Source organism: Pelodiscus sinensis, chromosome 2 (genome assembly GCF_052426305.1).
Source record: "Pelodiscus sinensis isolate ZL-2025 chromosome 2, ASM5242630v1, whole genome shotgun sequence".
In the NCBI taxonomy this organism is placed as follows: domain Eukaryota; kingdom Metazoa; phylum Chordata; order Testudines; family Trionychidae; genus Pelodiscus; species Pelodiscus sinensis.
The window spans coordinates 168,580,228-168,652,316 of NC_143053.1; the positions used below are offsets into that span (position 1 = coordinate 168,580,228).

The window sequence follows — 72,089 nt, forward strand, 5'->3', positions numbered from 1 at the left end:
CAGTGGAGAATCCAGCTTGCTCTCCCATAACTATATTGGCTGTCTAGAGCTAAAAGGAGAAAAAATGAAACTTTCACTGAAAGAAACAAATATGAAATTGATCATACACACAGAGAACAGCACTGTTGACTAAGAACATGCCATTTTCACAGTCTCTTTTCTGACCATAACCACACTTTAATCTCTGGGAATGGTTTTATTTTTCTCTCTTGTGGCACACCAGATGTGATACATTTTAATTTTTTTAACAGGACACAACTTAAGGCCACATGACAAAAACCTGACACCATAATCCTTGAATTTATATTCCTGACATTTTGAAAGTCCCGTGTCAGCGTCAAAATCCTAGTAAATCAAACTCTTCACATTAAAAAATCTCAGTTCATCTGATGTTAAGTGGGACAAAATGTCTCTGTGACGTATTCTTTTTGAACAACAGAAGGTTCTAAGATGGAATTTTAAAGCCCACCACAACATACTAAGAGAGGCTGATTCAGTGGTTTACTTCTAGGAACTCTCAGCTGTGTCACCCATTTTACTACTGTTTTTGGTGCTGTCTGGTGGCTACCTCCCTTTGAAGATTTTGTGCAATATGGAATGTCATAGAAGAAGGTAATGAATTATGGGACAATTCCAAAGGGAAGATACCACCTGCCATTAGGAAAAATTCCAATAAAGTTGAAGGAAGAAACCAGGAAGAGGGAGAAATTGCAGAAGAATTTTGTGTTTGGTACATTAAAAGTCAAAGACTCCTTTAAAGACAGAAAAGACCTGTTTCCCTCCTCCAGGGTATGACTGGCATCACAAGCATCTTTGGTCAGTATACCGCTGTTTTGCACAGGTAATGACTCAGGAATTCAATTTTATAATACACCCTTGAGGCATGAAACAGAAGTCAAACCATTTGGATTTTTCAGTTACTTGGCACGTTGCATGTGTGTAATTAAAAAACCTTTTAATGGAAATCACTGCCCTAATTTGCTAGCTTTCTTTAATGCAGCTATGGCATCTGCAGTACCTGCAGGTACCTGATTTGGTCTCGTATTACAACATTAATAACAACATGACTGGCAGAGCTTGAGGGCATGTCTGAAAATGATGGGAACTTAGAAAGGAATGCAAGCTAGAAAACTTGGCTAGTGCCTGGTTCTTCTTGTTTACTTATCTACCATCCTCTTACCAAGAAATATCCTATGGACAAATGAGTTTTCTTTTGCAAAGAAGTACTGGCCAAGTGGCACTGAAGTATTTCACAAAAATAAATTTAAAAACAAAATCTAATTATATACGTGGCCTTTAGCTATGGATATACTGAGATGCAACAACAGCAATTCAAAGAATCAGCATGCAATTTATTAATGAATTTTTTAAAATGCTTTTTTGCCAAAGCTAGAGCAAAACTTTCTTAAATATTTTGAAATTGCAGACTTGAAATGATTGATTAACAACAGAGAACTGCATGTTTTCTTGTGAAATTCTGCCCCAAGCTGTTGTGTTTGGACTGAACGAATTGCTGTTTGCCAGGTTTCAACTGTGAGGACCCAAAATGTTACTTGCTAGTATTCATGTTCCCAATGACGTTCCCTTGGCCCAGTTTGTTTTCTCCCTATTACTCAGGCAAATTCCCTAGAAGAGGAAAGCAGACACTGTCCCTCAAAAGTAATTTTGTTCTTCAGCTTTCCAAAATGGAAGAAATCCACAGAGCTGTCTCTCGCCAAACAGGAGACAGTATGTTCCCTGTGCATTGAAAAAAGAAACTCTTTAACCCATGACAGAGGAGAAAGTATGTTGCATGGTTCCTAGATTTATTGTAACTAACCATAAAGCATTTTAATACCTTGTCATTTCATTGGGGGGAAAAATTACCAGTTGCCTGTAAAAAGGAGCACATACATTCAACACTCGCTGAAGTCAAGGGGAGTCCTTCCATTGAATTTAATGGCCACTGAATCAGATGCCTAATAACCTTAGGTTATTTTTTCTAAACTTCTTTTGATAAAGGTAATAACATACATAATTTGTACTTTGTATAGCATATTTCACTGTAGAGTTTCAGATAACTCAGCTCTATCAGTTGTAAAGTAACAATTGGTTTTTGGGTTTGGCAGCCAAACCAAAAAATTCCGCCTCATTCCATTTGTTTTGAAGTAAAACTGCATGGTTTTTTTCCCTCTTTTAGTTTTTCTTGTTGAAATGAAACCACCCCAAAAATCCAATGACAACTGACAATTTCCAAATGGAATGCTGATTCAAAACAACATTTAAAAACAAAACAAAACGTGAACTTTCAAAAAAAAAGGTTCCTCGTTTTCCATTGGGCCAAAATTACTTGCTACATTCTACCCAAATTCACTAGGGGTACACCTACACAGCAGCTTTATTTTGCAATAACTGACGCTATTCCAAAATAACAAAGAGCGCATCTACACAGCAAGCCGTTATTTCAAAATAATGGCGAGGTGGAGGACTTCTTGCTCTGACTGCTGAAACCCTCATTTCACAAGGATAAGGGAAATCAAAGGAAGAGTGTTTTTAAGACATCACCAAAAGCCAAATTAAGCTATTTCGATTTCAGCTATGCAATTGATTAGCTGAAGTTGCGTTAGCATAATTCAACTTTTGCCCTGCTGCTGTTTAGACGTGCCCTAAGAGTTTTTCAAACTGCATTTTTCAGTGAATTTAGTATTTCATCCCCAGGGAAATGACAGATGTTGTTCTGACTATCATTTTTCAGGTTGGAAAAGTGAGACATATAGAGGTAAAGTGATTTGACAAAGTTTAAACAATGAAAGGCAGGAAGAGAACCAGAACTTGAATAGGCCCCTATTCAAGGGGGAGAGGGGAAATAATTTATCCTCTTTGTTTCTTCAGTGAGGTCAGCTTCACTAGCTTATTTGATTCCATCTCCAACTTTTTGCTTTTTGGGGTTTTTTTTTTTTTTTTTTTGTAGCGGAACAATTTCTCAACCTTAGTGTGTTAGGGATAATTTGAATGAAAATAGGACCTAGAATTCACTTTGGTAAGACTTCAAAACGGCTACCAAAGTCATTCAATGAGAGCCAGCCTTGTCCACTTCAACATTTTATTCAATGGAAAACTAAGCATACTGTAAACTTTACACCTTCTTTTGAATCTCCTGTCTTCTAGGGGATAGTTATCTTTTGTACAGCACCATACACATCACTAGCACTTGAACAATGCTGGTATAGAACATGATATTAATAGTGTCAGAGGTTAAATAAAATCTTTCACTTCCCCTTTTAGGAACAGTAATTTTGAAAGTGATATTGGTTCAGCTTTATTTTATACAGATTTAATTCCTATCATTTTGATTTAAATGTGGGTGAAGCAGGAAAACAATTCTGATTTCTGTGTTGTCAGCCCCCTCCTAGTAATGGTTATGGGTAAAACCATGGAATCATAGAATTACAGGGTTAGAAGAGACCACAAAGGCCATCTAATCTAATCCCCTGCAAGGATGAAGGATTTGTTGTGTCTAAACCATCCATCTCATTTTAAGTGAAGGGAATGATGGGTCGCAAAATGGCTGGCAATTGATATTCCCCATGCAGAACATATTGTCTTATTCTTTACATTATGTCAATACTCCAAGCAGACGCGGCAATGGGAGCCAAATAGAAATGGGAGCCAAATAGAAATGGGATAAATGAAATTAAAAATATGTATGTATACCAGGAAGTAAACTATGATGAATGTTAAAGAGTTTTCCAAACTGAGAAATGGTTGAGGGAGCATTCTTTAACCACCAGCGTGTCTATGGTTCAGGGAATTCATGGAAATTGTGTATTAAGCTATCATTTCATGCTTTGATGGTAATTGGTATACCCTGAAGCAAGATTTGCAATCCTGGCATTCTTCAGTTATTATGCTTTACATCTCTTTGTTTGAACTTGGAACGTGTGAATTCACCATGCTTGTTTTTGAAAAGGCTCAGCATTGCTGACTGGAATCAAATATTACTTTCTTGTCCTGGTCAGGAGAGTGTATAAAAAGAAAAAAAAGAGGAGAGACACTGGGCATAAAAGAAAAAGGCAAACACAACGGCAAGCAGCGTAGAGGGGTAGCATGTAAAAGAAATACTGAGAGACTGTAAGATTAGAAAGGAGAAGGAAAGAGAGAACAATTACTTTAAGTATTAAAAGTGAGGCATTTCTGCTCATCTCCTATAAATGAAACAGTAATGGAATTTATACTTTCAAGAGATTACACTGACAGTGTTGTATGCTGTCTATGTTCTTTCTACAGCCACTATTACAGGCCCTCCTAGCCTTAATGGTGTGAAACCTCATGCTAACACAAATTTAAAACAAATTGCTGTAGTTGACTGATGCTCATTTCTATACATCTATATTTTCCACCATATTACATAAGATTGGCCATACTAGGTCAGATCAAAGGTCCCTCCAGGCCAGTATCCTGTCTGCCAACTGCTACCAGATGCCCCACAGGGAGGGAACACAACAGGTAATACTCACCTGATCCCTCTCCTGTCACCCATTTCCAGACAAAAGCACAGGACCTGTGACCATGTAACTTTATCCTAAGGGCCATCCCACCTCCCTCTGACATAGGAGGAGCTGAGAGAGTTGTCAGTGGTTTTTCATGTTTCTTCATCCTCCTTCATATTTAGCCTACTCTGACCTAAGAGCCATAGAGGGGGGTCTATTTGCTTGAGACATTTCATCAGGTTGGGTAGACATCTGTCAGGAATAATCTAAATGGTGCTTGGCCCTGCCATGAGGGCAGGGGACTGGACTCGATGACCTCTCAAGGTCCCTTCCTGTTCTAGGATTCTATGATTTGCTTGAGACATTTGCACACAATGAAAGCTACAGCGGCAGAAGCACTAATCCACTTTAGTGAAAGGGAGAGGCATAGCTTAAAAATAGGAGCAAATATCAAGACGACATAGATGTGAAAGTCTTAACATCAGTCCCACACTCAGAGCATTAATAATAAAATAATCATAGAATAACTAGAACTAGAAGGAACCTTGAGAAGTAATCAAGTCCAGTCCCCTGCCATCCAAGAACCATCTAGATCATCCCTAATAGATGTCTATCTAGTCTGCTCTTAAATATCACCCATGATGGAGATTCCACAACCTCCCCAGGCAATTTATTCCAGTGTTTAAGCACCCTGACAGTTAGGATGTTATCCTGCTTGCAGGATAGCACGTAGCATTTCTGTAAACAATTAATGGCTAATATCCGAATAGTAATTTGACCGCAGCAGAAAAGTGGTATGGTAGGATCCACCATAGACAAACCAGTGTATAGACAAGTCATTTCATATAAATTAGTGCTCAGGGTGTCATTTTTTTGTTGCAGAAGCAACAGTAATAGTATCAGTCAGTGTGCCATGTAGGGCATATACTGATTTAAAGGCATATATTGGCAGTTGAGTTTCATGGCAGAAGTAGATTTCACTATTTGTAGTATGAAAATAAACTTTTGTCTCTAGAACTCCACATTTCACAAAACCAAGGATGTGACCCAGTGAAAATTTTTTGGCCAATTTTGCCATATTCCCTACATAAACAGAAGACACTATGGGTCAAGTTGTAAAACGCAATAGTAAGGGGAAAGAAAAGACTAGCAAGAAGAACCTGCACTGTCAGTTCATGCAAAGCTGAAGCACTGTGGGGGAACAGATTGATAGATTACAAGATTTCAGCTTTAAAGTGAGTGTGAAGCAATAGTACAAGGTAAGATGATGTAACAAAGACGTCTCTTGTTATCACCTTCTCTATGAAACTGGAAAAGGGCAACTGAATTCAGTAATTAAATAGACTATAAACAAGTCTGGCAGTGACACATCTATGCTGACATTTTGATGTGCTCCAACCATAAGGGAAACTAGCCACAAATATACATACGTTTGGAAGAAACTATGAAAAACACAGATCTATTTTATAGATTGATTACTGATTTATAAAGGCATATTTTGTTAAACCTATTGTAGCGGGCGGGTTCAACTCACTTTCACACATGGCTTCTTCCTTCAGGGTGGCTTTGGGGGAAGTAGCTGACCACTCCGACGCCGACACACCCCCTTTGGGAGAGGTGTTCTCTTCAGGACACTGCCCTCCAGCAGTGACCACTCCGGTCTTGGTCCATGCCCCCTTCCAGGGAGGAGTCATTGTTCTTCCTCCACTCTTTCTCCAGGGTCCTCCCTATTCCCTAGGACCTCCCAGTTCTTCTCCCACTGTGCCTGCCCAGTTGCCTCCTGCAACCTTGCCTTGCGGACTTATGGCCTGGGGCTTGCCTGGCTCAAACTCCCCCAGCCTACCGCAACCGCCTCCTTGTGAATCGTGGCTGCCTCCTTGCAGCCCAGCCTCTTAGGGCTGCCTCCTTGCAAGCCCCACCCTCCATGACTGCCTCCTTGCAGCCCCTGGGCCTCAGGCCAGATAGCTTGAGTTTGCTAGGCCAAAGCCTCTCTCACTGCAGGCAGGTCTCCCTCCTCCTCACAGGAGCTGTTCTATAGTCTCCAGCTGGGCTCTCCTTATTTGCCTCAGCTGGGCTTCCCCCTGACTCTAGGTCTCAGCCCCTTAAAGGGCTAGTACAGGACAACGCCCTGCCACACTATCGACTTAAAAATCCAAGATTTCATCTATTTCGTTTTTCTTTATGTGTGTCTCATATATTGTATACTGTATTTTGTTTGTTGTTTCTGCATTTACTCCCTTATGTGCATAAGCTGTCTTTCCTCTCCCTATCTCCCTCATCATTTCATCCAACAATTAGTTTTAACTCACTAAGAGTCATTATATAGTTAAGTTTTTATATAAATCAATACCTATAAATGCAATAGAGTACATTGATATGTAACAAATATTATATGGACCAACATTTCAAATTAACAATCAACATGTTCTTGTCCTGGATGACTAAAATTTACAAGTGACATAAAAGTTGGTCTCTTTAAAAAGACTTTTCTTTGCCCTGTTCCCAGTTATTACTGCTATATTTGAGACTCCACAGGCACTGTATTTCTTCTACTGGCTGAACGTTTCTGAAATAGTACCACTATCAGGTAGATCAGATTGTTGGCAAAAGCTTTGGCACCAGAGAGACTCAACAAATAAATTTCATCACATTGACCCTGTACTAAACAGCAACTTTATGTGGATAACCTCATGGGAATGGAAGTTGAGAAAGAGCTATTTCAAGGCCTCCAATAACTTAATCTCTGGCCAGTTCATAATGCAAAGCCATTTCTGCTTCATTTGCTCTCAGTGCTTAAGTGTTTCTGGGATACTGTAATCCTAAAAAGGTGGGGAGGGCGACATGGGGGGTACGGCGGGGGGGGAGGTTGTGAGAGGGGGAGATCCCACTCTAATTATGCGCCGCTTTTTAAAAAAGAGCAAGAGCCAACTTTTTTTTTTCCATCTTGGAAATTCTCACAGCCTCAGTTACGTGAGTGCAAAAAGTAACTTTTATTTGAAGAACCAACACTCACTTCTTTGTTAAGAAAATGTAAGGCACCCCCCCTGCAGACTTGAAGGCTCCTATATTATCAGCTAACTATTTCCTGGGTATATATTCACCCTTTCCATGCAGCTCACCTACTTTTTCAAACAAAGAGGAAAATAAAATATGGGGCAAACAAACTGTAAAGTCGTTGAAGTATCTGTGTTTGCTACAACTACTGCTTTTTTGATGTAATGGAAATTTTAGAAGTGTCTAGCTTTGCAGAAACAAACCTGAAAAGATTCCAAGGGGAGCCCTGTTTCAACACTATGTGGTTTTTCCAAGGTAAAGGGGTTTTGCTTGGCCCTGCTTGTCATCATTTTAGAAGGAGCCATAAAAGACAGGGACAGTGTGTGGCTGAAAGTAATCATCAGGATGGGAAAGGATTAGTGTTAGTGAGAGTGTTAATTAATCGTTAATGAACTGGTCATGCATGGAATATTTAAACAATTTCTCAGGATTTTATTATAACTTTAAATCTATTTTTCCATTCTTGCATTTTTTTTCAGCCACAAATGTTGCAACATACAACTGCACTATCCTCCCACACTGAGGCTTACAACAATGTTTTTAACTGTGCTGAGACATGAATGTAGAAAACTGTAGGCATTTGTTAAAGGCTGTCTCTGAATTTACTGTACATAGCTCTCAGTATGGATATGTCATGGAATTAATTCAGACAGTCCAGTTTCCAGTCAGTCAGCCTGAGAGGAGAGGTGAACATTGCTATCTTTGATGCTAAAGGGCTTGTTTTCTCAGTCACAAAAACACAGGCACCAGTTTCCTCAAAGACTACAATGCTGGAGAGATGGGATCAGATAAACTGCCGGAACTGAGCCACCCCTGAACTTCGGTGAAATTCAAATCTGGATCAGATTATGGGGTGAAGGCAGGGGCCTCTCTGCCATGAGACCTCGGTCTTAATGCTCCGGACTTCTCAACATTTTAGATCCAAATCTGACTCTGGGGGTTAGGTTCCTCTCTGTCCCTGTAACACACAGGGACTGATTGTGCCTGGTTCTAGCATGTGCAAGGTGTTTTGCACAGGTAGGTACCCCCTTCCCTCACTTGTACACCCTGTTCATTGGCTAGGCCTGACAGCAGATGGGAACTGCCCCGTACTGGAGTCCTGGGAGGTGCTAGCTATTCCAAATGATGCTAGGAGTTTAGGGCAAAGGGAGATAAGACAGAGCCAAGATTTCTGAACAAAGAGCTAGTTGGCCATACAAGATGAAGTAGGTTGCATGGTCCAAATGGCTTGTGTGACATGCTTGTTGCTCCTGTGCATCAGGGAGTTTCAATGCTTCCTAGATCATTACCTCCCAAATGGGCCAATGCCTAAAGAGCACAATCTGGCCCATACTGCATAACACATCAACTTCAGACAAGCTCTCCCCTGCAGCTGATATGTATGTGCATTATTGCTCCTAGAAAGGCTAGGAACAAAGAGACCATAAATTATCAATTCAAGACTGAAATTTTCTTCTCTGTTGTCTTCAATTTCTCTTCTGTATGCAGCAAAGTTAGGCCTCATCCAGCAGCAAGATTCTTTGGAAAGCCATTGTGATCTCACAGTTACAGAGCAGTATTAATGCTAATATAATACACAGGAGGTGCTTTTTTTTTTCCATTTATGCTTGTTAAAGGGGTTTTCAATAAAGGAAAAAGAAAAATGAAGACATCCCCCTTCCCGCCTGCTTCTTTGACCATAAATCTTCAGCACAAACATTTTAGTCCTTCTTAAATACAATGCATCTTTTCATGAGGCAGTTCTTGGAAGCTAGCCTTACTGCATGTTACTGTATATAGCAAGGTAGAGTACAGTTTACAGGGTAGGCTGGTTTCAATGGGATTGGGAGGGGAGATGAAGTAGTCTTATGAGAGGAAGCTTTATTAACTAGGGGTTTAGTCTATGGATTTCACAGCTTTCACTGGCCGCAGCTAGCCACAGCAATTGTATTTCATCATGCCTGAGTTTTAAACACGACTTTGCATTTCATTTCACCTTGTCCTTGAGAAAGACAGGTGTCCATGGATAGTGTATCCAGACACTAAACCAGATACCCAGGCCAAATTCAGGAGCGACAAAAGGCTACTGTGATAGAATAAATGCTTCCTTCTTAGACAAACATTTACAGTTTCACCTTCTTTGTCTCCCAGTTCATTGCCCTGGTAAGGTGTCTAGCAGCCGACAAACAGAGCCTAAAATTTAAGACGTCTGCAAAGGTCAAGTTAGTTTTACTTGCACGTTTAGTGAAAGGAAAGCCGAGGCATCTTGCCTAGGTTGAATAAAGTAACAAAGCAAAACAAAAGAGAAAGTTTAAGAATTTATCTTCTGGAAGTCTTTTGCGTCCTTAACAATGCCTTTGTATTTAAGGGCTTTTCAGATGGCCTTGTCACACTGGAAAGATCTTTGCACAGTCAAGAAAATCCTCCACACAGTTTGATCTCATAAGACCCTGAGATATGATAAGGTTGCAAATCCAAAGCTTTAAAGAAATAGTGACAATGAAAAGGCAAAAAACCAAAACAAGTAAAGGGCAGAGCATGGGGTTACAAAAGGAACAACGGGATAAGTTTACAGTGTATTGCTTTTTTAATATGGGGATAAACATTCATCTGCCAGCTTGATTTTCAGATGTACGTCTTTAGCATGAATGCTTTCTCCCACTTCATCAAAGAAACAAAATTCAATTTTCTCTCTGTCTTTGGCTTCCCATGGTCATGACCTCCCGTCATCCAGTCCCCACACACATTGTTTATTCTTTTAGTCTATTTTCAGTAAAATGTCAGCAAGCAATTGTCATTTGCTATCTGTCAAAGATAAGTGTAGGTGGAAAGGGTAACAGAGAAATCTAACACCTCCATGCAAATACTACTGTACTATCTGCAACAGATACATTTACCTGTGGGTAACTTGACCTTCTAAATACACCCAAAAGTATTCTGAAGAATGAATGCCTGACCCATCATACTTGGGTAGGGTAGCAATGAGGCCTTCTTTTTAAAAAAACACAGGTATTCTAGAGAGTGAATACCTGACCTAACTTGCTAATGTCATCTGAAGGTAGTTTTTCCATCGATTTTAATGGGAGCTAGATAAGGGTATGTCTACACTACCCCCCTAGTTCGAACTAGGGGGGTAATGTATGCATACCGAACTTACTAATGAAGCCCGGGATTTGAATTTTCCGGGCTTCATTAGCATAAAGCCGGCGCCGCCATTTTTAAACTATCTAGTCTAGTGTAGCCGCGCGGCACGGGGCTCGCACTAGCCGGCTTTTAAAAATGGCGGCGCCGGCTTTATGCTAATGAAGCCCGGGAAATTCAAATCCCGGGCTTCATTAGCAAGTTCGGTATGCATACATTACCCCCCTAGTTCGAACTAGGGGGGTAGTGTAGACATACCCTGACATAGTAGGAAAATTACATTGGTTCCTACTTTTAAAGCTAACAGTCTAGTCCTTTCTAACCATGTACTTTTGCATTTTTCAGCTGGAATATTACATAGTAAAATAATCAGTTTGGAGGCACTGAATCGTGTTGGGTCATCCCAAATTTTTTTAAAAAATTATAAGCAAAACTGTAGCTAAAGGCCTGTAGTTTTAAGATTAATATATTTAAAATCAGAAACACAAACAAATAGGAAATTAAATATAGCACTACTCATTCAAACTCTGGGGGAAGAATAAAAACTACTAGAAGGTTCTGAGTGTGTTCTGATTGCTGTAATTTTATAATGTATGTTCATATTGTATGAGATTGTTCTGGCAGATCACCTGTTATTGCCTTTTTTCATTTAATGATCATACATTTTTATGAAAAATAGGGAGAAGTAATCTTTAGAACAGGAGCTTCAGAGGGTTGCTGAGTTAGTCTGTAACTGGAAAAACTTATAAAACAACAAATAATCTAGCAGCACCTTAAAGACTAACAAAACATGTAGCTTTCATGGATAAATCCATTTTTTCACTGAAAAATGCATATTCAGTTTGATCAAAACAATTAACAAATTCATATCTACATGTTCAAATGGTATTGACTGAAAAAACTGAAAACTTTAATTTCATGTCAATGTTTTCAAAATGAACTGTCTCATTTTTTATTCAAAATAACCTTTCATTTCGAATTTTGCTTCAATTTCATTTTTCAGAAAAGTAAAAATCCTCAGAAATGAAACATTTTGTTTCAGGTAGAACCAAGCATGTCTGGATATGAAATGTTGGCCTCTTATGTGTCATCAAAAAATGTGAAAGTGTGCATGTATATTTGTTTTGGGTTGATCCAAAACTATTTTTGCAATGTTTTGGTTCAGCCACCAAACTGAAAAACCAGTCATTCATACAACTCTGTTTACAACCCAAGTTCCCATGCCTCCCACATATGAATAAAGTCCCAGTGGCACATTAATTAACTCTTATAGATTCATAGAAATATAAGGTTGGCAGGGACCTTCACAGGTACTGATCCAGGACCATATAGACCTAGCCTAGACCATCTCTGACGGGTGTTTGCCTAACCTGTGTTTTAAGAACTCCAGTGATGGGGTTTGCACAAACTCCCACTTACCCCATGAGGAAAGGTTGCAGGTGGACCATAAAAAATTGCATTATCCAAAAATAAGCGATGCTTATTTATAAAATACTTCTTTAAAACTTCTTCTGGAATGGATATCTACCTGGGGCCACATCTTGCTCATCCTATTCATATGAATAGTCTCTCTGGAGTTATTTACTTGAGTAGAGCAACCAGGATTTGTCCCAAGAAAGTTTATTTTTCATGATCACAAACCATTTTAATTTTTAATTAATGTTACAAACAACACGCTCATACACAAAATACCTCAAAACAGAATTTCACTACATTTCTCTGTGCTTGTAAGCAGCATGTTCAGAAGGACACTCACTCTTTTCCACACTACCTGCAGTGTCATTCTGTCACATCTCATAACTTAACCTGTACTTAGATAAGATAACCATCAAGGAAACCTATGACACTACTGTGGGTGTTCTTCCTTTGATTCTGTACTAACATATATCAGCTGTTAGGGGTACCATCTTTTGCATGAGATGTACACTCAAGTTCCTAACTGAAACAGTTTGTAGATCTTTTTGCAAGAGCAATGGTGGTATCCTAATGCTTTGATTAAATTCCAATGTTGACATTTACATGATGCCTACCTAAATTCTACAACCTCAGCTGAAGGCAGAACTTTTACATTTCTGTCCTAAATTGTTGGGTGGCATTGTTATGTATTGTTTAAATGGATGCTGGGTTCCACCTCAGATGCGACAGAATATCAGCCATTTTGAGTGATTATTATCAAAGCTGCTGTATGAATTTAAGTTATTACTCCTGGGGTTACATAAAGAGACGGGAAGGCACACAGATTTGAAAAGATTTCCAGATAAGGTTAGGCAATATATAATTCTTAATTTAAGACATGAATTACCATCGTATTAAAGGGGCTTTTTTGAAATATTGCCAACCCAAATGTTCCAAAAATCATGAATCGCAACTTTAATTTCTAAAGTAAATGTTTTGCAACATTGACTCACTCTGTCAATTACTCAAGGAACCTTACATTAACTTTTTATATACATAAGGTGTACTTTTTCATCACTACATAGCCATACTGAGCCTATTTTAAAGATAGTTGCAGACAAATCCATGCAGTATATATAACAATAACCCATGCATGCGATAAGGAACTCTGAAAGATCCTATCTTGGAACTTCCTCTGCAGGGTTTCTGCCTCCTCAGGGCATGACAACACCACAGCATTATTTCAAAATAACAATGTGAGCATCTACACAGCAAGCCCTTTATTTCAAAATAATTTGAAATAACAAGCATCTTATTCTGAAAGAATAAGCCCTCATTTTACAAGAAATAACACCTATTCCAAAATAGTTGCCTTGAAACAGGGCAGTTGTAGACCACACAACTGTGGTTACTTCAAAATTAGTGGCCTCCAAAGCTTCTCAGAGCTGCCCTGCTGGCCACTCTGCCCACACTCAACAAAATTCTATAGTTCCCCTTCTCCCGCAGCCTTTAAAGGTGCAGCCACAGGGAGAAAAGTATGTGGCACAACGCAAGCCCTGCTAGCACTGTGCCACAGAGCAACACCCTGCTCTGCCTTCACTGTTGCCATGGCATACCCCAGCACTCCCACCAAGCCCCCCAAGGATGCAAGTGAGCCAGCAGCCAGCTCCCAAGCCCCTGCCCGGGGTGAGAGTAGCGGGTGGAAGAGGAGAGCCCCATTCTGGTCTGGTGTGGAAATCCTGGATTTTATTGAGGTCTGGGGAAAGGAGGCAAACCTCCAGGATCTCCACGCCAGACACAGGAATGCTGATATCCAGGGCTCGACAATTAATGTAATCTACACGCTCATGGCGAGTAGATTACAAGCCGGCACAGCCGCGCAGCATGGTCAGCGCATGTGCAGCGCGTGACTGGCAAGCAGGGCTTGCCATGGTTTGGCGAGCCCTGCTGATATCTATGGCTGGATAGCTGACCACCTGGGACTCATATGCACCTAGAAGCAAGTGTGCATGAAAGTGAAAGAACCGAAGCAGGCCTATACCAAGGCCAGGGAGTGGAGCTCCCACTCCATAGTGGCACTCCATAGTGGCTCCTGTAGGAGCACCTGCATTATGAACAGCTCCACCTCAACCTGTGATGGGAGTCATCCCCCCTCTTCCATTGTGGACTCTGGGCTGGAGAAGTGCATCATCAGCCTCCTGGAGGTTGGGCCTGTGTGTGAGGAGGAGGAGGCCAGAACTGATATCATGCCCACTGGCCAGCAGGTCAGCCTGTTCCAGGAACTGGTATCGCTCTCCCAGGATGTGACCCAGGGCTCAGACAAGGTCAGGGAAAGCCCATCAGGTGAGTTCCATGACTTTCACTAAACACACACGGGGGGGAGGTGGCAGGCAGCAAGGGACTGCACAATCCTCACTCAGCCTTCTCGGCCTGGGGATCGCACAGTACATGACCCAGAGCATGTGCGTGGCATGCACCAACGACCACCACCACCTGGTGACCGCCATTGAGCGGTCCAGCAGCTGCCCCCCTGCTCCTGCTCCTGCTCCCAGTTCCACTCCTGCTCCAGCTTCTCCTCCTTAGCTCCCCCCTGTGGCTGCACATAGGGTGGTGGGACCATCTAAGGCAAGCACCAGTCCCATCCCCATCCCTGAGCCTCTCCTCCCACTCTCATCTCCCTCCTTCATGCTCCTAGGGTGATGGGTGCCATCAATGGTTCCCCCACTGCTGCGGAAGCACATGGTGGCAAAGCCGGTGACAATGGGGGTCCACATTGCCCTGGATGATGACCCAGTGCAGCAGGATGGTATTGATGGTCCTCAACACCTGTAGAAGGATACAAACAGAATCATAGGATTGCCAGAGCTCTCAGGAGTTCCCTGAGCCCAAATTCCTTCCAACAGCAGAGTACCCCAACTTACCCCATCCCTGTCAGGGTGGGAGTGAAAAACCTCCAGGGAGGGAGAGTCCACCTCCCTCCTTCCCTAAGGAACTCCATTCCAGCGGTTCATCACCCTCCTGAAACAACAGTATGAGAGCACCAAACCTGCATGAGTATGGCCCCAACAGTCTATCTCCACATGCCGAACTGGATCCCGACAGAGTGGAAGCTGTCTGATGTGGCAAGCTACCAAAGTGGAATGGCAACCACTTCTGGAGGCAAGTGACAGGTCACATGTGTGTGTCCTGTCACCAGAGGACAGAGGTGGGCCACTCACACAACTCCAGGAAAGCGACCTTCCACATGAAGACGTTCTGGAGCCACATGGAGAGAGGTGGTGAGGAGCTGCCCTGCAGTAAGCTGCGGGTTCTGTCCCTGCACTGCTAGGTGGGCAGCGTGCCTGGTGCAGCAGGAGGTCTTTGCAGCAGGTTTGTGCTCCATGGCTGGAGTGCTGTGGTGTTCACAAGGGCCACCAGAGCAAGCAGTGAGAGGAGTTTGCTGTCCCTCGAGGAGATAGGCAAAGGTGAAGAGACAGACATTTTGGGAGATTTTATTCCAAAATAGCTTATTTCTAAATAAGTGCAATAGTGTAGATAAGTGGTCCCCAATCTTTTGGGGCTGTCGGGCACCGGGGGGGCAGGGCCGCTCATGCGCCAGGCATCCAGGGGCGGGGCCACCAATGCCCTGCGCGCCCGGGGCCTTCACTGCGCATGTGCCATGTGCCCGGGGCAGAGGCCACCCGTGCACCACGCACCTGGGGCCGGTACCGTGCAGGTGCTGCATGCCCAGGACAGGGGCCGCCCATGTGTCCGGGGCCGGCACCACGCATGCGCCTCGTGCCAGGAGCGGGGCCGGCCCAGATAATTCATGGGCACACATAAATGCCCCGGTGGGCTCCATGGCACCCGTGGACACCGTGTTGGGGACCACTGGTGTAGACGTACCCACTGAGAAAGTGGAATTTAACCCACAGATCCCAGCTGTTCTGAGGACAGTGGCTTGGTGTCTTTTCATTGGCTCACAGGAACATCTCACTTCCAATGGGATCACACTGCCATGGACTTCCCCCCCTCCACACCGATGCTACCATAGATCCTTCCTTCCAATGAAGGGAATTCCATATAAAAGAGAGGGAAAATACTAAAATTAATACTGTGTTGCTGTCTCTGTTGTGTTTAATTTAAGTGGGGAATGTCAATGGGATTAATGGAGAGCCAAGGGCGAGAGAAACAATACACCGAATATGTCTGTCCCTCAGTCTCTCCTTTTCCATTCCATCTTATTCCCTTTCCACATGTGGATCCCAAACACCACGTGAAAGGAATGGGAATGCTGCTGTAAAGTTGCTGCATTCACTCTCCTTTATGTTTACAGAGGCCAACTGCTAAATTTTTAATCCTCCTTCATCTAGAGAACAGATGAGCTCTAAGGAATGAGATTGGTGTTACAGTTTTCAGTATTTGTATTTATGTTTTGTTAATAAAAAAAGTAGCTTGTGGAAATCCCAGTTATATGATTCCATCTTGACATTTAAAAAAATATTCAAAGAATCACCAAATCTTCTGTCAACAAACACTCCGGCTAAGTCACACAGTCAAAACGAAAGTAATATGGAAACCTGCTGACACAGGGTGACTGAATGCCATGGATTATGCAAAGCAGTGATGGAATTAGGCCCTCCGAGGGTACATGCACAAATGTCCCCAGTTAGAAGGAAATTTGGGGACTGCTCCCATTTCCCCCTGGGTGAATGAGAAGTTTTCTATCAATTTCAATGGGAGCAGCAGAGTACTCAGCATTTTTTTTAAGCCAGGCCTCTTTATTAGGTGCTTAAATATATGGACTTTGAAACCTGCCTTTGGCATCCATATTTTTTTTAAAAAATCTTGGCCCTGTCTTTGTATGGAAATGTTAACCTCTATCTTCTAGGACTTGGAACATCTGCAGTTCTGTGAACAATGTCTCTCTCTCTCGCTCACTCTCATATGCATACACATGCACAAACAAACACAAACCCCCTCTACAGAAATCCTTAAGGGAAGAACTCCTGAAAGTTTGTCACCTTCAAACAGATTACTAGATCCCAGGGACAGAGCGGTCTTGAGTAATAAATAGCTACCACATTGCAATCAGGGAGAGGTGACGGTTCTTTACTGAATGCCAGAAACCTGGTCTAGCAAAGCAGCAGCAGAAACTTAGGACTTTGAAATACTAGATGATTTAAAAGCAACAGTAAGGTCTAAAAGTACTCCTGTTATTGTAAGGGACATAACTCCTATTACCACCTCTTCCTTTCAACTTATTTTATAGATCATGTGTGACTAGCACTGTACCCCAAAATGTAATGGGTTAAACACATAGACTGTTTCCCATCTCCAACATTATTTTAGAAAGTATTCTTTTAAAAAAAAGATTATTGCAGGTCATTTCCAAGTTAGGAAACACAACAGACTGTATGATAGATTATTTGTTAAATCTCAAACTTTGACAATATTTCATATTATGCATGTTGCCTCATCTTTTACACATACTTGCAAAATATAAAAAATTGATGCATGTATTTCAATGCTGTGATGAGGGTTATGATACAAAATCCATTGCAAACAAAAGAATCAAGTACTTACTAGTAACAGTGTAAATATTTTATCGCCAGGGCTTGAAAAGAGTGATCTCATATAGCAGTATACACTGCATGGTTTTGAGAGAACAACATCAGCAACCTAGAAGTAACATTGTATTGTTAGAAAGTTGTCATTGAGATATGACAATAATCATTTGTTCATGGAAGTGATGCTGCAATGTATCTCTGGTGTTTAGTGATTCATTTTATGAGCATAGTCCCGATTCTATTTTAGAAAAATGTGGATATGGCTCCAAGAACGCCTGATCTCCAGGATACCTAACCCCCATTTTTTCTTCCTCTCCCCCGCCCCAGTTCTCTCCTTTTCCTCTTTCCCTATTCATGCATGTTTTTGCCTATTTTCTCACTGTAACCCCACCCTAACATTTCATGAGTGGGGGTACTGTGTGGTTTTGCAGTTTTGACAAGTTGTGAAATTACATAATTCCGCTATTCTGTTTGAGATCCTGTAAAGCATAAGGTGTCTAGAAACACATACTAGTTGTAAGTCATTTACTTTTTGTAGTTTTACTGGCCTATTTAAGAAAATGAATTTAAAAAAATCTATTTTATCTCCATATCACCTAGTCCTGTGATTTTGCCATAACTTACAAGCTCAAACCTGCTGGCTATTGCAAAGCAAATGTCCTTTAACTATCCCTTAATCCACACAGGGTGACACACCATAATATCCCAAAATGCAACCTGAGGAAGGTGTTATCTCTGCAAACAGCAGCACAGAGTTACCTATAAGTTGCTTGCAATGCTGTCTAATATTGTAAGAGGTAAAGACTTATGAGACTTATTTGGCGGTACCTCTAAGAATGTCACAACAAATGCCATTAGACTTTTTTTTTTTTTTTTAACACAGGCCTTTTCCATAGTTGCAGGACAGATGGAGTGAGGAGTCCTTGTAAGAAGTTATGTTTTCAAATCAGTAACAATACAATATGATCCAGCATCTCTGAAACCAATGGGAGTACATGCAAACAGTGGGAATTACTTGAGTAAGCCACAGTTGCAAGTTCAAGATCTTACTTTGTAGTCAACGGGACTACTCCAGAAAACACTTGTTTGTTTGGCTAGTCCTTACTCCTCTGAGTTGTGATAGTATTCAGCAGAATTATTTTGATCAGTAAAAACCACTCATGTGAGCAAGGGATTCAGGATCAAGTCTAATATCTGCATTACAATTCTGTATACATTCAGACGCTTTAAATAAAAGCATTTTATAAATAAGGAAATAAATAATATATTAAATAAAGTTGCAGTACCAAAAGTAGGTAGGTCATGGCAAGACTCATCAAATGTCCACCTTCTTTGGCAACCTGAGACTTCCCAGCATACCCACCTGTGCTATAAGAGGGGTCCTGAATTTCTTGCCCATTTTTTTTCCTAATCATCTCCACTTGTAAAAAGAATGTAAACAGTCCTGGTTGTTTGTCCCCTACCACTGCTGAAAACATGACTTCAGAAAACATCTACTTTGACTGTCTGTTTACATGACTCTGCAGATTGAAACACTGGAGAATTCATTGCAGGGAACAATCCTGTGTTGGCAGAAAAATTGACAAGATGACCTAATAGGTCTTTTCCATCCCTAATTTCCATGATTCTACTATTCCTCAGGGGCAAAATAACTTGTCAGCAAAGTTATTATAAAAGAAAATAGAACAGTAAAAATAGTTACAGAAAATAGCCTACCAATTTCTTGCTCTAACAGATGAATGTAGTTATTAATGTGACAGTTTCTTGTTCCTAACAAAAAAGAAAAGCATGATCCAAGTTTCAATACAGTGGTCAGCTGAAAAACCCTCTATATCGGTCTGAGACTCAGAAATCCTAAACAGCATGGGAAGACAAGCAAGGAAGTTAATAAGCAACTCACAAACACATGAAACTTGTAAGTGACGTTTTTCTACTCATTTATTGATCTTACACAGTAAAGTTTGGGAACTTATCTAAAAACTGTTGTTTTTTAGAAATGTGAATTAAAGAAAAAAATATAAAATCCCCTGTTACTCTTTCTAGCCAACACCTTGTTAGAGTGATAAATCGCTGAGTGCTGTCACCAATCCTTGCTTAAGCATAGCTTAGGGACTTGTAGCTGCCAGCACTGGTACTTCTATCACTTCCTCAGGCACGCATATTCACACACAAGAAAAAAAGATGAATGGTGGGAAGATTCTTCAAAAAACGGCCCAATTCAAGCAGGTATTTAAGAACGTGAAGAGCCCAGCTGAAGTGTGTTTTCAATAACTTCTAGAATCAGTACCTAAGTTAAAACAAAATACAGGACTATGTAGCACTTTAAAGACTAACAAGATGGTTTATTAGATGATGAGCTTTCGTGCGCCAGACCCACTTCCTCAGATCAAATAGTGGAAGAAAATAGTCACAACCATATAGTCTGAGGAAGTGAGTCTGGCCCACGAAAGCTCATCATCTAATAAATCATCTTGTTAGTCTTTAAAGCGCTACATAGTCCTGTATTTCGTTTCAGCTACACCAGACTAACACGGCTACATTTCTATCACTACCTAAGTTAAGTGAGTGAATTTGAAACTTTCATATCACAAAACATTTCTCACCAAAAGACTGAGAATTATGCTCATAATCTGATCGTGGTCCTTAATTAATTAGATAACCTACTGTGTGCTTTGTTTGCAAAAATGAAAACAGTGAATAATCTGTTGATAATTAGTAAATGATCTAACCTAAATTTTAGTTATATTGATAAAGTACTGATTGAAATAATGTTTAGATGATTTGGCCACTGCACAAGCCAATTCCACAAATTCCTCATCAGGTTAATGCCTGTACAACACTAACAACCAGCACAGTTTTTGTACTTTGACTGGCTCAAGATATTACTTTAATTTTCATATGTTCCATCTGTTCTTGGACAGCCAAACACAGTCCACTTGGCTGAAAAAAAAAAAGACCCGTATGTGACCTACAGTAGTTTTGGATTGTGACCCTGTGATCAAAATTAAAGAAACCATTAGCCAACAAGAAAGTACCGGAAACCACAGGCCACATAGAAAAAAGAGATTTTTTTAAAGAGTTATAATGAATGTGATTCTGTTCTTACACTGGGGTAAGTGTGGAATAACTCCACTGAAGCCCCCAACCAGTGAGAAAGTAGTGTATGCAAAATCGTTAACTAGGCCTAGCAGACACCCAGTAAACTTAATTCAATCTTACCTGTCCTACATGCTAGGAAAACCCTGAAACCAGGCTAAGATCCAGACCTCCCTTGAGATCTGACCTAAGCAGCTGAGGCCCATATTGAACAAAAAACAAAGCAGAAAATAAAAATAATTGGAATTTAATTTACATATTTACTTTATTTAATTTCCATCCATGTGCAGAATAAATTTTGTTATATGTACTGCGGCATGTATGGATGTGCACGACAAGTAGAAACACATGCTGTCAGCTATGGGCATTGTGGGTGCTCTGATAATCAGGTGCATGACACTTGAATCGCTCTTGGGTGGCCACCAAAGTGCTCAGTTTACAGAGAACACAGATTATATTCTACATTCATAGTCACTCTTCCAACTTGGAGTGGAGGAGAAGGTGAGTATTATCTAATATAAATCTCAATTTCAGTCAATTCATGTTCTCTGAGTGCATGCAAAATACATATACATGCATATGCATATTACTTATGGTAGTAGCATGAGATTTCACATTGATGGGCTCACAAAGGCTTGTTACACAAGTTGTACTCTGAGGTGAAATGGATATTCATAGCAGTTTCTCAGCATTTAAAAGCTTCCTAATCTAATATATAAAGGAGAATGTTTGTAAGTTTGTGCTCTAATAACTTGGACACTATAAGAGCTACCGCAACCAAACTTTGCATGGTATAACCTTTCATCCAGGAGAAGGTTTTAAGGTACTTTTGGACCTGATAGGGACCAAACTCAAACTGTAAAAATCAAAAAGTAACCCACCGTGCTGTGCTGCAAGGACCTCCCTGCCCACCGTAGGTCCCGTGCCCACCACCTGTGGCCCCCAGCGCCATCCGGGACTCACCCCCTCCCACCTGTGATGTTACATAAGTGACCCTCTTTCCGTTCCCCTGCACCGGCACACAGTGCCCCGACCACCACGTGTACAATGGCTCGGGCACCCGCCCTGCCCCCCACGGCACCTGCAATCCTGGGCGCAAGCTGGGGGGCCCCTCCTGCATGTAACCTTCCTATAGAAATCGGTGCAACTTTTCTACCATTCAAAAAAAGATAATGGACTACTGTTTTTCTACATTTTGTTCCTCTGGTTTCCCGAGCAACGCTGGGTAACTCCAGCTAGTGGTTTCTAATGTCCTGGATATATGTAAACGATAAAGAAATATGCCATTGTCAGCTAACAAGAAGATTCATCTTTCATAGGTTGTAATTGCTGGGTTATACTTTATGTCTGCAATAGCCTTCCTGTGTATATCTCATTACCAAGGAAATACCCGAAAAACAGTATATCAAAGATGAAACAACCACAGGTGACTTACAAAACTGTACCTTTTTTACCCAAATACAAATTACAATAGAAGCTGTCATATATTCCAAATATACATTATATTATATGATTATAATAGCTAGAAAGTAAAATTATATATATTCAGACTAGCATATAAATGCTTAGGATCAAATCCAATCTTCAGAAGTATCAACACAACTTGCACTTCCTTCAGTAGGACTGCAAGCATGTCCCCAAAGGACATATACTGTGATATTTGTCCAATATTCTTTAAGGTTTCAGAGAAGCCATTATGTATTGTGTGTAAATTAATATTCTGGCACATGTAAAACATTCACATGGTTTGAGTACAGAGAAAATATCCTTATGATTGTAGATATAAAATATTAATACAATAATTACTACAAAAGTAAGTGTTTCTCTTTGAAAAGTTGATCATCTTGGCCGTTCCATTTTAAAACAAAAATGTTTCCAACATCTAACAGATTATATTACAGATCAACCACTCCCTAAATTCTGCTACTTAAATCAAAGCCATATTTGTTGTATTGCATGCGAAATTATGGGTGGGGTTTTTGTTTGTTTTAATGTGATGTGTAACATCACGAACACATACGTTGTTATTGTTCTAAACTTAAAATATGTAAATGAATTTTACAGCTGAATTATAAACACCTGGGCAAAGGATTTTGTAATGGATATGTTTATACCAGTAGGGACTGATGTTCTAGTTCAGAAAAAATATGTACCAAGCCGAACTTCAGCCCAAATGTTGAACTGGATCAACCATAAACATTTCCCAGAAGATGGTTCATATGGATGGGTGGAAACAGATCAACCCCATAAACAGCTGACCTTATGAGGAGCATTGATGGGATGAAGAGAGTGGTCGTTCTATGATGATCTGGAAGAGGGCCAGCCACCAATTCACACTGTGGTGGGAGTAAAGTTAAAGGCTCTCTTGTGGCCTGAAGAAACCATCCAATAAAGAGGAGGAAAAAGCTTGCATTCTGGAGGGAAATGGCTTAAAGGTAAACACATTTTGCAGAGGAATATGTTCCACGTGGGAAACAGTTGTACAATTTATTGTAGAAAAGGGGATTTGTGCAGACGGGAGGGAATTTCCTGGACAAGTGGTAGCCTAAGTCTTCTCCAGTTATTAGTAACTGAGGCTCCAGTTATTTGAAAAAAAAAAGTCAAGGAATTTATTTTATTCTGTGATATTTATCATAACAGCATTCCTTTCACTTCCTCCTGCTCCCATTGACATCAACAGCAAAGCTCCAGTGGATTTTAAGCTTCTACCCTCTCATAATAAATGAGATAATCTTGGCCTGAGGAAACGAAGCCCCTTTTTCTTCCTGTAATCTTTTTAAACCAAGAACCATAGAACAAAATATTCCACCGTAAGACATTGTCCGCCCACACTGCTTTCAATATCTGCCAATCAGGAAACACAAAGCCATGCAGGAAAGGAAAAAGATCATTTAAATGGAGTTTTAAAACAAGAAGAGATGCATCTAATAATTTAGGGATGCCCCTAATAAAGCACACTCCAGCTCAGTATGAGTAATGGGACTTCTGTACTTTATGTTCACCAAGTGTGAGTTATAGACCTTACACTCTCACTGTTGGGAATTACATACTACACCACTGTCCACCAGTGAGTATTCCCGATATATATTTTAAAATATCAACCTCATCAGAACCTCATATGGAGTTTTGGTTATTTAATTAGATCAGCTCGTGGAGAGATCACATTTGATCTCGACTGACCAGTGCTGATACAACAAAATCATTAAGAATAGGTTTGCTGTTTCACTAGAGCAAGAGTATTTTTACTGCTGGCGCAGAGGGTTATTTTCCAGACCAAACAAAAAAAAATCAGCCTAAATTGATTCCTGAAACTCTGGCCAAAGACCAAGGATTCAAGTACATTGTATGGATGAATCGCCAGTGAATCTTCTTAAAGTGATCCTTGAAGGAATAATAAAATAATGATTCAGTATTTCTACACTGAAGAAAAACAGCGATTCTCTCATCCATTAAAGAAAAATACAGCAAGGTCTTCCAAATAGATCTGTCATCTACACTGTACACAGTCCGCAAGCCATGGCAATGTGTGTGATGTATCCCCCTGAGTGAATAGCTAACACAGGAATGCAGCGCCTATGACGGTTCTATGTTAGGGCTCATGTGGGGCGGGAGGAAGGAATCAATCAGCAACATAGCACTATCTCTCCCGTCTTCATACTCTCAGAGGGCCCTCCACATACCTGGCTATCTATACATGAAGTGGATGAAAAGGGGAAAGATGGAAGCAAATCCAGGGGCATACAGGTTGTCTGCCCATAATCACAAGTGCATCTATCATAAATTAACTATGCCTGCAAGTGCCTTTCACTTCAGTCCCTAGCACCATAGCTACATTATTTCTGCAGACAGGTAATATAAAATAGGTGCCCACTCTTTGCACCCTACAAAGGGTGCATATTTTGTAAACCCATTGCTTTAAAATGAACTCTGGCCCATACTGTCTTCTGGAAAAATGACTTCTTATCTGTAGCTACACAGCATTCCCAAACTGCTGCATTAGTTAGAAGAGTAATTTTAATATATTAAAGATGGATTCCCTAACAAATGTTCTTATTGTTTCCTAATTATTTGCACTGGATTTCAAACCAGCAATGGCACATTAAAAAGAAAATGAAAACTTCTGTAACCCTTAGAGGAAACTACTTTCATTCTGTGTATAACATTTCTTGTTCATTTGAAACGCTAGCTATTTAAGGCTACATACTTTTCCCTTCTTAGAAAAAAATCTTTTCAGAAAGGAAACTATGTTTCAAGAGGCCAAGATAAATTATGCAAGAAAGTGTCAAAAAAAAAAAAGAGCAAAGGAAAAAATTATATGAGAACCAGCAGGTAAAGATCCCTTTATCTGAAGATTAACATTTGTTGTACTAATACAAGTAATCACTACATAACAAGGACAGCGTAGTGACTCAGGGTACGCCTATCAGTTTATAAGAGACCATAGATGGAATGCTGTCCTTTCTAGTGTAGTGCAAAGAACCAGCAGCTCATATGATCTAAACCAAACTAAACCCCATAGAGTTTGTAACAATGAAAAAAAAACAGAAAACAGTGCAAATCAGGTGGAGGGAAAGACGATATTAAAAAGAGGAGAATGTGAGGGGAGAAGAAAGAATAGAGTCTATGCTTTGGGGACCCAACAATATACACACAAGATCCAACAACTGTGAATTATGATGCTACCATTCAAACAGGGGCCAGGTCTGTCACTAGCCAATGAGAGGCAAGCTTGAGAGAGCCCCTGAGAAGGGGCCATATTTTTTAATTCCAGATGTAACTTTGAAAAATATCATACAAGGCTCTTGTTTCCGCTGTGTGCGTTCAACTCCCTGTGGGGTTATTGGATTCGCTCACTCCCTGTTAATCACTGCTGCCAACCTAAAACTTCCTGCAATCTCCCCTGTTTCCTGCCCCTAGCATCCTTGATGATTTTCCTGTTCCCTTTCCCTTGCTTTCTCTTCTCAAGTATCCTTGAATATCCACTTCTGCCTCTTCTTTCCCTGCTGCTAGAAAGGCTTTCCCTTAGTGCACAGTGACCTTTTGGGTGCAGAGAAGAGTGCTGGAACACTCTTGGCTAAACCAAAGACTAACAATGAAACCAGCACCAGCATCTCGGACAAAGCTGATGGAGTCTCTTAATTCACAAATGGGAATCATTCCCATGATTTACGAGCTATGTTTTGCACTGATTGCAAGTGCTCCATGTATGACACCTGATACACCATTAACATGGATAACCCAAAAACTAACAGTGATGTGTTAACACTGAAGGATCATACTTGATCTGAAACTGAGGCTGATAGGAAATTGGGGGAGTGGCAGGGAGAAAGTATTTGGCCTATTGATTGACTAGAGGAAAATTTTGTTCTAACCCAACCAATCAACTGAACTGGGGGTGCACAGAGAACACGTGGAAGCATAAAAAGCTAGAGTGCCTGAATGTGATTCTGAAGTCACTTACACCAAAATAACACAACTGCAAGTGATATCAGTGCTATGCTCACTGCTTTGACAAGGTAAGATTGAGGAACAAATTGCATATTGGGATTTAAAAAAAGGAGGGGGCAACTCTCCTATGAAGTTTTTAATGGAAAAACTCCTATGGATTTTACTGAGAACAGAGATAGCTGAGCATTTTCAAAAATCCCGCTCTGTAAGTACAGGCTGTTCAGCGTGGATGATTTAACAACCTGCTGTCCCCAAAGCCTCTGTAGAGGGAAACTGACCATGGTCAATCTCTTCTGTATAGCTGTTGCAGCCAAAATGATCTGCAGATATATCAATTTCCTCCAATTTCATCCTGGACAAACTATACTGAACAAAACTAAATATACTAAACCTGACTGAATTAAATTTAAGTATCTTAGGCATTCATTGTATTAAATACAAATCTTTGTTTATTATTATGGGATTGCGTGTCACATAGTTAGGGGAGAGATGTGGTTGGCATAAACCCTGCGACATTTTGTGAGCTTCAGAGGACCACTTGAAACAATGTGCCAGACAGAATGAACTTTAACGTTAAGTGGGTGCCCCACAACAGCTTAATGGGAGATGTAAGCAAGAAGTTTGGTTGTGCCAGATCTCCACCTTCTGAAGCTCTGCCCTGAGGAGGGGACCTCTGGCTGCTGATCACTTATCACATGAAGAAAAGATGACAGGCTTAAGCCAGATAAAGGAGTGCCTCTACGATTCCTGGGTGTGCATGTTCTGAGCCAAGGTGTTTAATATCAGGCATGTGTGGACATGGAAGAGGGAGTTCTGTCAAAAAGAGAGGCCTCCAGGAAATAACACAGGTGCCCTGCTGATCACTCCATCCAAACTCATCACAACTCTATCGTTCCTGTCTCTTGGAAGCTCTTAAAGCCTTGTGGCAGGAAGCCGGGCCTGGGAGCTGCACCTCACCATGGGTATGTCTACACTACAGCACTAATTCGAACTAACTTAATTCAAATTAGTTAATTCGAACTAAGCTAATTCGAACTAGTGCATCTAGACCTAAAAACTAGTTCGAATTAGCATTTTGCTAATTCGAACTAGCATGTCCACATTGAGTGGACCCTGAACCGAGGTTAAGGATGGCCGGAAGCAGTGTCGGCAGGGCATCAGATTAGGACTTAGAGCGTGGAGCTGCTGTCTCAGGCTAGCCGAGGGCTGTGCTTAAAGGGACCCGACCCCCTTCCTGGACAGACAGTTCTCAGGGTTCCCCGCTCGCTTGTCTAACTCGATGAGGGACAGCAAAGCAGTCCTGGCTTGGAGTGCCCTGAATGCCCACACTCGGCACATCATGGCACTCGACCATCAGCCTGGCTGCACTTGCCGCAGGCTGCCATCTGGGGGGGTGTCAATCGGGGGGCTGCAGGAGAGCTTCCACCCCAAGGAGCCCACAGAGCCACCCCAGTCCTCCCCATCGGGGGCTCATACCCTATTCCTCCCTCACCTCCTTCCACTTACCCCTCCCTAGCCCCCTTTTCTGATGTACAAAATAAAGGACACGTGTGTTCAAAAATAGAAACTCTCTTTATTTAACAAAACTGGGGGGGGGGATTAACCTTTGGGGAGACTGGGAAAAGGAGGTGGGAGAGGGGAAGAGAGAGGGTGGGAGAGGGGAAGGGGAAACCTGGGAGGAGAGAGCTGGAAGGGGGAAGCCAGGGGAAGGAGGAGGAGGGGAAGTATCAAACTATGGTACGCCATATCTTCAGTACTGTGTACAGATGTGGTCTCCTAACCCCAGAAAAGATGTTTTGGCCTTGGAAAAGGTTCAGAAAAGGGCAACTAAAATGATCAGGGGTTTGGAACAGGTCCCATATGAAGAGAGGCTAAAGAGACTGGGATTTTTCAGCTTAGAAAAGAGTAGACCGAGGGGGGATATGATAGAGGTCTATAAAATCATGAGTGGTGTGGAGAGGGTGCATAAAGAAAAGTTCTTCATTAGTTCCCAAAATAGAAGGACTAGAGGACACCAAATGAAATGAATGGGTAGCAGGCTTCAAACGAATAACAGAAAGTTCTTCACAAAGCAAATAGTCAATCTGTGGAACTCCTTGCTGCAGGAGGCTGTGAAGGCTAGAACTAGAACAGAGTTTAAAGAGAAGAGAGATAAAGTCATGGAGGTTGAGTCCATGGAGTGCTATTAGCCAGGGGGTAGAAATGGTGTCCCTGGCCTCTGTTTGTGGAAGGCTGGAGATGGATGGCACGAGACAAATGGCTTGGTCATTGTCTTTGGTCCATCCCCTCCGGCGTACCTGGTGTTGGCCGCTGTTGGCAGACAGGCTACTGGGCTAGATGGACCTTTGCTCTGACCCAGTATGGCCGTTCTTATGTTCTAAGCTCAGGGCTCAGGGTCGGGGGTCTCACTGGACCACCTTGATTTTCATGCAAACCTGCTCCTGGGTGGCCAGGCTGGCAGCTATCCTGCCCTAGACGGCAACTTTCCTGTGCCTAGTGTGGAGGTCGTGGATGAGGTCCACGATGTCCGCACTAGACCAGGCGGGCGCCCGCCTCTTGTGGCCCGGGCAGGCTCTTGGGAGCCGCCAGCCTGGTCCCAGGAAGAGGCGGAAGGCTGGGTGGCAGCGGGTGGCTGGCTCGTGCCGTGCCAGGTGCAGGGTCTGCTGGCTGGGTGCTGGCAGGCTTGCACCTGGCACGGGCACCGTAGCCAGACCGTGCCCCTTTAAGGGCTCCAGGGCCGGGAGGGGGGCAGACAAGTTTCCCTGCTGGTGCCCAGAGAGGCCACCAGGGCAAGCTGGGGAGGGCTAGTCTCCCACTAGTTCGAATTAAGTGGCTACACAGCCCTTAATTCGAACTACTTAATTCGAACTAGGCGTTAGTCCTTGTGGAATGAGGTTTACCTAGTTCGAATTAAGCGCTCCGCTAGTTTGAATTAAGTTCGAACTAGCGGTTTGCCTGTGTAGCGCCTATTAAAGTTAATTCGAACTAATGGCTGTTAGTTCAAATTAACTTTGTAGTGTAGACATACCCCATGAGGCTTAGACTGCCACACTTTTCCTGAGCCATGGCCCAGTCTCAAGCAACCACCTCCCCCGATAGCCCACTGGCCCTCACGGGGAGCATGCACAGGGCTCCAAGAACTCTGCCAGGAATGGGGTCTGGGGCAGAGATCCTGGCCCTCCTGGCAGTGTGGGATGAGGAGGAGGCCCTGCAGGATCTCGGCTCCAGACTTCATAACATTAACATCTATGTCCTGGAGGATGCACAATGGTGGAAACAAATGTGGGCTGAGTAGGCGCAGCAGGGCCAAAACATGTGTGCCACCATCCGGGAGATGATGGCATACCCGGTTCCTGTCCCTGCTCCTGCCCCCCCTACCCACCTGCCATGCCTATGCCTACCCCCCTTCTTCCTACCATGCCTATGCCAGACCCCCACCCCCGCCATGCCTGACTCCGCTCCAGCCCCCCCTCCTGCCTATCCCCCTGTTGTCCCTGCCTTCTGCCCCCCCCCCCCGGACCTGAGGTGGCACTTCCAGCTGCACCATGCGCCGCTCTCAGCCCCAGCTCTGAGCCCCCCTCCTCCCTCTCCCTATCCAGGTTCTCAGCCCCTCCCCTTCCTCTCCAGTTAATTTTATTATAAAAAAATACAAAGTTATTGGTTTTCAGCACAAAACTGGTGTCTTTATTGAGTGTACAGGGAAGGGAGGAAGGGCAGAGTTGTTGTGGGAAAGGCAGAGAGGGCCAAGGCACAGCCCCCTAGTGGGGAGGCCCTGGGGAGAGTTACTGGAGTACTTCAGAGAAACTCTCCCTAGGGCCTCCCGGATGCGCACCCCCAGTTGATGGGCCTGGCGGATGGCATATGCAGCTACTCGAAGGCCCTTCCCTCCTGGCTGGCCTCTGCTCCCTATCCTGGAAGGAAGGCCTCTCCCTTGCTCTCCACAATGATGTGGAAAACACAACAGGCTGAGATCACCTCAGGGATGTTGTGCTCTCTGACATCCAGGCAGGTTAGGAGATACCAGAGCCTCACCTTCAAGTGGCAGAAGGTGCATTCAACCTGGATGCGGGCCTTGCCTGGGCAGGCATCGAAACAGTCCCCGCTCAGGTCCAGGTGGGCAGTGTGCAGCTTCATCAGCCACAGCAAGAAGGGGTAGGCCTCATCCCCCACAGTACACAGTGGCATCTCAACATCCCCAACTCTAAAGTCATGCTGGGGGAAGAATGTGCCAGCCTCTAGCTTCTTGAAAATGCAGGCATCACGTGTCCTCCTTGACCACCCAATGAAAATGTCCATGAATTATCCTCAGTGGTTGACCAGGGCCTGTGGTTCCACCGAGAAATAGCCCTTGCAGTTAATGTACTGTGCGGCTCGATGTTCTGGTGCTCAGATGGGGATATGGGTTCCATCTATGGCCTCTGCGCAGTTGGGGAAGCTCAGGGCTGCAAATCTAGCCATGATGGAGTCCAGGTCACCCAGGCAGATGACCCTGTGCAACAGGATGGAGTTGATGGCCCTCACCAGCTGCAGAAGGAGACAAAGAAACACACAGAACAGAGAATCAGAGGAGGTCCCCGAGTCCCCCACTCCCTACTCCCTTAACACCCCACGAGCTACCTCTTATGAGGCCATCTCCCCTGCAGGGCTGTGTGAGGGTGGGACTGCAGAAGCCCCTGGGGATGGAGGCTTATCCCCATCTCCAGCTCACCCCCCCCCCCCGCACTCCTTTCCAGACTGCAGCCCGAGAGTACCCATGAGGAGGGCCCCGATGGTGGTTGCCCACAGACTGGTAGCTGTCTGGGGTGGTGAGCTTCCATAAGACGATGGCAACCCGCTTCTCCAGGGGGATGGTGGGTCACATCTGAGTGTCATGTCATCAGAGGGCAAGGGCAAGCTAGGCACACAGCTCCATGAAGGTGGTCTTCCTCATGCAGAAGTTTTGGAGCCACTGCTGGTTGCCCCACCACTCCATAACCAGCCAGTTCCTCCAGTCAGAACTGGTGTGCAGCCCTCCAGAACCGTCTCTCCGCTATGGGGTGCGGTTGCAAGGGTCTTGCTCCCGTACTCAGGCAGAGGGTCTTGTTGATGAGCTCGGTGTCGAGCTTGTGCAGGACCATTGAGGCAGCCTGCACAAAGTACTGCAGAAACTGCAGCATGGCAGTATGGGGCCATCACATGCCCAGGGGCAGCTCTGGCTCCATAGCAAGGGGTGTGCTGTGCTGTCCAAAAGCTGGGCAACCAGAGCATGCACGGCAAGAGCTTTGCTGCCACTTGGAGAGGTAGGCAAGCATGCAGCAGAAGCTAAGAAATGGCTGTGTAGGGGAGGGAGGGATCCCTTTAAGCATGCATCTCAGCTAGTCTTAGACAACAGCACCCAGAAGCAACTGCTGACCTAATGCCCTGCCTGAACTAGTTCTCTTCCAGAGAAGCTTATTTTGAAAAAAAGCTTGCAGTCTAGACATAGCCTCAGAGCTCCAGGAAGCACTGGGGATGAAATAGTTTGAATTACTCTGGGGAGTAGTTATTTCAAAGTAGCAGCACCAGAGCGTCCACATTAACGCTGTTTCCAAATAACTATTTTGAAATTAGCGCTATTTCCCGAGAAAAGCAGGAGTACACATTTTTAAATAAGTGGCCCCTTAGTTCAAAATAGCAGGCTTGGTAGTGTGGACACTCCACTTATAAATTTGACCTAAGGGGAGTTATTTTGAAATAAAGCCCTAGTGTTAAGATGCCACAGGACTATTCATTTTTAAAGTAGCCATAAAAGTCATTCAAATCAGCTAACTGAGCTCTGAAGTTTAAGAAAGCAATGACTGGCTAATACTTTAAAGTCTTTGAACCTAGCCAGTTTTTTTTGCAGACCTGAAACCCTGTAGAGTTTACAAACTTCAAGATCTATTGAGAAATTTATAAACTCTAAGGCGACATGGAGTTCTTAAGCTTGAAATGATCGCACTGCGTAAACCTTCAGAATTAACCAAACATCAGAGTAAAATCACCAATCTTCCAAAAATACCCAAAGATCTTTAGTGTTTATTTTATTTATTTTCAATGTTTGAAGACACTTTTGAAAAGTATAAAAAGCTCTCTTAAAGTTCAAAAATCATTTTCTCCAAAACACCTTGTCTGATTGACTTCAAACTTGGCATAAACATTTCTTCCCTTGAGGGAAATGAAACTCTCACATTTTCAGGGGAAATGGAATTTTTCTGAAGAAGTTAGAGTGATAAAACATAGGGTTTCTGGAGCTGCAAACATTGCTCCAAAATACATATAAAGATAGGAAAATACAAGGAACATAATACTTATTCATGATACTGCCAAGTTCTTGTCATAGAAGAAATAAAGTGTGAAGTTATTTTAATTGTTTTCTGTTGCACTTACACTGAAAAGTTTACTTTAGATATTAAAGCATAGATAAGAATGTGAGAAACAAGCTGTCCACTACTTCAGACTACCTACTCAATCTTTGGGGACTAGATTGCTTGGCTTTACTGCTGCTTCCTCTTTCCATTTTTATAGGCAGGTCAAGTGCCAGGTTGAATTCAGGAGCAGAATATGTGAGGCTGAAATCTGAAAACAGGAGCTGGAATTAGATTTTATATTGGTTTCAAGCCTGGACATAGATTTTTATGAATCTAGGATTGTGAATGTGATAGCTTGTGGTAGGTTTGTTCAAATTCCACAACAGGATCTCTGTTTAACAATAGTATGTTTTATTCAATGCTGGGCTGTATTAAAAGAATGCCTTGGGGGTTTTTTTGGGGGGGGGGGAGAGGAGGATTGTGTGTGTGGTTTTTTTTGCCTTCTCTGATGATGGTTCTCTTACAAACATAATGCAAACTGGCCTTATTCCTCCCAGCAACAGGTTTATCCTGAGATGAACGGTATCTATAAGCACTGACTGTAAGTAATAATGTATTTAATCATTTAGCCTCTTTTTTCTGTTCAATTGAATTCAAGTAGTTTGTGACTTGATTCACTATTGAATGAATTAATGAAGTTTACAGGATCTGTCGAAAAGGGGTTTATTTTTGACATATCCGCATCTAGACTGCCATTTTTTTTGGAAAAGCTCCGTTTCGGCCATGTTTATGCTAATGAAGCACGGGTTATTTAAATCCCTACTGCATTAGCAATTTTGACGTGCCTAATCTACATCTCTCTGTCGACAGAGAGGTTTAGTCTGACTGGCCAGTTTTTCCGGAAAATCAGCTGCTTTTCCAGAAAAACTTGCCAGCTGTCTACACTGGCCGCTTGAATTTCTGCAAAAGCACTGACTTCCTACTGTAAGAAATCAGTGCTTCTTGAGGAAATACTATTCTGCTCCCGTTCAGTCAAAAGTCCCTTTTGTGCAAAGCTTTTGCACAAAAGGGCCAGTGTAGACAGCTCAGATTTGTTTTCCGCAAGAAAGCCCTGATCACGAAAATGGCGATCGGGGCTTTTTTGCGGAAAAGCGTATCTAGATTGGCACGGACGCTTTTCCGCAAAAAGTGGAAGTGCTTTTGCGGAAAAGCGTCCGTGCCAATCTAGATGCTCTGTTCCGAAAATGCTTTTAACAGAAAACTTTTCTGTTAAAAGCATTTCCAGAAAATCATGCCAATCTAGACGCAGCCATAGAGTTTTAATGAGTCTCAAGTATAACATTGTCCTTCTGGTACAGGAGTGAATTACATTCTGAATGATTTGATTAACTGTAGATTGTTTGTGAGCAATTTGTTGCTAGTTTTTCCTTCAGCAACTTTGTTGCAGGTGTCTGTTTCATCCTCCAATTGTCTCTTTTTTTTTATACTGCAAGTTCTTTAGGGGAAGGAACAGTCTTCTTCTATGTGCTCTTACCACACCTAGTACAATGGATTCTTGTTCTTAGGGTTCCTTGGCCCTGCCACAATTGCAATAAAATAGTGTTCTAAATTTAAGCTGTGTCAGGCAGTTATAACTGACCATATAGGGAACATGGTGTTTTGTTTTCCATTTGAGCAAAGATAATTTTCTAAATCAGCTGTTTGATTATTAGCGGTTCTGAAATTTGCTCCCTCTCTCCAATGTTCTGCCAGTAAGCTCATTTGTGGAGAGTGGACATATGTGCAAAGTGAACTCAAAAGAGGTGAAGCTAATGACATTTCTGAGTGAATGCTCACAGAAAATGTGGAGATATTAATCCAGTTCTGGAACTGTTCAAACACTCTTTTCCCTCACCTTCCTATAGTTCAATGCCTTTAATAAACTAGAGCTGAGGTAAACCATTTATCCACTGTAAAACAAACTTACCCTAAAGCTGCTTTGAGCCAAGAAGATAAGATAAGATAAGAGAGGAGCTTTCGTTAAGCATGGAAACAGAGCCTGCTCACTTGCCCCCAGAATGTATTATGTAGCTTAGTGGAGAATGACAGGTAGGGATGGCAGGCATTGAGAGGCATGATTTTTAGACAACAAATACCCAATAGCAGTACATACAAGCAGACCTGTTGCCATTAATGAGTTATTTAACAAATATAGTCTTATCTGCTATTAACATTAGCAGAGAAGATGTGGAAGACACCGCTCTTAAAAACATGACAGTTTAAGCTGCATTTCCCCATAGGACATGAGTTTCTCTCACCGATTTATGCTCTCTATCATGAAAAAAAACCCTCCAGGTTTTTTACATTTTTTCATTCCTGAAGGGGATTTCCTACGCATTTAATTCCTTTGAATAACTCTGAGATCCTGTCTTTAAAGAAAAAAAACAGAAAAACTCAGAAGAGTTTCCTGAGCAGATTGCATCTGTTCATTGGGATGGTCCAAGCAGATGCATCTCCTCAGAAATCAACCACGCTGCACTTGTATACGCTGGGATTCAATTTGGCATACAGTATTTGGCGACGATTTGCTGGTTACTGCAACTGGCAATAAGGGCATGAATCACCTCCCATGTGCAGCCTTGACAATGGAAAGAAAAGATTACATACTGTACTGTGCTGAATGTGAGTGTGATTTCCAGCTGAGAGAAGCTCAGCACAGCTCCTACTGAGTCAGCCAGTAGGTTTCCCTTCAGCGAGCCTGGAGGACCAGACAATCTCTTGGCTAGGAATTACAAGGCTTCTTGTTGAAGTTCCAGTTACTGTAGCATACAACCCCCTGTCTCCAAGGGCTGTATCAGGGATAGACTCTGGCCACTCTTCAGCACAATTTATTTTCACATCAAATTATGTGTGTTTTCATGTCAACTATTGGCCGACTCCTTTCCCAGACACATCAATATTGCCTCTAGTCAGTACTCACATGAATCAGTTTAATATTCTAGGGGACTACAAGCATTATATCCACATGGTATAGTCTCTCTAGCTCTAGACTGCCCTAGGTCTGCAATCTAAACATTCTCCTGCCTGTGAAGCAAATGGGTTCATCACAGCAAATAGGTTCCCTCTCATCACAGGGAACAGGTTCTCTGCTAGGTAACACACACGGAGAAAATCCTTTAAATATTATGCTTTCCAAGAGCAGTATCATTGTATCACATGAAATATAATGAAATGTATGACATATTACATTTGTTGTATTACAAAGCCATTAAAGGGATTTGCTACTGGAAATCTTGTTGCAAGTAAAAACGGATGAGAGAGACGAAACAGAAGCTACACCAAACCAACTGTTCTCAGAGAGCAGAGGCCGATGTCTGTCACAGCAGCAGATGTGAATTTTGACACAGTATTATGGAGAAGATCCATTTGTGCATTTTTTCTTGTGGTCTCAGTCTGATTTTCAATTTTGAGGGAATCAAAGAGGGAGTAAGTTCAGTATCCTACGGTTCAATTTCTGATATAAACATGCTGACAAAGATTCCTATGCATGCTGTCTCTGCAGCTGCTGCCTGTGTGGCATTCTGAGTCTCCCCCTTCACAGCCATAGAAAACCTGAGCCAGAAAAGGAGGAGAAAGAAGAGGACTCAGGAAGACATGTGCCAGGATATGCTGCAAGCCTGGGCTGCAACAGAGAACAAGACTAGGGCTGGGAAGACAATCTTTTCAGACACCGTGAATAACTAAAGGGCAGAGAGGAGAAAAGACATGGGAGTACAAGCAGGAAAAGGAGAAGGAAATGCATCCAGACATAATGTGGCTTCTCAGGCAGCAAATACAGATGCCGCAGACTGGTGGACCTCGAGTTTCAACAATCCCATACTTGCCTTCCTCTTCAAGCCATTGAAAACTCAATACTGGGACCTCTTCTCCCCCTCAACATCCCATGTGGCTGCAGAGGTCATTGCACTACCTGTTCTACTTCACTGTGGAGGATATTAAAGGCAACAACACTGCACATATACTGACATGTGAAAGATGTACATGTGTGTGTGAGTCTCCTCATCAGGAATGAAAATGACTGTTCTTTCCCCTTCATAAGTTTTAATGTATTAACTTTTGTTAAGTTCCAAATGTTTTTATTTGCCTGGTTCATATTACAGAATACCATTCTATTTGTCAAACGTAATTCATCTTTATTAGTTCAAAACATATCACGCCTGGTGATGAGCAGGTCTGACTGAGATCAGTTTCCTTTTTCTGCACTCTCTCAGAGAAACCGCAACATCATTCATAAACAATTTTAATAGGTGAATTGAAAATATTACATTCCTACACAGCCAGCATTCACTACAAGAATCATCCTGGGCTACAAAAGAGAAGAGTTAGGAGGAGGACACTTACCACCCCACACACTAATTAAAATGGTCTTCCCTGAGCCATATAACTCCATGCTGAGCTCCTCTGGTAGCCCTTGTTTCTAGCTGTTCAAATTCAGCAGAGAGCTGCTCCACCTCCACCCTCCATTCTAGCAGGAACTTTCCCTACTTTGCTTCACAGATGGTAGTAGGACAAAGCAAGCAACTATAGCCACTGGACTAACCTTTTCACTGAAGTCCAATCATCTCATAAACACGCAATGCCAGTGTCTCTTCAACTGGCCAAAAGCACATTCAACTGTCAATCTGCACCCCCTGAGGCTGTAGTCGAAGAGCTCCTGGGTGTTGTCAAGGTGACCAAAGGATGGCTTCATGAGACCTGGGACTTGCAAAGGATAGGCTGGGTCTCTCAGGATCTCAACTGTCATTTCAACATTCCCAATGGTAAACTGCTGATCCAGAAAGAAGGCCCCTGCTTGTCCCTTTCTAAATAGCACTGTCTACCTAAAGATGCACACATCATATACCAGCCCATACAGATGCTTAAAGTATCCCTGGTGATCTACTAACATTTAGGGTACATCTAGACTACATGCTTTTTTCGAAAGAAGCTGTTTCGAAAGAATCTTTCAAAAAAGCTTCTTACGAAATAGATTGTCTAGACAGCCACAACTTTTTTCGAAAAAGCGATCCAGGCAATCTGGATGCTCTCTTTCAAAATCTGTTTGCGGTCAAGAACGCCTTTTTTCGAAAGAGCTCTTTCGAAAAAAGACATTCTTCCTCGTAAAATGAGGTTTACCGCTGTCGAAAAAAACCACTGCATTCTTTCAATTTAATTTCAAAAGAACGCGGCGGCAATCTAGATGCAGGTGAAGTGTTTTTGAAAAAAGGCCACTTTTTTTTTTAAAAAAAAAAACCCTGTAGTCTAGACATAGCCTTACATCAGCATAGAAAAGTAATCCTTTCTGTTGATGTTCTCTGCCAAGGTGGTCCCGAGCTAACATAGGAATGTTACTCCACACAGCAATTTGGGAAGTCCATTCCTGCATAACCATTCACTACCATGGTAAACTGTCCATAAGCATTTTGTCAGCTGTATCCCTTTAAGAAATGAGCGGTGTTTGGAATAATATCTAAGAGTTTCACTTAATAGTGATCATGCCAGTTCATTCAGCCTAGATACTCCTTATGGAGACCAACTTGGCTGAGAACAGCAAATGACACTACATTCAAAGGGCTTATTTAAACTTTGGGTTTTTTTAAATTTAAACTTAGACTTTGATTAGTGTGTGAAATTGATCAGGGGACATGACCGGGGACAGATATGCAAAGGAAATGTCTTGTATGCTAGGAGTAGTTGGAAACAACTGTGCTGCATGGATTTTTAAAACACTCTTGGCTGAAGCAGCATTTCAGGAAATGCTGTCCTTTTGGATAACCAGCTGAAGGTAAACTTGGACCCTTGTTGTCTCTGTTCCTTGCCCTGTGCATTTCTATTTCACAGGCACCTACTGGCTGCTGTGTAGTGTGAGGTTATGGAATAGGTTAGCCAATTGGCTGCTGGGTGACTTGCTCGGATATCTTACGTTTTTCCCGTTTGTTCAGTTTTTTACTAAAAAGACCTTTAATTAAGGGATTTTAAGAAACAATATCATCTGGGGCTCTCATTGCCCTTCAAAATCTATAGAATTCACAGGGACATTGATTTTTAAAATCACACATACCTCAGCATTTTTTAAACCCACTGTGGATGTCCTTTGCCATCAGTTTCCACTCTTGCTTTATGTGGGTTTCTTGAGGCTGAAAGGCCTAAGCCAGAGAGCAAGTCTTTAATTTGAAAGGAAAATGTGATGGTCACACGGCAACAATGGGCATGCTACTTTGAATGTTTTTAAATCGACTGTAGTTCTTGTTTACATTGCCTGTTTTGCTTCTTTTTGCTTTCCTGTCTGGAGTAATGCCTTAGGGTAAGAAGGCGGCACTTTCAGAGCATCTTAGAATGACTACAGGTTAGGGCTGTATGCTCACGCCTGCCCTGGAGGCATTGACAGGTGACTGACTGTTTCCAGTTCTGTGGAGTGAGTTTCATGCTAGTAGTGTATCACCTGCACTTAGCTGCTTTGCTCTCTTTCTTCCCAGGCTCGCCAATTTTCCCAGGTGTTCAGAGCTCACTGGATATGGCTATGGATCATCACAGAGAGAATAGCTTTGCTAGATGCCCACAGGGTGGCTCAGGGGTGGGCAATAATTTTGACAGAGGGGCCACTTAATGAATTTTGGTGCCTGGTCACAGGCTGGTTTCACCCCCAGTAGGGGTGGGGTCTGGTGCGGAAGATGACTAGCCTCACCCCGGGGTTGTCTGGGACTGGAGGCTTTGAATTAAAAACACAGAAAAGGGCTTTCAGGATCCTGGCCCCGCCGCTATCGCATTGCCTGGAAGCCACCCCAGGCTGCTGCAGCTATTTAAAAGGCTCAAGGCTTCGTCCCCTGCCGGGGTAGCACCTGAAGCTGTTTAAATAGGATCCTGCTGCCTGAGATACTGCCTGGAAATTTGGTGGCATGAGCAGCAGGATATAAATAGAAAGCAGCCAGATACAGTCCTCAGGCTGGTTCAAAGTATCAGGTGGGCCAGATCCGGCCCCTGGATCACATCTTGCCCAGTCCTGATGTAAATGGGGCTTGGTACTGCTGTGAGGGCAGGGGACTGGACTTGACTTCTTGAGGTCCCTTCCAGTTCTACTATTCTATGCTTCTATGTCCTGCATATCACTCAACGTCACAGTTCCGTTTATCAGGAGGCAATTAATGGCCAGGCACACTTGCATGACAATGACCCCTGCAGTGGATTTCCCAACTCCAAATTGATTCCCAACTCATTGATAGCACTCTGACATAGCAAGTTCCCACAGTGCACTCATCACCCAGTTCTCAACTGTCAGTATGGTTCTCATTTTGGTGTCCCTTCACTGGAGGGCTAGGGTGAGTTCAACACACAGATCCAGGAATGTGGCCTTACAAGCCCCAGAGCTTCACAAGTACTTCTCATCATCCTAAACCCTCGCTATGATGTGATGTCCCTACTCTGTGCTTAGTTCTCAAGCCCAGAACCACTGCTTCACTGTCTGCAACTGCTTCATGATTACCACGAACATCTTTGAATTGAACCTTTCTATGGTCCATAGCAAACTAGCCTCCACAGAACTGTCATGTTCCCCATCACTTCCCTTTCAGCTCTGCAAATACTGCAGGATGGCATGTCCTGTACTTGAAAAGTTCATGACAATCATGCAGAGAGGTGCAGGATCTATAATTCAGTCAGAGATGGCAGACAGTGAAGAAGGGATGTGCAGGTTTGCAGGGATTTTGAAAAGAGATGTGAAATTCCATGAGAAGCAGATGAAATTATGGGATGGACAATTCTCCCATGTGACTTGTTTCAGCTCCATGAGGCATTGCAAAATGTCCCCAAAACACCCTACTCTGGATGGGGTGAGTAGCACAGTGGGATGTCTTTTCTTGGTGCACTATACTCAACGTCAAAGTAAGTGTTCCTGGTGAGGACATGCACCACTGACCCAAGAAGGATAGTTACATCCCCATGTACAAGCAATGTAATAATTATGACTGCAGCTGTATTTCCAATATAACTTACATTTGTAGTGTAAACATGGCCTTACACACTTCCCATCTCCCTGCATCACTTACAATATGAAGGCACTGAATGAACCTCACAGAACCACTTGATCCCTAATAGCCAGGTGGGGAAGTTAATTGAAGACCTACCCTTTTGAGCCTCAGAGTCCTATACATTTTAATCTGCATCATTGTCAAACAAATAAAAAAAATCAAGAGACAAGACACAGAACAACCCCATCACTAAGTGTAAGTCTTAATAATATACTGGCATATGAAGAAAATTAAAAAATAATGAATGGACTTGTAATGCTATAGGAGCATTCATGGTTTTGTAAAGTTTTTTTCAATTACAGACTAACATGGCTAATCCCGAGACTTTTAATCATTCTTGGCATATGAAGAGTTACTCTACAAAATGTCCCTTTGTTTGTTTTGAACAAGTAACAGCCAGAAAGAAAAATCAAGACCTTATACAGTAACTGTAAAATAATACCTACCTTGTTTTGAATGTGAGTACTAAATGTTTTCAGAAAAACGTGTTCTTTATCATATATTATCGGGCGGGTATACGGTATTTGCTCCCTAGGGACAATATAAGAGCCCTAACATTGCTCAGAAGGACAGTTAAATAAATGACTCTACCAGTGAAGTCACTGAACAATTTCATCCCTGCCAGCTGATTTCTGGCTCCCCTGCACCAATGGATTGTGGTGACAGCAGTTATGTCATCAGTAAAGTCAAGAAGCTGAGAGTACTTATGTCAGCTCTCAAAACTGCTTATTTGTCCTTCCTATGGCTGTCACTTCTGTTTACGATGAGCATTACCATGTTTGCAAAGAGTGAACTTGAGATAACACGCACAGATGCTGTGAAACCGTGAGGGAAGTTAAACTATCCCTGAGAGATCATCTTCCTCCTTTACTTCCAAGTATGTGCTTCTAAAATTCTTCTGGGACTAGATGAGGAGTCGCTTTTCATAGGATCATACTGAAGTGATAAATGATGATTAATGAACCTACAAAACAATCCACCATGTGCAAGTGCTTTAACCTCATCTATAATGCTCCGCTGTCTGACAACAACATAAAAACAACATAGGTTGATTTGTGCCCTCCACAAAACACCGGAAGTGAGTAAAGTTCTACATTATCACCAGACCACTCTCCTATTGCATGGTTACAAGGAACTGACAGTGGGGTATATGGTGAAAATCACTTATTTCTACAAGCTCTTATTTGTTGCCAATTGAGTGTAATAGTCACACAGTGAAAGTTTAGGTGATTTATACATAAATAATATTTCTAGAAATCTATGGACCACTTAAAATCCCTTTCAAAGGGTGCCAGTTATATTCTTTTCCATTAAAACATGTGGATAATATGAGCCGTTTGGTGTATTCCGGTGCTTTTTCAAAGGCAAGGCATAGTTATCCAAAATGACCTTTGTTAATTTGAGCTAAAAACAATCACTGACAGAGATGCTTTTGCAGTATTCCAAGAACAAGATAAACGTGATTCAAGGCAATGAACACCCACCCACTCTTTCATTTTGAATACTTCAGACCCACAAGATACCACACAAAAGTGCAACCACAATGCAATTTATGGCCATATCCTCAACTGGTACAAACTGAAAGAGAACCATGGAACTAGCTGGAGCTGTGATAATTTACACCAGCTCAGGAAGCAGTTCTATGTCTCTAGGGTAATCTTCTCGAGGGGAGGGACCATCTCTCATTCTTTTTGTACAGTACCTGGCACAACGGAGTTCTCGGTCCATGACAGCATGACAGCAATACAAATTCCTAATATTGATTCTCAGAGGTTGAAAGTGAATAACCATCTTGCAAGTGGCTCATTTTAATGATTTTATCTGAACAGCAGAACTCAGGAGATCCTTTGGAAACTGTGTTTCATCAGGTGTGAATTTCTCTTCCAGGCTTCAATACCAGATCAACCTTCTGTGATGTACTGAAAATGGTGTGAAAATTACAAGCTATCACTTTAAGTTCTGTGGGGTTTCCTGGTCCTGCATTTGGGGGGGGAGGGGAGTAGAGAGGTCAGAGGGAAGCATGTGATTGGACTTCTCAGCAGTCAATCTACAAGGAAGCCCAGACCAGATGCTGGAACTAGACATGCAGGAGGTACTGCAGCATCCTCTGGCTGGAAATGGTTTCCATCACACAGAAGGTTTACAATGGCTTTCTGCACCCTGACTGTAAAAATTGTTCCAATGTTGAGCAAGATGAGTTGTATCTCTGCCAGCAGTAGCAGCCTGTGTGCTACGTCCCTTTGGATTTGGTGAGTGTGTTAGATTTCTAGAATCTAAGAAAGAAAGTAGTGTTATGTTGCAGCCTGTCAGGAAGAACATTGATGCTTTGTTTCTATCTTTCTGGCTAAAGCTACACTTTCAACGGTGTATAGAGCATGTACCCAGGTAGCCCCTGTAGCACCGCTTTAAGTAGCAGTGCAGACAGCGAGGCACAGTTTAGCAGGATTGAGAGCAGACATGCCAGGAGGCTGGGGGCATGTACCCGACTGCTTACCTTACACGGCTCTTTATTTACCCAAGCCATGCCCCGCCATCCACATTGTTATTTCAGTTGTGTAGCAGTTTGCTATCTCCCAGCTGCTGGAGCCTTTCTCCACACCAGGGAATGACTCTAGGGGAAAGGTGAGGGAAGGCTCCGCCAGCCCTCCATTGCTAGAACTTTTTCCCACCAGAGGGGAAAACTTCAGCAGCTCCCTGCTCCTGATAACGTCCCTGGCAGCAGTGGAAAGATTCCAGCACAGGGCAAGACTGAGCCTTTATCTGGTGCCTTCCCCCCACCAAAACCTTTCACTGTCCATTGCAATGTGGATGCAGCCCGCTTTTCACCGAGTAGCGTAGCTATCATCTGCCATAAGAAGCGTGTAGTATTGAAGTAGCTTGTGTTTCACAGAATACACCCACAGCACCTTCCTACTTCAACTCCCATCACTCTGCTGGCTTCTAAATGCTCTGAAACAGAGTTACCTTCATCGTGTTGCTCCAAAAGTACTTATCGGAGGTATCATTAAAAAAATATACTGAGTCCATGTAATATATTCATGGAGGAAACTGCTCCTCAACAAGACCTTAAAGGAGCTGGGAAGGAGAAGAAAGAGATACAGTGCTGTGATGTCCTTCCAGTAGCACCCCACACTATCACTAGAATAAACAGCAGTCAGATCTGCCTTAAAACTACTGTAGTTCTATTATCAGAGGTGTCCTATCAAAATCAAAGCATTCTGCAGGAAACTGTCAACTCAGATAAATCTTCTAAGGGAAACAAAACAAGACAGCTCATTTTGCCTCCTTTACTGCATTGGTGTCATCCCATAGATGTTGTTTACATCACTGGCAGAGGGATTCAGAATGCTATTGGACCACTGGTGTTCTAACTTGCTGCCTGTTTACTTCTAGTCCTTAAAAGGCCACGTCCTCTAAGGTGCTGGGGTCGCTCGGAACTCTGACATCAGGTACTCAGAACTCTCCTAAAGATTCTGGCTAACTTCTTCATACGTGTAATACCAGGTCCAATTTCTTAACTCCAATAAGAAATTAAAAGGGTTGCCGTGTGTCTCTTGGACACTGAGGAGCAAAGAGTTAAGAAAGAGAAGTTCCTGCAGGGACATCCAAGAAACAACTTTGTTAACAGACAATAAGCTTTGGCTGAAGCTTATTTTCTGTTATTTCAGCTACCAAAGGAGCCTGGAAATTGATAAGTTTAAACTATAAACAAATTAGCCATGTCCTTGACTGCAAGTGAAGAGCAAAGACAACAGGTTACAGGTTAGGAGAATGCAAAAGGTGTAAAGCTCACATTGGTGCACTACCAATCCAGAGTTGCTATGTGCAAGGTTGGTTTCCAGGCTTAAATTGGAGTAAGCAAGGTGGCTGCTAATTGTACTGCAGGGGAACAAAGGGGCGCTCCAAGACACATTCTCTACCTATCCCCTCTTGGAAATTCACTTTCCATGTTGTCCACACCTCTTCAAGATCCTCCTTGCACATCAGTGATCCAGCCAGGGTCTGATAGAATTTGCACAGTGTGGCACAAAGCAGTCACAACCCACAAAAGGGTTGGGTCCTCTTAAAAACAATAGCTCCAATTGTGCAGCAGCTGTTGGAGTTATTAGAGAAGTTCTAATACAATGTATTGTTAGGTAGTGGCTCAGCCTGATCTTTGCACAGCACCAAAACAATGGTCGTGCTTCTTGGAGCTCAAGGGTTGCTCATTTCAGGTAATTTCATACATTTTCCATGTAGTCTAGATAGGTTTGGGGGAGATGGAGAGGAGGAAAGTGTCTGTGCATGCACTAATGACAGTGCTCAATGTTGCAAAGCCTGTGATTTAGACCGCTAAAATCCATTTTCAAAAGTGGCATAGGCACCCAGGGCCCAGATGTATTGAAACCACAGGAGTTAGGTGCTTAAATTCCTTTAAGGATCTGAGTCTTAAGAGCCTAAATATTATTGACTTTCCATGAGACATAGGTTCCATGAGACATAAGTCACTTCTGAGAAATGCAATTGTGAGGAACCCTGGCTAAATACCTTTACAAATCCGGGCCTTAGAATTTTCCACCCTGGTACAGTCAAATATTTTGCCTAAGCACCAGTAAACTCATTAGGCCAAATTCGTCCCTGTTTTAACTCTGTTAAAGTCTATGAAGTTATGCTAAAGATAAACTTTTGGAGACTGTGTAACAGATACATATAAATGATATAACCAAGAGCTAAGACTGAATGAACAAAATTTATAAAGTCATTTGGATAATGTCATTGATCTGATTGGCTGCAAGGGATTCTACCCACCGTAATTATCTCCTGATGAATGCACACTCAGGGACTATATGTACTATGAGACTGTAAACAGAGGGAATGTGTTTTTTCCCAAAAAGATCTTTGTTCCCAAACAAGAAACCTCTTAAGTATTCCTCAAAAGAGGACCTGAGGAATGATATGTGACCCATATGCTTTGGAGGTGAAAGGCAGCACACACCACTGTGTCACCTGGAATTCTGACACTCTTGCCATTTGCACTTAATCAGCATCGGTCCTGATAAATTATTTATCCTTGAGGAATGCAACAGGACGCCAGTTTGTCTGTGCATACGTTCTTATAGTCTACTAGACTAAATAAGCTGGGCTGAGGGTTGAGGAAAGAGCCCTGATTACTGTCAATGAGACCCTTTTTACACTCAATTGGCTCTGCTTTATGCAGTGCACTGTGCCTACTGTGACACAATACATGTTTAGATGCACCCTTGACATGAGTTTCCTTAAAAGGGAATTTCAGTGGAGTGGTCATGCATCAGAGTATGTTAGACACAATAGGGTTTAGAAACAATAAACTATTACATAGGAGATAGATAGAGAAATTGTATCTTAGACATAAAAGACTATTTAACATCAAGAGGAAAAAAGATCCGAGATACCATAGATAACAAACTTTGGTAACCTTATTTTTAAGGTCCTGATTTAAAGCCACAAAAGCCAATGTTCATGGTAAAACTCCACAATATTATAAAATACATTATCCTTAAATCACTGTTGTGTCTAAACTAGCTACTGTGCTAAAAAGATCCAAAACCCAGTTGATAATGTTCCATATCCCTCTGTACTTGCTAGGCAAAAGAATGGGGAATGAATGCTGGAGTCACTGTATGGTGTCTCAATCTAACTTTGAATAGTTTACTTTTGAAAATAAGTGGGTCGGTCGTATCTTTAAAAATATTATTTCATTTCTAGAGACCTTTTGATATGTGGATACCTTAAAGTTTATATGATTTGAATAGATTTGACAGGAGATTAGATATTACACTAATGGGAATGGAAAATATGAAAAGTTAAGTACACTTAGAGAGTGTCATTTATTGAGTGATTATGAAAAGGGGTGTACAAATTCTAGTTTTTGTGATTCAAGGTTTTCTTTGTTTAATATTTTCATTGGCTTTATATAAGTCCCAGAAAATATTTATAGGGATAGAATAATGTGAGATCTTTCCTTTTTTGGCACTAATGTTCCAGGAAGGTGGAAATACCATGAAAAGACCATTTCTGATCCTGGTCATTATTGTGAAAGTGAAAATATCCACAAAAGCTACCCACAACTAAAAACACTGATTATTTTGGTTTTCCTGGAATTCCAGTGTTCAGCCTTTTACCTCAGGCCTTCGGGGGCAGAAGCCTACTGAAGGTCTAATAGAGTACAGGCTGGTTACAGGAATGGAAATAGTGATGTGATGGAAAAGGGTCTGCTGGGGGTACAAGAGTGATACCCCCAGTGATATTTTGACTTTCATAATGTGGAATCTCTCTTCCTTTTTAGAGAGAGTAGAGAATATGAGCATACAGTGTGATGATGCACATCTCATTCCCTCCTAAGTGGGGTAATTCCAGGTTGCATAGTTCCCTGCCTACACCGTGAATTTGCCAGTAAGCAAGATAGCCTAAGTAGGTTTGATTTATTTTATTCCTCAGTGGCTAGGATGAGCGTAATTGCTTTCAGTTATAAGGTTATATGTAGCTTTTCATAAGCAAGCACGTTTATTCACCTTTCCCCACTCCTTCTCTACAATAAAAATACACTAAAGAGCCGAATAAAGATTTGTGTGTAACAGTGTAAGGTCCGTTGCGTGCCTATCTGTTGATTACTTTACTTTTAGGTGTTTGACCTTTGTAACTAAGGATATGAAAGGTAAGTAAATAGTTATCAGAGCAACGCTGTCTAGTGGTGGTGGTGTTTTGAAATTCAGGCAGTTCCCTCCCCCCCCCCCCTTGGAATATATTCAAGATTAAATGTTACCTTTGAAGATATGACAGCTCTTAGAGATTTTAATCTAACCCTATGATATCCTGGGTTAGCCACTGTGTCACTTAAAAGTAAAGTTATATGTTGGTCCACAGAAAACTTACCACTGGTCTGCAGAAGTCTGACTGATCACATGGTGCTGGCTGTCCTTATTTCCAGCTCTGAGAAAGAGAACAGATGGGAGATAGAGAAGCTGAAATGAAGAATAAAACAACTATTGCACTAACTACAGCTGTAAAACACATTAAAATACTCTCTTAATGTGACTTTTTCATGTAAACTATTTGTGTAGTTGTCATGGGGATGTTATGTGATTGTGAATGGGAGGGGTTGGCTGCATGATCTCAAATAGGAAGGAAGCTGGTCCGTGACAAAAATATCTGTATAAGAAACCCTTGATCTGAACTCAAAGATGTTATAAGTCTGCACCAAAATAGAAACACTAAAGTGATACAGAGACGGACAAACCACAGGCTACCAGATAGGAAAAAATACGATATCTTAATGTGAGGCCCCACATGCAGGAAAGAAGATCTGGACAATGTAACAAAAAAGAAAGAGAGAGATGGAAATATATACACAATGTTATGGGCAATAGCAATGTTACCAACCAGAATGCTGTAGTGTAAATTTACCTCCGTACCAAAAATAAACCTATAAGAATATTAATTACCTCCTACATACTAAATATCAACTCATATACTTGTTTCTGTTGTGACAGGATAAGGTCAGATGGACATAGAAGAGTACTTGAAGGGAGATGTGTTAGCCTTAGAGTAAGGAGGTCTCTGTTTCCTGGGTAAACTGGCAGAGGCTGTCCTAGAACCAGAATGAACTTTCTAGAAGCCAACTGGACAATCAGGCCAGTTAGAAACCTGGAGCCAATTAGGAGACTTCCAGAGCCAAGGGAGTTAGGCTAATCAGAATACCTGGGGGCAATCAAGAATCAGTTGAGGCTGGTTTAAAGGGGCTCCTCTTCTGTTAGTTCAGAAGTGTGAGGAGGGAGAAAGGCAGGGGCCAAAGTTCTGAGAGTGAGAGGAGTCTGGGTGAGAGCTAGGAGCTTCAAGTCAGACAGAGTGAATTGGAGGAGCAAAATAAGCTGCTCAGGTACCAGAGGAAAGGTACTGGCAGGAATGGTCCAGGGACGTAGTTGCCAGATGCAGAGTAGAACAAACCCCATCTGTTGCTGCTGTCTTAGGGTCCCTGGGCTGGAACCTGGAGTAGTGGGTGAGCTCAGGTTCCCCCCATCCCTCCCTCCACCACTACAGAGTCTGTCCCTAGACGGGGAGAAAAGGATTACAGAAGGGTTTCATCCCCATATTATGGACTAGCCTGTGATGAGTATGGCTCAGTAGGCTATGAACCCTGCCTCTAGTAAAGAAAGAGGTCACATGGTGGGACATGTTGAGCCTCTGAGGCTAATCACTATCCACCATAGGCGCAGGACCCATGGGCATAGCCACAGCGCTGCCACACTATGCTCACACACATCAGTGTAATGTTTTAAGAACCTGTACCAAACTTCCAGTGACTGGAATGGGCTTCACAAAACAATATGGTATCAGACCCTCTGACTTTTAATTGTTCCAATTACTATGGATAAAAATAGACTGTGAAAGACTCCATTCCCTTTCTATTAGTCAGTTTTTGGTAAACCATACTGCACTATTTGTTAATATCTTTTATTTAAATTGATAATAAATTAGATGGCTGCATCATTTAATTTACTGGAAACAGCACTGTATATTGCTCTCAACTATTTTATACAGATGGGAATAAAAAAAACCTATAGGTTTTGATAGAAATTTATTACTTTTTTCCGCCATTGCTACTACAAATTTCATGGACAATATAGTTAGTGTTAACATCATATTTCATCTGTAGGTACATTAGCAAATAGCACATATACCTTGTCTAGGTGCTTGCACATTTCTAATCACAATAATGTATGTGGGAGCTTCCCAAAATTCAAACAGCTTTAATATAGGTGCACCTCTACCATCTCTGCAAACAGGTGTGCTGTTGAAAGTAGCTTCTCCTTTCATTCACAGCCCCATTCCTTCAAACCTAGTGTATCTCATGCCTCTTAGACCTGCAAAGGAGATCCAGGGTTAGGAGAGAAAGATATAATGACAGTATTTCTTCTCCTCTGTGCTTTCCCAGCCAGAATGAGTCACCTTCAGTTACAGAAATAGAGGGGCCAATTTTAAATATTCAAATGCAGAGAAGAGGCCAGATTCTGATATCTCACTGGTGTAAATTCTTTTGAATTCAATGAAGTTACATCAGTGTATGTCCAGTAAGAGACTGTTACCTGGTCCACTGTCTCAGTTGGATGTATCTTGTTTAAAACTGCACATTGCTTGGTTAGAAAGTGCTTGATTTCTGAGAAGTTCAGTAAAATTTGCCACTTTCACCATGAGGAGCAAGATTAATATATTTTATTGAACCAAATTTTGTTGGTGAGAGACAACCTTTTGTTGGTGTTAGGCAGAGCGCGTCTTCAAAAGCCGTGTAAAAACTCACGTCTCTCACAAACAGAAGTCGGTTCAATGAAATACTACCTCACCCACTTTATTTCTCCAGTATCCTAGGAACACCATAAATATAACAAATATGGCACACCGCTTTCACCACGACATGTAAATGAGAAGAGAATTTTTTGAATTGACTGAGGGAGAAACGATGAAATTGTTGGGACCTTGAGCAAGGTAAAGGGGCGGGGCCCTCAGGCAGAAGCAGCAAGGGTGGGGCCAGTGTCACCCAGAGCATCCTGTGCTGTGCCCTTCTCCTGCCTCCAGCAGTCCTTGGAGCCATTTGGAGCAAGCGGATCAAGAGTCAAGTTAGATTGTTTCTGTTTCATGCATTATCAACAGCACCAGAGACTTTATAAGACAAATTCTACCTTCATAGATTCTTGTGGAGACTGACTATCATGACTCCATCTTTCTGTTTAATAGCCCTGCCCATTACACTCCTAGCATTACAACACACTATGGAACTGCCCCTCCTCCCAGTTTTCTAAAATAGCATGGCAAATAGGTTGGACAGCATGGTTACGCTATTAATCGTAATCCCTGTATTCAGATGCATGTGTCAAATGGAGCTCCATATATGATTGACCCAACTCTTGCTTTGACCATCAGATTAGGACCCAGGAATTTTTGAGCTCTAATCCCTTCTCTAACACAGACTCCATTGGGAAGCTGGTCTGATAACTTAATCTCTCTGTTTTGGTTTGTTAGGACTAGCTCCTAACTTACAATCACTCCAATGAGCCAATGAAGCTACACTGGTTTATTCAAGCTGAAGATCTTATTCTCCACCTACAAAATGGAGACCAAGGGAGGCAAGCAAATAATTTGAAATGAATAATTTATCTGAGGAATTTTGCCTCTTATTCTGCTTGCAGAATGATTGAGCAAAATATAGTGTCCTTGAATTTGTTATTAGAATTTGTTCAAGGTATTTGTAATTTTTTAACTCTGTGAATAAAGCAAGAACTGTTTGCTGCCATAGTCGAGAATTGTAATGTGAATTTGGTTTGTTAGTTGTGACTAGTTAATTGATCACAGTGTTGTCAATTTACTATCGGGAGGAATGCAAAGATACTTTCTTCACCTGTACTCTCACATACTTCTGCAAATATTCATGAGAGACAAACATTATTTTCCTAAAAATGGCAAGAAGCAAACTCAAGGGACAGCCAAATAAAATTAATGAAAGCATTCAACCAAAAATTCACTATTTTTTCTCTAATATGAATCAACTGATTCATCCATGTTTATATACTGCTTAGAAGATGAAAGGAACTACATGGAGATAGAGATGGACATAAACCAAAGCCTGGAAAAGAACAACCCAATACACTGGAATGGTTTGGATTCAAATTTTTCTTCCCAAGCCTATCTCTGATATAAATCACATATTTATCCAGTTTCATGAACACAAGACTGAATTCAGAATTTGGACTATAAAGTCTTATTTTTCATGCAATAAACAAGTGTAATTTGAGAATTTGCATTATCTGATAAGCATAGCAGAAAGAAGGGTTTTTTAAACAATGCAGCTTTTTGTTGTCTTCATATCCACAAATCTTAAACAAAACACACCAATGGTACATAGTTCCGAGATACTTTCAGCTTGTGAATTAATCTCGGATGCCTAGCTTTATTTTCACCTTTATTCTGTCACAACTGTTTGTCAGTTGAAGTTTATTTGTCTTTTTTTTCCTTGTGATTCCCTCTCTGGCTTGTAGACAATAAATTCCTCTTAAGTTTGCTTGCACTTTGCATAATGTAATATTTAAGACAAATTTTACTTTTAGATAATGTTTATGCTTTACTTAAATTACTTAGCATACATTTTTGCAAGCCTCAGAGGTGAACAACAGACCATATTCAGAGGTGAAGCTACGCCAGACTAAGAAAAGTCTGGAGAACTGAAATTGGTATAACTTACACTTTCATCCTGTCCTCTCAAACACATATGTTATGCCAAATGGCTGGCCTTAAACTCACAAGGCCAAATACAAAACATAATTTATGAACCAGATCCCTTTACGCTAGTTTTGACTCCTGTTAGGAAAGACTCCCCCTGATTTCAGAACAGTCCCCTAGAATGGCTTTCACTAACTCTCTCTCTCTGTCCAAGAGTCTCTCAGCTGATGTAACATTTATGAGGAGGAACCAAAAGATGTGGATTAAATTCTCCATGTCTCTTCATTAATCTAAGACTTCTTAAAATATGTTTTGTCTCCCTGGCTCACCGATTACACCAACATGCTCTTCCTGAAATGCTGAAACATTAAGAGAAAGTAGCTATTAGGAAATTTGAGTACTGTACAAAAATAGTCTACTTTGCACGGGACTCTCCATGGTCAAGGGAGACCTCTCATTCTACATGTTGCAGGATTGGAATTGTTTATATTATGGAAATAGTGATAATATGAAAAGTAATGCCATTTTAAGACTGCCTCAAAAAAAGTGTTATTTTCTATATATCTCTTGCCAAGAGATATTCAGTTTATTACATAAGCATTATGTGGTATTTGTGTTTACAATCTGCTTTTTATTTACAATGTGGAAGTTTGCCTCCCATTTTTTTCTGTTTAATGTTTTCAGTGGGTGAGGGAATTTTTTATATTTTACAGGTTTTTTTCCACTTCCTGGTTAATTTTAGCATTTAGTTGATTTATGGCTGTGTTTTTATTGTTTGTGTAGTTCGGTTGAGGTGACGATGTCTTTTTTTATTGGTTCATTTAATTGGTTGTTCCCATAGTAACTTTTTTTCCTAAGGTCTGAAGGATGCTTTGGGGCTTTTCTCTGGTGGTCTGCTAATCTTCATCAGACTGCAACAATTCTGTAAGTCTTTCTGCCCTCCCTAGGCCTGCATGTCATAGCTCCTTAACCCTTTGCTGCTCACATGGACCCAGTGTACTCCTGCATTCTCATTTTTCAATCGACATATAACAGAAAAAAATTGAACAGGAGGATGTATAATAAAGAAGCAAACATGCAGAGGATGCTTCTAGTACAGACAAGATTATTATTTAGCATATAGTATAACAGTTACAAACTGACATTCAATTGAACAAGTTGTGACATTTTTTGCTGTATAGAAAGGTAATAGTACATATATGTACTATTATCCTTCTATACAATAATACTATATATAATATATGTACTGTAGCTAACATTAAATTATGTAAAATGAATTAAATAAATTATGATTTAGCCTCAGCTAAGCTTTGAAGGGCAAGCATTCTTTTATTAATTATGCACAGATTTGGATGTGCTTTGTCCCAGAAATATATGTATAATCTAAGTGAATGGTTTTATATGTATGGTTTTTATTTATCATCTTTTTTTTTTAATCTGAAAATTCAGCTCTGTGCCAACAATTGACAAGTGACAATGTCCTGTGAGTGGCATAACACTGTTTGCTTAACAAGTAACCTTTAACCCAAAGTGCAGTTCTAATTCCTCCTAGGACAGTTGTCATAATATTTATAAAGACACACTAAAATGTCAGGAGGTTGGTTGTCAGGTTTTTGTTTTCAGGGCTGAGTGGTGAAGGAGAAGATGGCAAGGGACTATGGACTAAGAAAGAGAGGATTAGGGTTAACATGAGCAGTTAATGAAGTTAACTGCATGAGCTGCATCTGTATGTGACCGTGACTAAAAAATTTTCAAAAAAAGAAAATAACTGAAAATCTTTCACTTTTGACACAAAAAAATAGATTGTCGAATGCTGGACTAAAAATGCCTGCTAAAGATGGTCTTTTCATTCAATATCCAATATAACTTGCAATTGCACATCAGAGTTCTAAGGAGGATGGAATTATTCAGTGCCTCCCCTTTCGATATATCTATCTTGCTTTAATCTCATAATTATATTTGTCCCATCACTAAATTAGCATCCTCCCCTTATTTTAGCTATATGGATTTACATAGGTGATGGGGAAAATGGGCTTTCTTCACAGCTAAGTAAGGTTGCATTAAAAGCACAAATTCAGCTGACTTGTAGGAACTCTAAAATAGAAAGTAGAATTGTAAGCTGACATTGTGGAAAAGACAAAACATAAAATACAGGGGCACTGTAGGGAAAACAAAGAGGGAAATGTAGTATACGTTCTGTGCATTGAAAAGAGTGAAATTAAGCTCAGCCACTTTCACTTTTAAAGCTCATTTTATAATAAGGTCCTTATTGTACTGGTTTACTCATGAATTATAATTTTATATCATGAAGAATCAAAGATGTACTAACAAGCATATGGAGTTTTCCCATCTGGTGGTAGAAAAAGAAGCAAGCATGTCAGTAAATATGCATCTACTAAGGTCCAAGGTCACAAGAATCAAATTATCTCATTGCTTAGTGTCACCTTTAGAATCCTTCCTGACTGGTGAGTGTATGCATAGCGGATGGGAAGAGGCTTTCTTTCCTAGTATGAAATAAGCCATTCACCCCACTCTGCTCTCCACTCATCCAGAGCAATCTGGTTTAAGAATCTAACCTGTTAGCCCCTATAGAAATAATTTACATGCACAGGACAGTATATGCAATGACAGAAATACCTTATGGTATTGAGAACTTGTAAGTCAGGAGCTCTGCTATCTGCTACATAGCAGATACCTCACACACTGAAGAATGACACTTTTGTATCATTTATTTCAAGAAGAAAAATTAAGTCTTAAATCACATTATCTGACTTGTATGTAGATTCTTGGCTAGCATTCTCTGATGGATAACATTACTATGAGCTGCACAAATTGGCTAAATTTTGCCTTCTAGGTACACCAGTGTAGCCCCATTGACTTCATAAGAGGAAGTAAGACAAGGGAGGGTGTATGTTTGTGTATACGTGCATGTACTTCACTTAAACTAGGCTTAATGACATGCCAAAATGTGAAGCTCTGGCTCATGGTAGAGGGTGATACAAATTGCAGCCAAATAGCTTTTCTCCTGGCTACAGGGTGTGTCTCAGCTTGCAAGTAAAGAAGTTAAAAAACAGGAGTAATTACAATGAGTGGGCAAAACAGGATTGTGCTTACAAAGAATTAAAGTATCCCTTGCCACATTCACCAACATTCCAGAGGCATCCAAAATATTTTGTCCTCCTCCCCCCACCAGTGTCATCTTCATTTACTTTAACAGTAAATGTGCCTGTTAATGGATCAAGTTTTACTGAAAGTTGTACCCAGGCAACTTCACAGTCAACTCTGACTCTTTTCCTGGGGAAAACTCTATCAGGATTTGGAGAAGGATATACCATTCAGATATTTAGAAATCTTCTGGGTTGATAATTATTTCTCTTCACATAATAATGAAGCAATACCCTTTTCACTGGGTATGTCTACACTACCCCGCTAGTTTGAACTAGCGGGGTAATGTAGGCATACCGCACTTGCAAATGAAGCCCGGGATTTGAATTTCCCGGGCTTCATTTGCATAAGCGGGGAGCCGCCATTTTTAAATCCCCGCTTGTTCAAACCCCGTGTAGCGCGGCTATACGGGGCTCGAACTAGATAGTTCGGACTAGGATTCCTATTCCGAACTACCTAGTTCGAGCCCTGTGTAGCCGCGCTACACGGGGTTCGAACAAGCGGGGATTTAAAAATGGCGGCTCCCCGCTTATGCAAATGAAGCCCGGGAAATTCAAATCCCGGGCTTCATTTGCAAGTGCGGTATGCCTACATTACCCTCCTAGTTCGAACTAGGAGGGTAGTGTAGACATACCCACTCAGACTTATTTTCCCTACTGAACTCTAAGATGAGGCCAATGCTTCAATCAGAAGAAATCAACCCTACAAATACTACCACTCATTGCCCTGTAGTAAAAAAAAAAAAGGGCATTGTTACACCTCATATCTAACTAATCATTGGACTAGAACTTGATAGACATTTCAAAATGAATTTAATACACTTCCTTTTAAGTATAACACATTGACCCGCCCCAAAAAAGTAATTTCCTTTCCACTCCCTTACATTTCTTTCCCTCCCTTTTGGTCTCTCACTTTCTTTCTAGCTGTCATAGGAATCAAATAAAAATACATACCACACAGACACAAGATAAACAAAAGTCAAGTCTATAAGACTAAGCCACCAGGACACCGGTTAAAATATTTTCCCACACAACAAAAGAAGAACAGACATTTGTCTACATATCCGCTCTCATCCCCCAATGCTTTAAAAGTTAATTCATAGTTTCATAACTACAACAAAGTAACTATGTAGAGATTAAAATCGGGACCTCTTTTTATTTGGAAATCAACAGTATGAATCCCACCCAGTCTTTCTAAAAATGGGTTTGGCTGACTCTCTGAAATGCTTCCTCAAGTACCTCTCCAGCCAAATAAGAAGTGGTCTGGAAAGGATTCATCCATTTAGCATACACAGAAGATCATCATCTTAGATCTATAAAACAAGTCTTTAAATTCCATTGTGATGACTCCACAGACATAAATAGAACAGATGCTATTTGTGGCATCCCAGCTGGCTTTTTAGACAAGGTACGCATGTCTTCAAACAGTGGTTTCATGCAGTGAGTAGAAACAATGGCAGATGCCTGGATAGGATTATATGAGAAGTCCAAAAATGAGCATTTCAGAATGTCTTTGTTATGTGATGATGCCTACAAAGAACTTTCCTATATGGAGTACTTGTTCAGAAATTGCCTTCATGTCTTGAATGGAGCTATGTTTTCAGTAAATCATCGTCAATAAAGATGGACTTGATGCTAAGTAAGGCTCTGCTATACAGTATAACTCATTGAAGTGCTTGAAAAACAAAAATTAATAATAGCTTTGGGTCTTCAAAGTGAACTCTTCACTATTAATTTTTAAAGATGAAGACAACCTTGAAAACATAAATTGTTTGCTAGGGGTGGATATTGCTTGTTTATTTTACTTACAATTACAATACTTTCTTGAAGCTTCAGGGGGTAGCCGAATTAGTCTGTACAGGGTAAACTTAAAAAACAAGAAATGGTCTGGTAGCACTTTATAGACTAACAAAACATGTAGATGGTATCATGAACTTTTGTGGGCACAGCCCACAGAGAGGCGTTGGAATTACAATTCATCTACAAAATCCTTTAGCTATGATCTTTGAAAAATCATGGAAGACAGGGGAGATTCCAGAAGACTGGAAAAGGGCAAATATTGTGCCCATCTATAAAAAGGGGAATAAGAACAACCCAGGAAACTACAGACCGGTCAGTTTAACGTCTGTCCCAGGGAAGATAATGGAGCAGGTAATTAAGGAAATCATATGCAAACACTTGGAAGGTAATAAAGTGATAGGGAATAGCCAGCATGGGTTTGTGAAGAACAAGTCATGCCAAACTAATCTGATAGCTTTCTTTGATAGGATAACGAGCCTTGTGGATAAGGGAGAAGCGGTGGATGTCATATACCTAGACTTTAGTAAGGCATTTGATACGGTCTCGCATGATAGTCTTATTGATAAACTAGGCAAATATAACTTAGCTAGGGCCACGATAAGGTGGGTGCATAATTGGCTGGATAACCATAGTCAGAGAGTTGTTGTTAATGGTGCTAAATCCTGCTGGAAAGGGATAACAAGTGGAGTTCCTCAAGGGTCTGTTTTGGGACCCGTACTGTTCAATATCTTCATCAATGATGTAGATGTTGGGATAGAGAGTACGCTTATTAAGTTTGCAGATGATACCAAACTGGGTGGGGTTGCAACTTCTTTGGAGGATAGGGACATAATTCAAAATGACTTTAGCAAGTTAGAGAAATGGTCAGAGGTAAACAGGATGAAGTTTAATAAAGAGAAATGCAAAGTGCTCCACTTAGGAAGGAACAATCAGTTCCATACATACAAGATGGGAAGCGACTGTCTAGGAAGGAGCATGGCGGAAAGAGATCTAGGGGTCATAGTGGACCACAAGTTGAATATGAGTCAACAGTGTGATGCTGTTGCAAAAAACGAAAATATGATTCTAGGTTGTATCAACAGGTGTGTTGTAAGCAAAACTCGTGAAGTCATTCTGCCGCTCTACTCTGCACTAGTTAGGCCTCAGCTGGAGTACTGTGTCCAGTTCTGAGCGCCATATTTCAAGAAAGATGTGGAGAAATTGGAAAGGGTACAGAGAAGAGCGACAAGAATGATTAAAGGTCTAGAGAACATGACCTATGAAGCCCGGCTTCATGAACTGGGCTTGTTTAGTTTGGAAAAAAGAAGATTAAGGGGGGACATGATAGCGGTTTTCAAATATCTAAAAGGGTGTCACAAGGAGGAAGTAGAAAATTTGTTCCTCTTGGCTTCTGAGGACAGGACAAGGAGTAATGGGCTTAAAGTGCAGCAAGGGAGGTTTAGATTGGACATTAGGAAAAAATTCCTAACTGTCAGGGTGGTCAAATATTGGAATAAATTGCCAAGGGAGGTGGTGGAATCTCCCTCTCTGGAGATATTTAAGAACAGGTTAGAAGACATCTATCAGGGATGGTGTAGATGGAGCTTGGTCCTGCCTTGAGGGCGGGGGGGCTGGACTCGATGACCGCTCGAGGTCCCTTCCAGTCCTATGATTCTATCAGTTCTCACACTGATGGCCTCCTCAATTGAGATAACAGCTGGCTGGGAAGGTTCCAACAGCTCTTTGTCTGCATTTTAGATTCTTGCATTAGTACCCTTCCTCTCCAATTGCTATCCTATGATCCTTATCTGCTTCTTTTAACTATCCAATCTTTAGGTGCTTATTGATTACCAGTTCTGCCTATTTGGTTTTCCCTTGATATTTTCATACCCTTTGCTCCTTGTTTCCTGCCCTCTTCCATTTTTTCCTTCCCTCCTCTTCCTTCTTCCCTATTTATTTTGGGTCTGCACAGCCTAAACACAAAACTCTGGTCATCTGAAGAAGTGGGCTGTGCCCACGGAAGTTCATGATACCATCTACATGTTCTGTTAGTCTATAAAGTGCTACCAGACCATTTGTTGTTTTTTTAATTTTTTCATGGTCTCCACTATATTAAGGGCTAGTCATTGAGGGTGAATTCTATAAGCAAAATGGACATCATGGAACAGTTTCAGGTCTGCCACTACTACTCATCTATCTACCTGACTCTGAGGTGCCTGATCTGCTGAACAGCCAAAAGTCTCTGGCCACTAGAAATCACATGAGAAGCGATGAAGGTTAGTAGAGCAGAGGTGGGATCCATCCCCAGAGGCTCAGGGCTCCCCTCTCCCCCAGCATTGGGGAGCCTACACTGTTACTCTAGCCTCCCTTCCTCCCCTCTTTCCCCCCCGCCCCTGCCACTCCCACTGTGGGGCTGGAGCACACAAAATCTACTAGCCTGGTCCCCATTAAGCTCTGGTGCGTGAGGGGAATGTGGGGAAATGTCTTTCTCTTTCTCAGTCAGAGGCTATGTCAGTAAGGTTTGTATTTATTTTATTGCTTCTCGCTTGAGTGCAGCCCCTGACTGATTTTTCAGGGGTTGGGAAAAGATCCCCCCACCCCTGGATTAAGGGTAGGATTTCAACTGTCTCCTTCAACATAACCTGACTTTGACAGGGTATGTCTACACTACAGCGCTAATTCGAACTAACTTAGTTTGAATTAGTTAATTCGAACTAAGCTAATCGAACTAGTGCATCGACTAAAAACTAGTTCGAATTAGCGTTTTGCTAATTCGAACTAGCACGTCCACACTGATTGGACGCAGGGGCACATTTAAGGGCGGCTGAAACCAGTTCCGGCGGGGCATCAGGTCAGTAGTTGCTTTTTGTGGCTGCTGTCTGAGGCTATCTGAGGCTCGTGCTTAAAGGGACCCCCCTGGACAGCCGGTTCTCAGTCTTTCCGCTTGCTTGTGTACCTCACCGAGGGACAGCAAAGCATTTTTCTCTGCGCCCATCTGTGTCGGTGTTTCCCTTCGGGGACGCCGCCGCAGGTGGCAACATGGAGCCAGAGCTCGCCCTTCACTTTCTGGTGCAGTTTATGGACTTGCTGCTGCAAGCCTGCCAGCAATGGCTGGAGGCTGCCTGGTTCCAGCTGGTGCACGTCAGCCCCCTGTCTCTCTGCCTGGCCACCCTGGAGCCATGGAGCAGCTGCGGCGGCTCCCGGGTGCCTGCGTGCCCCACCACATCTGACGTCTGGACACCAGCAGCGACTGGTGGGACCGCATCGTCCTGGAGCGCTGGGGAGACCAACAGTGGACCCAGAACTTCAGGATGAAGAGGGACACCTTCCTGGAGCTCTGCGAGTGGCTCGCCCCTGCTCTGCGCAGAAGGGACACTCGCATGAGGCCCGCCATCCCCCTCCAGGAGCGTGTGGCCATCACCCTCTGGAAGCTCTCCACGCCGGACAGCTACCGATCCATCGGGAACCAGTTCGGCGTGGGGAGATCCACCGTCGGAGCGCTGCTCATGCAGGTACGGCACTCGCCGGCCACTGGGCCGGGGGCGAGGGGGGCTGCAAGGAGGGGATGGGCCGCCCCAGGGAAAACGGGGGGTCGGAGGGGTCGGAAGCAAAAGTGCCCCGCACCGGAGGGGCCGATCTCTCCCGGCCGTACTACACGCCACCCGGGGGGGTTGCTCCTGGGAGTGGGGCGCGGGGCACTGCCAGGGCACGAGCACTCCCAGCCACCCGGGTGCCCCACTGATTCGTGCTTTGCTGTGTCTCTCCGCAGGTGGTCAAGGCCATCAACCGGGTGCTGCTCCGCAGGGTGGTCCGCCTCACCAACCCAGACGCCGTCATCCGGGGGTTCGGCGCCCTCGGCTTCCCCAACTGCGGGGAGGCCATCGACGGGACACACATCCCCATCCGTGCCCCGGAACACCAGGCCTTCCAGTAAGTGAACCGCAAGGGGTACTTCTCCATCCTCCTGCAGGCCGTGTGTGACCACCGGGGACAGTTCACGGACATTAATGTCGGCTGGTCCGGCAAGGCACACGACGCCCGGGTGTACCGCAACTCCTCCGTGTGCCAGCGGCTGCAGGCCGGGACCTTCTTCCCCGACCGCCACATCAGGGTCGGGGACGTGGACATGCCCGTCTGCCTGGTGGGATGCGGCCTACCCCCTACAGCCCTGGCTCATGAAGCCCTACACGGGGCACCTCAACCCCTCCCGCCAGGCCTTCAATGCAAGGCTGACCAGGGCCTGCATCATCATTGAGGGGGCCTTCGGGCAACTGAAATCCCGATTTAGGTGCCTCCTCACCCGCCTCGACCTCGCCTAGCACAACATCCCTCCCGTGGTGGCAGCATGTTCTGTGCTGCACAATTTGTGCGAGAGGAAGGGGGAGGCTGTCCTGCCAGACTGGATGGCTGAGGCTGACCGCATGGCTGGCCAGTACGCTCAGTCCCACACCGCTGCCGTCCGGGAAGCCCAGCGGGGGGGCCGTCCGGATCCGGGAAGCCCTGCGGGAGAGCTTCCAGGTGGAGGAGGAGGACTGAACTCTCCCTGCATGGCCCACTGGGGCCTTCTTCCACCCTCTCCCCCTTTCCCTTCCCTATCCTCCCTTCCTAATGTCAAATAAAGACACCTGTTTTGGCAAAAAACAACTCTCTTTATTTTACATAACTGGGGTGGGGGGAGGGAGGAGTGAGGGTGAGAGAGGGGAGGGGGAAACCTGGGAGGAGGGAGCTGGAAGGGGGTGGAAGGGGAGGAAGGGAAGGGAAAGCTCAGGCTTGGGGGGTCTGGCTGGCTCTCCCGTCTCGAACACTGCAGGTGCGGGGACCTCGGGGGGAGCGGGTGTGGAGGGTGGGGCAGGAGGGATGGGGGGTGCAGAGGAAGCGGGAGAGGGAGCAGGGGCAGCAGAGGGAGCAGGGGCAGCAGGGGTGGGAGGAGGAGCAAGAGCTGCGGCAGCCGCAGGAGCCGGAGCAGGAGGAGGCAGGAACCTGTCCACAAGGGTCTGGAGGTGGCCTCTGAGGCCACGGCCCTGCTCCTCCAGTGCATCCACACTCCGCTGGCGCAGCCGAAGGTCCTCCCAGACCCAGTGCTCCTGGTTGCGGAGCAGCTGCTCCATGAACCGGAGGTGCCGCCGCTGGTAGTCCTCCTGGTTTCTGGCATGCCGGCTGGCCCGGGCGCGGGTGGCTGTTGCAGGCGGAGTGGTGCGCCCTGCAGTCCCAGGTGCTGCGGCTGTGGTGAAACAAGAGCAGCGGTCAGTTCTCCCTGGGGACAAGGTGGGTGAAACCCAGCCCCCCTCTGCAAGGCCAAGGCCCCGGCATGACACCCAGCTGCTGCTCCATGGTGCGCAAGGCCCAGGCACATGGTCCCTGGGCTCCCTCTCGCCCCCACGTCCCCGGTACACATACGGGGAGCATGATGGTACTCACAGGTGGAGGCCTCCCTGGCCTCGGACGACACAGGATATGTCGTCTGTGGGGTTCCTGGGTCCTGGGCAGGCTCCTGGCTCGCGGCATCCTCCGGCTCCTCCTCCTCAGTGTCCAGGACCGGTCCCTCTGCCCCAGGGTCGATGACCACCCGGGGGCATGGATGGCGTGAGCCCCCAGAATGTGGTCCAGGGCCTGAAAGTGGGGGCAGGCCTCCGGGTTGACCCCTGGCAGGCAGGCCCGGGAGTAGGACTGCTGCAGGTCCTTTATTTTGCAGCAGACCTGCTCCTGGGTCTGCTGGTGGCCTCTGGTGGCCAGGCTGTCAGCCATGCGGCCATAAACAGCCGTGTTCCTGTGGCTAGTGCAGAGATCGTGGACATTGGAGGCTTTCCCCCAAACCTCAATGAGATCCACGATCTCCGCACTAGACCAAGCGGGCGCCCGCCTCTTGCGGCCCCGGGCAGGCTCCTGGGAGCCGCCAGGCTCGTCCCAGGAAGAGGGGGAGGGCTGGGTGGCATCAGGTGGCTGGCTCATCTTGTGGCAGGTGCAGGTCTGCTGGCTGGGTGCTGGCAGCCTTGCAACTGGCACAAACTGTGTAGCCAGCCCGTGGCCCTTTAAGGGCTCTGGGGACGGGAGGGGAGCAGACAAGTTTCCCTGGTGGTGCCCAGAGTGGCCACCAGGGCAAGCTGGAAGGGTTAGCCTCCCACTAGTTCGAATTAAGTGGCTACACAGCCCTTAATTCGAACTAGCTAATTCGAACTAGGCGTTAGTCCTCGTAGAATGAGGTTTACCTAGTTCGAATTAAGTGCTCTGCTAGTTCGAATTAAGTTCGAACTAACGGAGCGCTAGTGTAGCGCCTATCAACGTTAATTCGAACTAACGTCTGTTAGTTCGAATTAACTTTGTAGTGTAGACATACCCACACTGATTCTTCTGGGCCAGATTTGAAGGATTTCACTACTGAAATTAATGAAAATTTGAAAAAGCTGGCCCTGTCTCAATTAGAGACATCTCTTAAAATTCCTAGCTTTGTTTCTTTATGTGTAAAATGGAGATAATAATCATTACCCTTTTCTGATGAAGTGGACAGTGGACTCTTATGTCAATTCTGGAGGGAATTAAAAATCCTGCTAAGGTCAGTGCTGTCAAGAGTTCAAAGTAAGCTTGGGAGGTGCTATGAGATGGGGATAGGTAATATCCTAAACCTATTTAGGATCAGCACTTTAATAGAAGGGTGGTTACTAACAAGAGAGACACACACAGGGCTGACCAAAAGCCAGAGCAGGGAGCTTAGAGGAAACATACAAATGTGTGGTTTATATTTTCTGTTTTGAATTTTTTTTCTTTAAAATGTACTGCTTGTAAAGCAGCATGAAAGAAGGTAGCTAAAGGCCTTCAGCCAGAGGGGCTGGCAGACTCACTAGGTCCCTGGGCAAGAGATGTGTGTGTGTTGGTCAGGGGGGCAGCTCCACTCTCCCAGATGGTGCTGGGCCTTGAACACAAGGGGCAGAGTTGGGGCACCCAGCTCTCAACACCACCCGGAGAGTGCCACACTAGCCCCCATTCCATCAGCCCTCAGAGCCACCCGAAGAGTGCCATGCGATGCTCCAGTGGTGTTTAAAAGGGCCTGGAGGTCCAGCCACCACTTTTCTTGTGTTAGTGGCTGCAGCAGCCGAAAGTCCCAGGCCCTTTTGAATCACCAGGCCCTGGGGCAACTGCCCCACACTCCACCCCCACTTCCTCACCCATCAGCAGGACTGCCTTCACCAAATTGCTGTCAAGGGATTAATCCGGAATTCCTGCAGCAAAGCCTACTCAGAAGGTCCCAATGTCACCCCCTGATGAGCTTCTCTGTTGTTTTTCCACCTGGGGGCCTGTGAGGCTATGTCTACTCAGCAAAGGAAAGCCTGGCTTGCAGGCAGCAGCAGTGGAACCATTTGTATAGCATGGCCAATGAAAGCCATTGAACATAACTGTAAACCCTGTATGTGATGGAAACCACTTCAAGTGAAGGGGTGCTGATGCATCCCCAGCACCTCTAGTTCCAGCACTCCTACTGACAGGGCTTAGTTGCACAGTAATTTCATTGCTGTGTTGCTTTCTGGGCTTAGGAAGGAGCCTGAGCTCCTGCAGCCTCCTGTCTCAAAGAGCCCTTGAGCCCAACCCCAGACTCCTAGATAGCAATGAAACAGCCCTGTAAGCCCAAGCGCCATGAACCTGAGTTGTGTGGCACAGGCCCTAGGTGTCTAATTGCTGTGCAGTCATACCCTGACACTAACTCACCAGGGAAAGGAGGACATGTAAGGAGGTTGTGATGATTAATCGGGAGAGATTGTGGTATCTCTACTCACTAGTTGCAGCCTACTACATGTGAGGTCCTGCTGAGGCCATTTGAACTCTTTCTGCAAAGTGGTTCTACCAAACGTAGTAAGGACACCACAATGTGGAATTATATAGACAGTACTAAAATCCACTCAGCCCACACCAAACCCTTTAGTTGCATCTAGACAATTGCATCTAGCAAAACATTTTAACTACTACCCATTATACACAAAACAAGGCACAAGTAGCTGAGCTGGGGATGGAGGTAAGGACACACACAAAATGAGTGTCCCCAAAGTTTGGATTGCACTTCAAGCAACTATCCTTGATAGCTTGGTTTCTCCCAGCTAGACAAGAAGCTCTTACATTTTGAAGCTTCAGGGGGTAGCCGAGTTAGTCTATACAGGAAAAAAAACCCAAATGGTCTGGTAGCACTTTATAGACTAACAAAACATGTAGATGGTATCATGAGCTTTCGTGGGCACAACTTGTCATCTGAAGAAGTGGGCTGTGCCCACGAAAGCTCATGATACCATCTACATGTTTTGTTAGTCTATAAAGTGCTACCAGACCACTTGTTGTTCTTACATTTTGGGAATGAGTGCAGGAATGGGGGGGGGGGGGGAGTGGGAAGGAAGCCTTCCAGGCATGTGCATGAAAATGCTAAGGCCACTCTGGGAGTATGGAGTATGGTGGTATCTTCCAGCAACCAACAAGACTGGCAATCCCTGGATGTAATCAAGACCTTTAATGAGGTTTCAGAATGTCATATTAATAGGGCTAAATCAGAACTTCTACCCCGTCAGTGATGTTATCTTACTAATTTCTCACCCTTGAAGTATAAATGAGACCTGAAGAGCATGACTTATCTGAGCATTAAGCTGAACAGCAGTTTAAACAATGTAATTAAGGATAATATGGATCCTGTTGTGTTAAATAAGCTGAAAAACTTCAGACACTGGAATACATTCAGTGTTAGTCTCTGGGGAAGGGAGTAGCATGATAAAGATGACTACAGCACCACAGTTTAATTTTGTCATGCAGACACTCCCTGCAGACTTTGCAGAGGAATATTTTTCTAAAATAGAAAACCCATTCTTTTGGAAGCATGTAAATCCAAAGCTTAAGAAAACAAAATTATATCCAGCTTTGTGAAAATAGAGGGATAAAGCTGCCAAATGTAAAATGGTGTCAACTTGCATGCAGTCTCACACAAGCTAATACGTTATGGATTCCTCACACCAACAGACAGCCGATGTACAGCTTCAGTAAGTTATAAATCATATGCTCTCAATCACAGGCAGATGAATATAAGCTATTGAACAATATACATAGAAAAAGGGATAACACTAAAGTTTTGTTACATTGATAAGCAAAATCTTATGTGTTAAGAATGTCTCAAAACTCATTTAGGAAAAGTGGACTGAGGACAGACCCACCAATGAAGGGAAGAGGGAGGGGGAGAAGGGAAGTTGCCCCACGGCCTGGTGATTCAAAGGGGCCCAGGGCTACCAGCTGTTGCTGCTGCTACTGTGGAAGTGGTCAGAGCCCTGGGCCATATAAATCACTGCCAGAACGCCACACCGCAGACTCCATGCAGCAATGAGGGCTAGGGGAGGGAGCTCCAGGCAGCGTGGAGGGCTGTCCCTTCCACTTGAGGCCCCATTCCTTGTGGGAGCACAGAGCCACCACCACCACCTTGCCCAGGGACCTGTGGAAGCTGTCAACACTCCTGACTGAGGATATTAGGTTTTCAGGAAATATTAAGGTTTGAAGAGATATTCAATGCAGAAAAGAGTGTTTTCTTAATGGATCTCGGGGGGGGGGGTGGAAAGAGGCTTGACTGTGAAATTCTTGATAATATTTTCTATGAAGAGGAATCATGCAAGAATTATTGTGCCTTACTATGAGAAAAATTACCAGATGGAGAACCAGAAAGCTTTTTAAAGAAAATCAAATACAACCAGCAGCAAGACTACTACCCTTAAATCAATTTTATCACAAATTGGCGGGTCTTTTCCTACTTCCACTGGGGCTAGTAAGAAAGTAGGATCATGAAAAGACAAGTCCAATAGATCACCAAAAAATAGTTAAAGGTGGAAGATGCTGGGCAAAATTTATTGGCAAGTAGTACACAAACTCTGGAAAGGGAATTATATACATGTGTACAAGGACAGACTAACATTGCAAAATAATTCCAACCACCATAATGGTTTCCCTTCAGTTACATAATTTGAGGACAAGTTTATGCAACAATTGAGTTAAAGTAAATATTTTGTTTTTAAGTCATGATAATGTAATGTTGAGGTAAAAACAAAGTTGTAAGAGAGTGTCCTCAATTCAGGTATATAGATAGATACCCTGAATGTGATTCTGTACCACTGAAGCCAATGAGAACAGAATCAAGCTTGATGAGCATAAAAAATATCATAATTCAATGATGGATTTGCATTTTTGTTTGTTTCTTAATTATACGTGGTACTTAACTGTTTTTGCTGAATCATTTAAAAAAAAATAATAACCATGAAATCTCTGGCCAAACAGCAAGACTGAAAGTTTTATTCCAAATAAAAATTTTTTGTTATAACAAAATTTGCAATTCAACTTAATGTTAAACTGTAATACCAGTGATATCATAGTACTGCAGTTGTACTATGCTAAGCTTAAGTAATTGGTTTATATAGAGAGCCAATGGGTGGATAATTCATTTTTCAATTTGCTAGCTGCTTTGACAAAAATTGAAAAAAAAATCAGTTTGTGTTAAACTGAATCCAAAAATTGCAAAACCTTTTGGTGAATCAATCCATTTCAGGTCAAATGAAACAGGGCTTGCTTGACCTAGAACAGATATGTTCAAACACTGCTGGATTTCCTTATAACCTTTAGGCCGGTAGTTAGAACACTCACCCAGGATTCAAGACACCAGTTCCCCTATCTATCAGATGTGGAAAAGAGATTTGAACTTGGGTCGCCTACATTTCAGAGAGTGACCTAGCCCCTGAGATATTCTAGGGAGGGTCTTTCTCAATTTCTCCTTTTGAAGCTGTTCCACTCTGTAAAAAATAAGGCAATAGTCATTGGAGTTGAGGTCTCAGCAGTTCCCTGTGAAGAGTAGGGGTGGGGTGAAGGACATAAGGGGGAGCATGGGAAGCTACTGAGATGTGGGAATTGTGGATGGCAGATGGCTACAATCATCCAAATAATTTCTACTGCCATTCCTATGGCAACTGCAAGTTGGGGCCCTGTGCTTCCACATACCCCCACTTTGGCAACTCATATACTGTGCACCCCCTTCTAGATGCCAATGTTCTGTTCTGTCCTCAATCCCAGTATCTAATGCACATACTTTTGCTCATCCCTTGGGCTGGGTGTCTACCAGGATTTTAAAAAGGTACATCTAAACTACATGGCTCCATCGACGGTAGTCTGGACACTCTGTGGTCGACAAGGGAAGCCTATGTCGACGGCTCCGGTAATCTTCATTCCATGAGGGCTTCCCTTGTCAACCGCGGAGTGTCCAGACTACCGCACTGTGCCGCCAAACAGCTGATCAGCACAGCATGGCAGCCATTTTGATGTAAATGAAGCGGCGATTATTTAAATCAACACTTCATTTCCCTATGTCTAGAAACCTAATCTACATGGCTCCATCAACGGAGCCATGTAGTATAGACATACCCAAAGTGATGAAGGCAGGGCCAACCTGAACTAGGGAATCTGATCTACTCCCCAATTGCCGCTCTAATATCCAGCCCCTCTGGATACCACTCTTACCTCCGAAGTATATCGTGGGGGGCAGAAAACACAGTGAGGACAAAAACATAGGTGTTGGCCCCTAATATGTCTATTTATGGTGCACTAACTCCACCTCCACCTGGTTCTTCCATCTCTGACTGGCGCAAAGACTGGGGCCAGGGGAGTGTCCTAACCATCAGTCTATAGTGTCACTCTTTCCCTTGACATTGACATTGACAGTCATATCCCCCACAAAAAATACTGAAACTATGTGATGAATTCTTGTCAAATTCATAAATCATTTTGCGTGCACTGAAACCACACTTTCATCACACAAAAACAATCCCAGCTCTCTTTATACAAACTGTGATAAGTAAGAAAAGTTAAGATCGCCATCACACTAAATTATGCTAGATATAAATAACCAAGTCAAAGACATTAGGGGAGGGCAAGGTGGGTGGGAAATAACTAGACTACTTTTTAATAGCACTGGAGTTAAAAAAATGAAAATAACCCAATCTCTAAAAGAACTATTTAAATAACATTTACAAGACCTTTGCATTGTTTCCAGAAAATCTTTCATAACAAATATGTACTTTTACTTTGTAAAGGGCCCTTTGTTTTTTTAAATAAAAGTTATTAATAGAAATCAGTTACACCATCAGTACCATTTATATAGGATTATAATGTAGCTAACTAACACAGACATTATTCTTCCCTATTAATGAGAGACTAGCAGATTTCCTTTCATGTTATACTGACTTCATCTGGTATTTAAACTACAGTCTATATGCTGTACAGCATACCACAGTGCTAGGAAAGAAAAACATTCCCTAGCAATTTTTCTAAAGAACAATAGGAGACTGTAAAATCAATGTTGGTGTTGGGATTATTGGAAATTCTATCCTCCCCTTACTTCTTAGATGGAGTGGGAAAGTTTCAGTATTGTCATGAGGTTACCAGAAATGGGTGCAATGCTGAATATGAAATTGTCCACAGTGGGTGATTGCTGCCTTGCGGTCATTACTTGGGAATGACTCTGGATTACTTTTTTATTTTTATTGGCTCTAATTTAAAAAGACATTTTCTTCCATTGGTTGAAAATAATGTTGCTTCTTTAGTTCTAAGAGCAGCAGCCTAGGGCTGGAATGTTCTAAAGAAACTCAAGCTTTTGTAAAATGGTATCATATGCCCACTGTGCCAGGCCGTGTAGTAATAGCTAAAGCATTCAATAATTAAAACAAGTCCTGGTTAAAAGAGACTGAAAGTGATCAAAGCACTTTTGTCTGTTGTGACACTTGGTAGTTTTGCTTACAGAGAAGGTGTTGTGGTTTCTCTCGGTCTCCATCTTAAGTGACAATACAGTACATCCTAAACAATCCCAAACTGCAAAGAAGGCAATAAAAATTGCAGAAAAACAAATGTTGCACAAATGACTTTTAAATGAAAGGAAGTGATAGGCACAAATTGCATAATGGTTTCACCTAACTTTGTAATGCACATAGGCCAGGATCTGAATGTCTGTTGAATGTTTGGAAGCCATACTTAGAATAGGCTGAACCTCTCTAGGCTGACACTCTCCGGTCTGGCAACGTCTGTGGTCTGGCATGATTTTAGTTAGCCAGATGTCCACTTATCATGGGTGTGACCAAGTTTCCTGAGGTCCGATAAATTTTGTTTACAGCCACCAGTCCTGGCTCTGTTATTTAGCTCTAATTTCCTCTAAAGGTCTTCTAAGAGCCCAGTAAGCTGTGGAAATGTTAGTAATGCTGCTAGACAATACTGACCTCCAAAATGGTTCTGCAAATTCTCTGGTTGGACACTGGTCAGGACCTGAGGGTACCAAACTAGAGAGGTTCAACCTACAGTGGATTTTTCATATCATACTAAAGGAAATAGCTTGTTCCTAGCCACTTACTTATAACACGTGGTCTTTAACTGTTCAGTTGCATTGATTCAAAATATTGTTTTACTTGTAAATCTGCACTTCTGGAACAATCCATAGGGTAGAAGTGAACAAATACTCTGTCAGCAAAGTCTTTTATTCATTGAAATACTAGCAACTTACAGCAGTGGTTCTCACCAAGGTGTACATACTAACTCATCTAGATATTTGCCTAGTTTTACAACAGCTACATAATAAGTGCTAGCAAAGTCAGTACAATCTAAAATTTCATACAATGATTTGTTTATATATTCAGTAGATACTGAAATGTAAGTACAATATTTATATTTAAACTGGTTTATTTTATAATTATAACGTACAATGAGGGGAAAAAGCAATGTTTCAGTAATTATGTGCTGTGACACTTGTACTTTTATGTCTGATCTTGTAAGCAAGTAGATTTTAAGTGAGGTGAAATTTAAGGTATGCAAGAAAAATCAGACTCCTCAAAGGGGTACCATAGTCTGCTAAGTCTGAGAGTTACTGATTTACAGCATACTTTTGACCTGGGCCTGTATCATCTGCCCTGTGTATAGAATTGCCATGGAAGTGCCATGACATGGATAGAGAATTAGACCATTTCTAGGGAAAAGTGATATCCTATGATTATGCATAATTTCCATTCTTACCTACCCCTACCTTTCTTAGGCTAGACTACACTGTTTTTTTGGAAAAAGCTAAGCAAAATGTGCTCCGCATTTTGCATAGTTTTTTCCGATTCTTTTGTCGGAAGAGGCTTTTCCAACATTTGGCCCATCTAGACTGGGCCAAATGTTGGGAAAAAACCCTCTATCGGAAGCCCCCTTGTTCCTCTTGGAATGAAGAATAACGGGCTTCTGAAAGAGCCCGTTTACTCTTCTGCAAAAAAAGCGGAAGAGCAAACGTGTTTCATGGATGTGGAACAGTTCTTCTGGGATACCTCTGGTATCCTGGAAAAACTGTGTAGTCTAGCCATACCCTCAGTTTCATCCTGTAGAAGCATTTCATCTTATAGAAACAAAAAAATACCATACAAATTATTTTCCAATGATATCTCTAGCCCCATCTCAACAAGAATGTGCTGGAAATCTTGAAAAAACACCTGCTCTCAGGAGATTTCCATTTGACTTAGGTCAAAGAGATGAGTTAATATTAAAGGTGCCTCTCTTCACCTAAATATTTAACTGAACTGAACCTCCAAATCTTAGGACATTGATTTCAAGCTTTAGTTATGCATTCTTAATTCAAAATGACACAACAATAATTGTGAGGGGATGATAGGGAGGCAGTTGGCATAGAAACAATGGCATATGATCATTGAAAAACTGCAATAAAAGGCTACAATAAAATAGCTCAGTATAACAGCCAAATAAAAATCGGACCGCAGGCCCCAAATTTGTGGTTCAGGCCTAAACACAATACTTGTCAACTTAGAACCCCTGAAACATGGTGCTCCCATGGAGAGATACACATGACTAGAAAGAGGCCTATTTCCTCACTGGGATTAATTAGTACAAAAATATATATGTACTAAAATATGCTTCAGCATCTTAGGGCACATGTATGTGAGGGTTCCATTAATGAATAAACTACATAAATAAAGTTAACCTTAATACACAACCCAATACTTTTTCAGATTCAGGGGTCCATCTCTAATACCTGTATTTGATTTAACACCACGCTTAGCAGTATTGTAGCTGAGCCTTTTACATACTTTTACTTAATTTTTTAAAACAATATTACATATTGAGTTTTAATCCCTCCCTCCCGTAGCATTTAATTTTTTGTTTTGGTTTGGGGTTTGTGGGAAAGCTAAGTGAAATATCTACAGCATTTTCCACTGTCATTTCAAATGATGCCCCCTCAAGTTTCAATCCTTCAATCCTGTCTCCTCAAGGGCAAGCAAAAAAAAAAAAAAAAGAGAGAGAGATTCATGTAATGAGAACAAGAATTTCCCTGTTGAGAACCTCTGATATTGAATTACTTGTGTGTCATCTGCAGACTGTAAATCATTCAAGTTAAAAACCCCAAGACAGATTTTTA

The 72,089-nt window shown here is 42.6% G+C and overlaps 1 long non-coding RNA gene across 1 annotated transcript; it reads right to left on the reverse strand.

Moving 5' to 3' along the window:
* Positions 1 to 29,805: 29,805 nt before the first annotated feature.
* On the reverse strand, positions 29,806 to 49,354 carry LOC142826806 (uncharacterized). The gene is made up of 3 exons (XR_012901057.2): positions 49,178 to 49,354; positions 47,373 to 47,429; positions 29,806 to 30,655 (listed from the first exon to the last, which is right to left on the reverse strand). It is a non-coding gene; the product is annotated as an uncharacterized LOC142826806 (long non-coding RNA).
* Positions 49,355 to 72,089: the final 22,735 nt, after the last annotated feature.